The 57,573-nt window shown below is 42.6% G+C and overlaps 1 protein-coding gene and 1 long non-coding RNA gene across 4 annotated transcripts; one reads left to right on the top strand and one right to left on the bottom strand.

Moving 5' to 3' along the window:
* The first annotated feature begins 4,156 nt into the window (after positions 1-4,156).
* Il33 (interleukin 33) lies at positions 4,157-43,753 on the top strand. Of its 3 annotated transcripts, XM_052761307.1 has the most exons (10): positions 4,157-4,306; positions 4,507-4,615; positions 5,450-5,715; positions 31,965-32,072; positions 34,734-34,859; positions 35,380-35,502; positions 37,547-37,657; positions 38,188-38,238; positions 39,747-39,844; positions 41,672-43,753. In XM_052761307.1, the coding sequence occupies exons 4-10, from the start codon at positions 31,976-31,978 to the stop codon at positions 41,861-41,863; spliced, it is 798 nt and encodes a 265-aa protein (XP_052617267.1). In that variant the 5' UTR covers positions 4,157-4,306; positions 4,507-4,615; positions 5,450-5,715; positions 31,965-31,975; the 3' UTR covers positions 41,864-43,753. The 3 variants fall into 3 exon arrangements, with proteins under 3 accessions (XP_052617267.1, XP_052617268.1, XP_052617269.1); XM_052761308.1 differs by lacking the exon at positions 5,450-5,715; XM_052761309.1 differs by lacking the exons at positions 4,157-4,306; positions 4,507-4,615; positions 5,450-5,715 and adding an exon at positions 27,627-28,419.
* LOC128124716 (uncharacterized) lies at positions 15,447-31,956 on the bottom strand. Its single transcript, XR_008222943.1, has 4 exons — positions 30,975-31,956; positions 28,592-28,712; positions 18,935-22,912; positions 15,447-16,864 (listed from the first exon to the last, which is right to left on the bottom strand). It is a non-coding gene; the product is annotated as an uncharacterized LOC128124716 (long non-coding RNA).
* Positions 43,754-57,573: the final 13,820 nt, after the last annotated feature.

Raw genomic sequence — 57,573 nt, 5'->3', positions numbered from 1 at the left:
TGATTCTTGAGAGGAACGAAACCATAGCAAAACCTCGAACTTAGTCTAATGAGCCTGGTGGGGGACTTGTAACCTTTAGACATGTAAGATAATAAACATGTTCTTTTCAGTCATTGGGTTTGCGGTAAATCCCTATGACACCAATAAGAAAGTGATTCCTTTCCAGTTTTAGGTGGAGGAAATTGTAAGCCTTGGCAGACATACCCTTGAGGTTACTACATCAAAGAGAAAACAACTACAACTCCCTCAAGTAATTTAACACCTACTTAAAACCAGCACAGCACTATGATAACACTATTTACTGCGTTCTTGAAAATGAGTGAATTGGGGCTGGAGAGATGGCTCAGCAGTTAAGAATAATGCATTTAAATGCAGCTCTTGTAGAGGAGTCAGGTTCAGTTCCCAGCACCCACGTGGTGGCTCCCAGTCATCTGTAACTCCAGTTCCAGAGAATCTGATGCCTCTTGTGACCTCCACAGGCTCTTGCACACTGGTGCACATACATGCACTCACATGCACACATGTACATCAAATATTTTTAATAAATAAGAACATAATGAAATTTTGCACAGTCTATAAAACAGTGAGACTGGCTGATAATCAATCAATAGAGCCTGTACGGGAAATAAGTGAATGTGATTATGAATTAGGAAAGTTAGAAATGCCTCTGCATAAGTAGGCTGTTGTGGAATATTAGTTTAAGATATGTTACATTCATTTAGGTTGTGGAATAGTTGTTTAATGATGCAAAGATGTGTTGCATTCTTTTATGTTGCATTTGTTTAACTCTGTGAAGCTGTGTTACTTGGCAAATTAAAACACCTAATTTGTCTAATAAAGAGCTGAACAGCCAATAGCTAGGCAGGAGAGAGGGACAGGCAGGGCTGGCAGATAGAGAAAATAAATAGGAGGAGAAATCTAGGATAGAGAGAAGAGAGGGGAGTGATAAAAGAGGAAAGGAGGATGCCAGGGGCCAGCCACCCAACCACACAGCCAGCCATGGAGTAAGAAGGAAAGAGATATAGATATAGATATAGATAGAGATAGAGATAGAGATAGAGATAGAGATAGATAGAGATAGGTAGGTAGATAGATAGATATATGGAGAGAGAGAGAGAGAGAGAGAGAGACAGAGAGAGAGAGAGAGAGAGAGAGAGAGAGAGAGAGAGAGAGATAAAATGCCCAGAGGCAAAATGTATTTAGAGAGAAACAGAATAATTTAAGTTAGAAAAACTGACTAGAAACAAGCCAAGTTAAGGCTGGGCATTCATACATAAGAATAAGTCTCTATGTATTTATTTGCGAAGTGGGTGGCTGGCCCCCAAAGAGTTAAAAAAAAAAAAAACAACCAACTACAGTGGGTGGCATGGGTAAGCAATCAAATCAGACAAGAGAGTCAGGGTCCTGTAGTGAGGATGAACTTGCCCCAAACAGCTTTACGCTAACAAGAGACCAGGAGGGAAGGTCAGACTGGCTGGCTTAGAAGCTGTGCCTATAGCCAGAGCACAGATCCTTACTCGTCAACACACTCAGTCCAGCAACCCACCAAGAAGTCAGGCTTCGGGTGTCAATTCACTTCTACCTTCTCTTGGCCTGTAATGGGCCACAGCATTATGGGATCAAATCCTGAAAAGGCTGCCTCTCTCAGAACTTCCCTTAGTTGTGGGACACAGTAGGGCATCCTGATGGACTTCCTCTCTCAGAACTTCCCTTAGTTGTGGGACACAGTAGGGCATCCTGATGGACTTCCTCTCTCAGAACTTCCCTTAGTTGTAGGACACAGTAGGGCATCCTGATGGACTTCCTCTCTCAGAACTTCCCTTAGTTGTGGGACACAGTAGGGCATCCTGATGGACTTCCTCTCTCAGAACTTCCCTTAGTTGTAGGACACAGTAGGGCATCCTGATGGACTTCCTCTCTCAGAACTTCCCTTAGTTGTAGAACACAGTAGGGCATCCTGATGGACTTCCTCTCCTAGAACTTCCCTTAGTTGTAGGATGCAGTAGGGCATCCTGATGGACTTCCTTTCTCAGAACTTCCCTTAGTTGTGGGACACAGTAGGGCATCCTGATAGATGGGCAGGTTTTCCATTTCTTCTGCAGAACTCTAGGGTCTTGAAGCCTCCCCAGACTAGAGGACTTGAAGCAACAGTGATCGTCCCTTCAGCTATAGGGACTCTACACCCACAGGTCAGCATACTGGCAGGTTTTGGTTAAGATTGTATCTTAGGGCCTGGGGTGGTGGCACACATCTTTATTCCCCAGCAGGGAGGCAGAACTCTGTGAGTTCAGACCAGACTCCATCTAAAAAAAAAGAAAAAAGAAAAAAAAAAGAAAACCTTAGAGAATGTTTCTGGCTCTTAGAAAGTCTGAGAACTAAGGTTGGCTAAAGTTGTCAGATGCACAGACAGACTCTTCCCTGGGGCAGTGCTGTCTGAGGTCTAACTAAAAAGAGACGAGGAATTTGACATCAAGTGTCTCCCGAGGCAAGACAGAAAGTCGGGAAAAGTTAAATGAATGTATGTGGTGCGGGGAGAAGCCCTTTGTTTCATTTGGATCTGGTTTGTGATTCTGATTGGTGAAAATAAAGTATTCAAACACAACTAAAAACCATGTTATGAAGATTGCCTACAGGGAAATGCTCACTTTTCTAAGAAACTCCCCTTAGAAAAGAGTGCCAAATAGCAAACCATGTTCACTCAGAGCCTAAATGCAATGTGACCTTTGAGTTGACTCTAACAGGCACCCATAGACCTGAATGGTATAACTCATAAACCACCACATAATTTCATTTACTAAAGGAAATTTCTTCTGCAAAGAGCAATTAGCCAACTGGCCTATGTTTTAAACTTAACTTCACAACGTTAAATTTTTACTGAAGTTTTAAACTTTGCTTCATCTTTGACCCTGATTGGAAATTGGACTAGAAGCAATTTGATTTTAAAAGCTATAAAAATCATACACAGCTATTTTCAAGTCACATCTGCCTCTCCAAATGCCTGTGTTTATATCTAAAATGCATGCTATCTCTCTCTCTCTCTTTTCCTTCCTAATAAATCCAACTTTGCTTTGTGATGGCTCAGCCTGAACTTCTTTTCTACAGCATAAACCAGGATCCCAACCACAGGTAGGTTGGGTCCCTAAGTGCCCCCACGAAGTTCTTAAATCTCTTCAGACTAGTCTCCTGCTACCACTAATAGGCCCTATTTCTGAGAGATTGTGGTTTGTGGGTCATCTTTTCAGGCCCTAATGTGGAGAACAAAGAGAGGGACCTTGAGGCATGTCCGTGACTTCCACAAAGCAAACACTGGGCTGATGTGGAGAACAAAGAGAGGGACCTTGAGGCATGTCCGTGACTTCCACAAAGCAAACACTGGGCTGATGTGGAGAACAAAGAGAGGGACCTTGAGGCATGTCCGTGACTTCCACAAAGCAAACACTGGGCTAATGTGGAGAACAAAGAGAGGGACCTTGAGGCATGTCCGTGACTTCCACAAAGCAAACACTGGGCTGATCAGTGAACTTGGCACCATTCATTTTGGTAGGCAACACTTTCTTTTCTAGCCACATTTCTCGTCACGGCCAAAAGGGAGCTAGCAAGGATGTTGGGAATGATGTCAAGCATTAGCTTGACATCTTCCCAAGGTGGGTGGCTGTCTGATGGTCACTAACCTATGATTCAGTAGGTTGAAGCCTGCCTGGTGAATTAGGGTTACCAAGAGCTCTTCTACTGGAAGCCATCTCCATTCTCTTTATGGACTTTTCATTGTTCATTAGGGAGCGGACCTGAAAAGATTTCACTGTTTCCTTAAGGAGTATAGAAAGTGCACTAAAAATGTATTTTTACAATTAAGTTGTAGGACATGTAATTTCCTCTTCCTCCTAAGTGGGGAGGGTAGACATTCTGAGAATGTCCTCCATCTTTCCTTCAGCTTCTCTCTCCCCTATCCTTCCATCCAGTCACATCTTTTCACAGAACTGAAGGTATCGTGACCTGGCGTTCTGGTTCCTTTCTTAAAACATGCCAGCCCGCACTCTTCACCACACAGCACATGTTTCACCACTTGCCACCAGACGGTGCACATTCCTCCGAGCTCATCCAGCCTGGCATGCTGACATCTGAGGCTCTGACTGGCTGTCACTAGGGATCTGTTCCTGGTGCTGCTTAGTGGCTGAGGAAAAGGTCCCTTTGAAGGGGCAAGGTAGTTGGCTGTGGAGACCCACAAAGGTTTCCTAGTGAGATCTGAGCTTGCTTTACTCAGCAGGGCTGCATTAGAGGATTGCTTGACCACGTGCATGGTTACAAGGTGATTGGAAAGATCTGCACTTAGCTGTGCTAGGGGGAGGTCTTTTGCTCCACCCCTTGGCATTTCTATAAATAACCCTTTAGAAGAGACAGAAGGGACTGACCAGTGGATAAGGATCCAGGCCCTCCCGAGGCTATCGGGTGTTTCTATCTGTTTCTCTCCCCTCTATCATTCTAATATCTCTTATCCCTCTCTTCCAGGAGTACCCTGTCGTGAAATGTGAGAGCCAGTCTCCCAGCTGGGCTCCCACACTTGGCTCTTCTTCAACTCCAGATCAGCCTCTTTGCAATGACATTTCTGTGCAAGAAGGTAAACCCTGCTCATCCCTAGAAATGTGCCTTTATTATTTTTTGTCTTCAAGCTAGCTTGTTTGGTCTGTGTGGGAAGCCTAGATTTGTACTGTCTCCATGGTAACTTTACACCCATGGGGCAATCAGTCTAGTTGGCCTGAAGGATCTTTTTCTTCTTTCCTGGTGTGGATTCTTCAAACCACTGGTGTTTGCTTTCTTTTCTATTATCATTATCATTATTATTGCTAGCTTAATTGCTCTGTGGCCGGGGTATGGAGGCAGATCAGCTATGAGGAGATACATGGAGCTCTGAGAGCTCTTATTTGTAGATAAGCTGCATATTTCTGATATGCAACAGGGAAGGACTTTATTATATAAGAATCTGAAAGAAAAATGTGGTATCTTAATGAAGATTTCAAAATAAGCCAGTGGCAAAAGTGAAATATAAAAACCAAAAGCTTGCCAATAAAAAGAGTGCTGGAGGTAACACTTGGGGGTTTAACCTAGAAGTTAGGAATTCATGAGCCCAATCGTGAAGGGTTGGGGAGAGGCAGAGGAAGAACTGGGGCCTGAAGATGGGAGGAGGGCTACACGTGAGAGAATTCTGGCACGAGTCTGGAAGAAGGGGTGAGGGGTGGGGGGGACACGTAAAACCCATCACTGGTAATTAAAATATACAGTCAAGACAGAGAAGAGCTGGTGTGGTGACCTTGTAGTTCCAGCCCTGGAGGCTAACGTGGGATGATCCTGAATTAAGGGCCTAGGTCAGACAGCAAGACCTTGTCCCTCACCTCCTTCCCCACTCTCCCCACCCCCCCATCCCCCACCCCACCCCACCCCGCCACATACACAGATCAACACATAAAGAAAAGGCAGGAGGGGAGGCAGCGATCGGTGACTCTTAGAGAATACCAGCAGCAATGTTGACAAGAACAATGCCATTAGCTTTTCCAAAAGAAGCGAGAAAAATTGGCCCAAATCCTGCCTCCCACATCTCCCTTCTAAGACTGTCTGGTTCTCCGCCAAATCCTGGGCAATAAAAAAAAAAGAGGCCCAGGCGCTCTGCACAGAGGAGAAGCTGCAGCTGCTGAAGAGAGAAATCCGGACAAGATCACTGAGGTAAGAGTGAGACCAAATCGTGCGAAATTTTCAGTCAGGTTTTGCAAAGAAAAATCTTAGAACTGCAGAGCCCGCCCCCCTCCCTATTTGTTTCTGAGAAGGAAATCATGAAAATCAGCTGCTACTAACTCATAATGCCATTTGCTTTCCTTTCAGTCAGTTTAAAATTATTAATAAATTGCCTGATTAGACAATGTTAGCATTTAAATCCCTTCCCACCTGAAACTTTACCAAGCAAGATGATAACTTGACTTTCTACTTTTATGCTTAGTGATTGCATGCAAGTGACTCTCAGTAAAAGGAAGATCACAGATAAACAGAATAGAGCATTTGTGGGGGAAAATAAAATAAGGTGCTGATTACCTACATGGACACATTCTAAAAATGTTCTATATTTTGATACTATTCACCTGAGAGACTCTCTTCTGAAGGCTGCTTGTCCTTCATGACACTCCTTCCTCCTTATACTTTTCTCTACTTTACCTCTCTGTAAATCAGTGGTCCTCAACCTTCCTAATAATGTTGCCACCCTTTAAGACAGTCGGGATGACCCCCAACCATAAAATTATTTCGTTGCTACTTCATAAATACAATTTTGCTACTGCTATGAAATCTGATATGCAGTATGTCTGATATACCTCTGTGAAAGGGTCAGTTGACCCCCCCAAAGGGGTTGTGACCCACAGGTTGAGAAACCGCTCTAGATGCATGTATGCCCTTCAGATTGTTTTAGTAAAGAATATAGCATGAAGTGCCCATGCTGGAGTCACACAGGAGCCAGAGACTACACGTGCCTGCCTGCCTCTCATCATCCTTGACTGATACTTTGGTCCAGCGCTGGGACCAACACCCTGGACAACTGCTTTTCATGTTTGTCTTTCAAATACCTGAGGCTCCCCTTCTGGTTCCCTCCCAGATGATGCACAGTGCTATGTCCCAAACATCTCAGAATCCTCTGATTTTTCAGACTCCGGGGGGACCCCCGAACCTTGACACACAGTGAGAGAGTTCCCTTAAACAGTTAAGCATACCGTACAGATTGCTCTATGGTTCTCTAGCTTGAGTTTCACATTTTCCCTATTCTTCCCTGAGAGGTTCTGTGATCTCTCATGCAAAGGTGAGTAGTAACTTCTGACTTCCTCAGCCACCTAAATGCTATTTCTATGGATCCCTGTTAACTTGCAGTATATACTTCACATTTACAGAGAAAATGATTCCATGACAAACTTTAACTTTCATGTACAGGTTGAGACAGGGTTGAAAATGAATTTTTTTTTTAAAGTAAGAAGTGAGGACTTTTCTTTGGGTCTGCCAAGGGTTACAGGAAAAGAGCTTTGTCAAAAGTTACATTCCATCCACAAATCAAGTCATCAAAAGAAAATGCTATAAAGGGGGCAGTGCTTTGAGGAGATAAACATGTGACTGGGAATATTACTGCTGAGGAAGTCTAATAATATGGCATTTGTTTGGTTTTTAACAGCCTGAGTGTGACTTTGCCAAAAATCAATGCATCTTTTATGCAACAGTTGACTTTTTTTGCAATCACTGTGAGTCTAAGCATAGGGGGGCAGAATTTCCCCTTTGTGCATCAGTTTGCAGAAGAGACAGACACTACAGGATCAAATGTGACCTCCTTCAGCAGTAGGAAGGAATTACAGTTCCATGGAACAATGCAAAAAGATGGTTGGTTCAGACCAGGAAATTGTGGTAGAGCCTCTTGTCTCATCCATTCCTTACCACTTCTCTGGTGTGGGTGTGCAAAGGGAACTTCTTTTTTGTTCGTTTTGTAGTGCTGTGACTCAAACCCAAGGCTTTGGACATACTGGGTAAACACCCTGCCACTGAACTCTCTCTCCAGCCTACTTCAGGCACTTGTTGTTTTTCTGTTGGCCCAGAGCCTGCGTTGTGACCCGCTGCTGTTTGAGCCAGCAAATGTGGCTCCACAGTTACTGGCTTGCTTCTCTGGCAGCAGCTGGGCCACTCAGGCCTGGTGGAAGTTCTGTTCCCACAGGCACTGGCTATGTCACTGCTGCCAAATGCAGCTTTTAATTAAATCCCTATCATTCTATTTATTAATAAGACTCGGGAGTCAGAGGCTGGGGTGAAAACCTGCTAGCTCTGTGAGGTTGAGTAGCAACTAGCTGACCTTCCCTCTTTGCCGGTGTCTCTGAAAGAGAGGATTCTTCTGCTCGACCAAAAAAGAACCCATGCTAACCTAAGTCCCTCTCTACTACTTCCTGTGCATCTCTTTATCATCTTATAGACACCCTATGACTCTCTATGATTACTTTCTGTCAACTAGTCGCTAACTTGGCCTGCAGACCTGAGGTTGATTTTATTTAATTAACACAAACACAAACTCGAGGTTCACAGTGTGATTGAATATCCCACAAAAGGCACGTCTAAGGTAGCAACTCTTACAGGGCAGGCAGATCTCAAGATGAGAGGAGACCAAAGGGTGTGGGAAGCTTGGGGCACTTTCTCCTTGCTGCAGACTCCTGGAACATACTGCTTTTGCCATTGGTAGGTTATAACCCTGAGGGTGTTTTTCTTTTTGTTTAGGGGAAGCATGATGTAGGGTAATGAAAAAAGCCACAGTTTCCAGTGGCAGCTTCAAGTCCATCATCTAGCTATCGTTTATTAGCTATGTGAATTTGTATCTTACTCAACATCCCTGAACCTGATTTTGGCCCCTCTGGTGTGAAATGTGAAACAAAACCATCAAATAAACATCACTAAAAACCTACTCAAGAGAAGTTCTGTGACTGGCTCCACAAGTTGGAAGTGATCATCAAAGATTATATTCCCTCTCTGAGCATCTACTGAATGTGAGATTACCTTGAGTTACCCTGTCTTTGCGGTACCTCTGTGGCATAAGTGTTACCATAGTGATTTGTGAAACCAAGAAAGTGAATTGGAAAGACTGTACCTACCCTAAACAGCAAAGTTGGTAAATTTTAGATTGGGGATTAAAATCCAAGGCTAAGTTTCATTAAGAAAAAAAAAGTAAGCATGGTTCTAAACCAACTTCATTGATGTCTCTAAGCCTCTCTGGGGAGTAACACCTTTGATTCAAAATTCCCATAATTTTCAAATATAAAATATTAGTGAAAAAACATTAGAGTCTTCCGCCTATTTGGGCAAAGTTGCACCCACTGTTACCTGAGGGAAAGGTTTCCATCACCTCTTCTCTATTTCTTATGCTATTCCTGTTGCTATGGATAAGATGGATCCACCCACAAATTTGGCTGGGTGTTTTACTGTTTACCTCTAATTCCTCTACACTTTCAACACCTCATAAATCAAATGATTAAAAAAAAAAATTCCTTAGCAGTTTGAGTTCATCTGAGAATGCACTAAAAAAAATATAGTCAGAAGACTGTTTTGCTCATTAATTCCCATGGAATCCTAATAGGGACCGGATATTTTTGTGTCCGGAACTTGGTAGTTGTGTATGGTTACACTGCTCAATCTCAACCAGTTTTAGCTTGTTGACTTGTTAATGACAGATATTTAAGAAATGATATTTAAGCAAGTTATATTTTCTTTTGTTCATATACGTGTGTGTGTGTGTGTGTGTGTGTGTGTGTGTGTGTGTGTGTGTGTGTGTGTGTAGGTCAGAAGACAACTCTGTAGGGTCTTTTCTTTCCTTCCACCTTTATGTGGGTTCTGGGGATTGAACTCAGGTCCTTGGACTTGCATAGTAAATGCTTTAACCAGCTGAGCTCTCTTAACAGCCCCACCCCACCCTTTTACCTTTTTAAAGAAAGTTTTGTTTTTTTTGGAGACACAGTCTCATACTGTACCCCATGCTAGCTTGGAACCCCCCAGACTAGCCTTGAACTCATGGCAATCCTCCAGCCTCAGCTTCTCAAGTGCTAGTATTACAAGTATAAGCCACCATGCATGTTTTGTTTCGTTTCGTTTTTCATAAAGGATGATATGCTTTTCATCTCTTGTTCTCACAACCAAACAGAACTTCTTCAAATCTGAATTTATTAGTTCTAGATTTTTTCCTCCCTGGGGTTGTATTTTCTGTTATCTTTTATGCATATATTGTATATGACCTGTCCGTGTTCACACCAATCATATTCAAAAATACTCCGTAGCCTGGTGTGGTGGAGCATGGGTGTAATCAAAGCACTGGAAAGGCAGAGGCAGGCAGATCTCTATAAGTTCTTCCCAGGTCTACATAGCAAATTCCAGGCCAGCCAGGCATCCATAATGACAGCCTGTCTCAAAACAAAAGCAAAACCACACTTCATCAGATCTCTATATAACATCTTCATATTGGCAAATTATTACTAGTGGTGCTAAGCTTTCATGAACACTAATTCTTTCAAATATTGTTTGAAAGTTTCAGCCAGAGAAACTGGTACCAATATTCTGACTTAGTGACAGTCTTTAGCTTCCTGCTTTGACTTCTATAACAAAACGTCCCTATTACTGGAATGGATCTATAGATTCTTTTTTATTAAAAAAAGGCACAATTTTTTCTCCACTAATCTAAGAGTATGTATTGTGAAAACATCCTAATTTTCACTATGTAGTAGACATTTAATATAATAAACCGGGCGCTCTTAACTCAATGAATACAAACAGCTTAACTGTTTGGAGAGTGCCATGCCTAGGATGTGACAATCAGGCTAAGCATCTGACTGTTATCCTCTTCATTACGTCAAGTGGAAGACTTTCTCCTCAGTGTCAGACCCATGAGAGCAGACTCGGATACAGATGCATTAAGGCCATTAGTATTCTGATACAACAGGGGAACATCTTCTCTGTTAGCTTTGAGAAGAGATGTACTTAAAAGTCTTTTCCCCTAGTAGTTTTCACAGCAAACCCAGTAACTAGGTCAGGAAGACCAAGCCTGCTCAGGGTCCCATTTAGAGCCACGGAGGCAGGGATCCACAGAGAGCTGCTGCAGCCTGTGAAGTCTGTCACACCATGCTGGTGCACCTTCAGACCTCTAAGTGGTATTTCTGTTAACGTGTAATGCATCATCACTAGACTGTGGGATGAAGTAGCTAAGGTGTGGATGGATGCTTCGTTCACTGGCTCCCTCATTATCTATGCGTGGAAAGCCCCTAGACTCTCAGCTTTCACGTGTCTGATCATTAGCTAATATTCAGTGCACGATGCTGTTCAATAGTCTCACCTCTGAGAAGACCAATGTTCAACAGTCTTTTTCGCTTAACGTTTTCACTTCAGCCCAAATTCTAGTAACCAAGACAGAGCCCACTGGAAATCCTGTGTAAAAACAATGAAAACAGACGGCTAGGAGGCAGCTGGAGATGCCCAAGAAGGGGGACAAGCAGAAGTGAGAGCCAGTCTTACACAATTAAGTCTATGAAGCCTGGCAGCTGAACGCCAGTGCTGGGAGGGACTCTTGTTTTGGCTTTTGACTGTGCCAGCTGGCGTGGGAAGGTGTGGCGGTGAATGCATTGTGAAACACGGGGCTGTGCAGAGCCTCTAACGGCCTCCTCTACAACGTGAGTGTTTCTGTTGCCCTCCAATGAGGACATCACAAACACAAGAGAAAACCCATAAAAGCTACACTAGAAGTGATGATAGCCTTTGTACACGGGAGACCTTTCCTGTATCTATTGATACATTTAAATTAACTTTAGAATAAAGGCGTTATGAAATCATATTTTAATCAGAAAACATCTTGTACTTTTGTCTTTTGAATGCCACTGTGAACTTGAAGTTTCATGATTGTTTTGGCTAGGTCATTTTAGTTAGCTATTCTTTTGAGTCAAATTGCTGTAATTGACAAGTTCTGCTTAATTTTTAAAGTGCTGATGTTGGGCTTTATTTATTTATAATTTTTATTTTATTTTATTCTTGGTTTTTCTTTTTTTATTTTATAATTAATTTAATTTTACATGTCAGCCACGGATTCCCCTGTCTTCCCTCCTCCCCCCCCACCCTCCCCCCAGTCTTCCCCCCATTTCCACCTCCTCCAAGGCAAGGACTCCCCTGGGGATTCAGCTCAGCCTGGTAGATTCAGTTGAGGCAGGTTCAGTCCCCTCCTCCCTCCACCTAGGCTAAGCAAAGTGTCCCAGCATAGGCTCTAGGTTCCAAAAAGCCAGCCCATTCACTAAGGACAGGTCCCACATTCTTGGTTTTTCAAGACAGGGTTTCCTTGGGCAGCCTTGACTGTCCTGGAACTAGCTCTGTAGACCAGATTGCCTCACACTCACAGAGATCCACCAGCCTCTGCCTCCCAAGTGCTGGGATTAAAGGTGTGCACCACTATCACCCAGCTATTGGGCTTTTTTTTTTTTTCCTAAGATGCATTTCGTTTTATTTTATGGTCTGAGTGGTTGTCTGCCTGTGTGTATGTGTACTGCGTGTATGACTTGTACTGGTGGAGGCCTGAAGAGGGACATTGTATCCCTTGGAACTGGAGTCAAAGATAGTTGTGACATGCCATGCAACTACTGGGAATCAAACCTAGGTCCTCTTCGAGAGCAACCAGTGCGCTTAGTCACATCTCCTGCCCTTAATGTTGGTTGTATTTACAATTTTTCTTTTAACTTGGGAGTTATATTAGCTCCTGAGGGAAATGGATGTCTGTTCAACAGCTCAGTGTATGAAGCAAATGTTTAACTGAAGCTTTTATATTAGGAAACATTTCATACATTAAAAACCAATACACGCCTTTAATCCCAGCACTCGGGAGGCAGAGGCCGGCGGATCTCTGTGAGTTCGAGGCCAGCCTGGGCTACAGAGTGAGTTCCAGGAAAGGCGCAAAGCTACACAGAGAAACCCTGTCTCGAAAAACCAAAAAAAAAAAAAAAAAAAACCAATACATATGTAAATGTAAATTCTGAAGAAAAACTCCAGTACAATGTATTTGCTGCTCAGCATAGAAGCGAATGCTGCTGGGGCCAGTCAGATGACTCAGTGGGTGAAGGTCCCTGCCACACACGCCTGACAACCCAGTCCAACCCCTGGAAATCACGTAGAAAGTTGGATGTGGTGGTTCCAGTCTGTAATCCTAGCAGTTCCAGGGAGAGATGGGAAGTGGATCAAGGAGAGTGTTTGCTTCTGCGACACGGAGGTAGACACAGGAAGACCCTGCCTCAGAAACAAGGTGGGAAGAGAGAACCGGCTCCCACAAGTTGTCCTCTGACCTTTACAAGCACACTGTGGCACACACACACACACACACACACACACACACACACACACACACACACACAATTTAAAAATAGTAGCACAACATTTTTTAACAACAACAAAAAAAATGTTTCCAATACTTTAAAAAGTCCTCCCATTCGATGATCTGAAAAGATCCTCTTTTTTTTTTTTTAATTTATTTTGCAATACAATTCAGTTCTACATATCAGCCACGGATTCCCTTGTTCTCCCCCCTCCCGTCCCCCTCACCTTCCCCCCAACCCCCCCCCCCCCATTCCCATCTCCTCCAGGGCAAAGCCTTCCCCACAGACTGAGGTCAACCTGGTAGACTCAGTCCAGGTAGGTCTAGTCCCCTCCTCCCAGGCCGAGCCAAACAATCCTGCATAGGCCCCAGGTTTCAAACAGCCAACTCATGCAATGAGCACAAGATCTGGTCCCACTGCCTGGATGCCTCCCAAACAGATCAAGCCAATCAACTGTCTCACCCATTCGGAGGGCCTGATCCAGTGGGGACCCCTCATCCATTGGTTCATAGTTCATGTGTTTCCATTCATTTGGCTATTTGTCCCTGTGCTTTATCCAACCTTGGTCTCAACAATTCTCGCTCATATAAACCCTCCTCATTCTCGCTAAATGGACTCCCAGAGATCCACCTGGGGCCTAGTCATGGATCTCTGCATCCAGATCCCTCAGTAGTTGGATGAGGATTCTAGCACAACGATTAGGGTGTTTGGCCATCCCATCACCAGAGTAGGTCAGTTCGGGCTGTCTCTCGACCATTGCCTCTTTCTCCCCTGAGGAAGTGAGTTTCATGTTCATCACTCCCTGTTTACCCTCCTGGCTGTGTGAAATTTGATTTTCAAAGTCTATTTTAGGGCGAGGGCAGGTTGTTGCTATGAAGGCTAGACTGGTCCTTGGATTCATGATTCTCCTGTTTGAGCCCCCTCAAGTGCTGGGACTCCAGGGACCATTATCTCCAGTTCAAAGTCTTGAGAAGTCATTCTGTCATTATCTGTTCATCTGTAACTACAACATGCTTGATTTATACACATATGATACCTATAATCATTTTTATATAAACACACACACACACATATATATATATACATATATATGTGTATGTATATATACACATATATATACACACTTTTTTGGTGAATATGCTGACATGGTATTTTACTTTCCCATAAGAACAAAGGGATACTACCCACCACACAGGAGTATAACTTCTGCAGACGTTCCAGGTGAAGTTCCTTTCCCATTCCGTTGGTCAGATCTGGGTCACATGTCTATGCCTATGTGGACACTGGGATCTTATGTCGGTGTGGTGGTGGCAGTGGTGGCATTCTTTGTTCCTGTTTGTTGTTGTTTCTTTTGAGATAGGGTCTTGCTTTGTAGCCCAGGATGGCCTGGAGCTCACTATGAAGCCCATGCTCACGTCAAACCCATGATACTCTTCTTGCCTTAGACTCTCAAGAGCAGGGTTTACAGGAATGATCCATCATATCTGGCTGAGACCCACTGTTGACTGATTAAAAAATGAGATTGCCATGAATGATGTATATTTGAAAAGAGTTTTTTTTCTCAAAAACAAAATTTATCTCTGTAACTCTCAAAATCAACTAATTTATCTGAGAAATTCTAATGATTGCACGCACACATGTATGTATATGTGTATGCACACACGTGTGTGTGTGTGTGTGTGTGTGTGTGTGTGTGTGCACATACATACGGAGGCCAGGGGTATCCAGCGCTATCACTTTCTCTGCCTGATGCCCTGACATGAGGTCTCTCACTGAACCTAGAGTGATGCTGGAGCCACAAGTCCTAGGGATCCTCCTGCCTCTGTCCCCCAAGGTGCTGGAGTTACAGGCACACACGTGGCCTCACCTGGCCTTTTACGTGGCTGCTGGGGATTCAAACTCAGGTCCTCACGTGTTTGCACAACAGGAGTTCTCACCCACTGAGCCATCTCTAGCCTTTTGGTTTTTTTTTGTTTTGTTTTCTTTCTGTTTTTTTTTTTTTTTTTTTTTTTTGAGACAGGGTTTCTCTGTGTAGCTTTGGAGCCTTTATCTGGAACTTACTCTGTAGCCCAGGCTGGCCTCAAACTCACAGAGATCCACCTGCCTCTGCCTTCCGAGTGCTGGGATTAAAGGCATGTGCCACCACCACCCAGTGCTTTTTGTTTTTTAAAGACTTCATGTCTACACCTAAGAAGGGCAGCTGAAGCCTTTGAAAGCTGCTCCAAGGACTCTGCCATGGCCTCGTAGACACCTCAGCTATCCCCTTTAATATGATCACCTTTCAGTTCTCTAAGGACAGAAAACTTAGTGTTTAATCAAGCGTATCAGAAGCTCATCTTCGGTCAAACAGAAGAGAGGATTTTGTCTTTCCCGTCAACTATTTCCTAACATTGGTTCAGATAGTTTATTTAAATTTAAAATTTATTTTTAAGTTACTTAATCCTTGTTAACTAAATAACAATTCTTAAGAATTACTTTAATTTTTCTTATCAATTCTGACCAAGAAAACTGTGAGTGTAGAATCCATGTATTTTAGAATCCACCGATGATCTCACTCCCTTAACACCAAAGAAGCTGGCATTTTATTGATTTTTAACAAATATACAGAATATGGCACAAAATTAAACAAATTGTATGTTTCATGAACTGTCATGAACTACACAAACCTCTGTAATTATGTAAACAATCAGAAGACTACTGGACCCCAGAAGTCTCCTCATTCACCCCTCTAATATTCCATCTCAAAGGCAACCATTATCATGTTTCCCAATGCCATACATGGTCCTCTGTGCGTGATCATGCTTCCGTCAATGACAGACCACAACAGTGGTCCCATAAGATTATAGTGCTGATATGGCTCATGAGACATCCTAGGTTGTGTAACTACACCGTGTAATCGTCACACAACGATGTATTTCTCAGAATGTGTCCCCATCATTAAGCAATGCGTAACTGTAATTCATGTGCAGTTTTGAACAATATGTCCTGCTTTTCCCTCAACATCTGCCTTTCTAAGACACAGTTTTGTTGTTTGTTCAGGTTTTAACTTCACATAACTGATTAGAATTCCCCAAAATAAATGCAGCATAGCACATCTGTTACAAGGCAGATGGACGTGTGTGCTATTCCCTACTTAGAGATGGATGGCCAGGACCGCTCAGAGCATTCCCTGTGCACCTTCTGGTGAACACTTTTGTGTCTCAGTATTGAGTGCATACTTTCCAGTGGAACTTCTGGACCAAAGATGTGCATTTGTTGAGGCTTAGAGGGAAATGCCACGTTGTTTTCCATAGTGGCAGTAGCAAATTAACACTTCTACTAATTATACATAAAAATTCCAGATCTACCCCAAACTTGTCTATGCTTGTGGGGTTTTTTTTTTTCCTTTCTCATTTTAATTATTCTGATACCTCACGGGGAAACATGCTCTGCCAGTCTGAAGAAATATTGTTTGTTTGGTTTTTTCCCCACCCCAGACTTGCATTAAAAACACTTTAGGGGAAAAAAATGCAAGTCTCCCCTATCATTGGAGTCTGGGGACAGAGCAATCTTCTGCCACTACCTAGTTGCGAAGCAATGTTAATAAGTGAAGAAAACATTAGTAAAAGAAGCAAGCTCTCACACTGTACTTGTGTTTCGGAGGAAAAAACAGTTGATCAAGAGCACTTTTAAAAATGTTCTCCTGCTGGGTGTGCCTGTCTAGGGTCTTAACCCCAGCACTTGGGAGGTGGAAACTGGAGGGCTGAAAGTCACCCTGGGCCACACAGTGAGAGCCTGTCATAACCCTTGCTCCAATGTTCTGCTGTAGTAGAATTTTTTTATTTTTTAAGAAGAGGGTCACAGGGCTGCAGGAGTTCCATGACAGGGGGCAGCAACAGGATGTCCAGGAAGAGTCAGTCCCAGTGACAGCCCAGAATCGATGGTGTGACAGAGACCAGGGTCCTGGAACCAGACCAACCATTCTTTGCGATGAATGCCTGCATGTAAAAATGTACAGATAAAGGGGTTTACTGCGTGACTCACTGGGTCACACTGCAGCTTCCATAACGAGATTTTCCCTTTCTCTCTGCCCCCTTTTTTCCTGTTTTTTTTTTCTCTTAAATTTCATTTTGTTTTATTCTGGGTGGGGAGGGAGACAGGTGGGATCGGGAGGCATGATGTGAAAGACACAAAGAATAAATAAAAAGAAAGCTTAAAAAAAGGAGGTTATCTAATCCCACAGCTTAAAAAACAAGAACAATGATTTTTTTTGTTTTGTTTTGTTTTCTTTGAGACAGGGTTTTTCTGTGTAGCTTTGTGCCTTTCCTGGAACTCACTCTGTAGCCCAGGCTGGCCTCAAACTCACAGAGATCTGCCTGGCTCTGCCTCCCGAGTGCTGGGATTAAAGGCATGTGCCACCACTGCCTGGCAAGAACAATGAATTTTTAGACTTTTGAAGGTATTATACATTAGGAAAAATTAGTTAGGATATTGTCGAGTCATTACAAATCAATCATAATCTGTCCCACTAATTTTCTTAGTTAACAACACTGTTGAAGTGGTGTACAATTTAGTTAATAAATGATTTGCCTTGTTCACTTTATCACATGCGACACTGAAGCACCTCAAGCTATGGATTGGCTATGGAGGGAGTCTATCCAGGTAGCTAGCTTTCTCCCTCACATCCCACTGAGGACAATTAATTAGCAAGCACTTTACTAAACAGCAATTGACTTCCCTTCTTGAAAATATACACACTTATATCCGAATATACATACATATTTGTTTTATTGTAAAACAGTGTCTCTCTGTGTGACCCAGACTGGCCTAGAACTCCCAATGTAGCTCATGCTAGCCTTGAATTTGTGGTAATCCTCTTGCCTAAACCTCCTGAGTGCTGGGGTCACAGATGTGAACTAACCTGCCTGGCTTGAAAACACAGACATGCATTTGATATATATGAAAACTCTTTAAATGGAGTTGGTACATTTCCACCAGGGCAATTTTGCTATTGTATCTACTGCTTTGAGCATCCCTCTTTGGGTCTTAACCATTAAAGTCTAGAATCTTCTTTCCTCATTTCTGTAAACACATGCCTCACCCTTTCCCAAACTCCTCTTGTTGGTTCTTTTCGTTTTCTAAGGTTTTATATGCCTTTCAATGACATCTACGGGTGCATAGGGTCTGTTCTAGAAGCGTCTTGGAGTATCCTGAGCACCAAATGGAGCTAGGGATACTTTTACTGTCTCTAAACATAATCCTGTAGCGCCTGGAGAAAAACGAACTTCTTTTTAGTGTTTTGTGTAACTGAGAAATGCCGCCCACTCAAACAAGCCTGCTCCTTTACGGGAGAATCAATTTAAAGAGACAGTGAACTTTACTTGAGGCTGAGCTCCCAAATCCAACGTGTTACAGTCTGGAAAATCTCATGCTTCCCTTAAAAAATAAACAGCAAACAAGCTGACGGAAGTCAGGGCCCTGCCATAAAAGTTATTCTAGCTTGGATCTGGAATCATGCATGCTGCAGAACCCATCTAAGACTTTGGAATTTCGGTACTGTTTCCAGGCTTACATTAGTGAGCAACTTTTCATCCTCAGTTAAGAAATCTCTTTGGACTGTATTGCTGCCAACTGCAAATGTTTTCAAACCTGGTGGGATATCTCTGTGGTAAATTAGTTGAGAACTAGAAATAAATTGTCATGAGTGCGTATGATACTTTCTCTTTGTGAATAAGCAGTGTGATACATTTTGAAGTCACTGTTCCTTATTCTTGTAAACTGTCTTTTTTTTGTGGGCCTATGGTATAAACATTTTAGACAGCAAGCCACATCAGTTCTAAAGTGAGCTGCAGTGAAACAAATTGGATTTCCCCTACCTCAGAGAGTTGATTGATTTGAAAGCCATGCCCTTGCCCTGTCTATTAATTTCTCAGCAAAGCCTTCTATACACTGAGATTTCTGTCTGTCCTCCTGTCTGTCCTCGGCTGCCTTCCCCCCAACGTTGTGCCAAACTTTCTGTGCCTGAGCTCTAAACACGTGTCTACGATCTTCCTCTTCCATCTACATACCTTCTTGCACACAAGGAGGAAGCAAGTCAGGGCCACATTCCCGTCCACCACGAACAGGGTGAACAGCAGAGCAGTCTTCCTGGAGACTGGCAATGCGGTCAGTGATTAAATCCCATACACGAAACAGGAATAGCACTAAAAACAAAACAAAAACCCTCCCTGATAGATTGAACTGTAATTTCCCTCACATTTTGTTTTTTCTTTGCTGTTGTTTAATATGATAAAGCAATACCAGGAGGATGGGAGCAAAATATTCACAACAATTGCCCTTTGAGTTGAGTTGAACGACCCGAGTTCTGGTCCTGGGTCCAGCAGACTCCAGCTCACTGTAACATGCCTCACCAGTAAAACAAGGTGTTTGAGGCCATCCCTGTAGTCTCAGTAGTGTTTAATAGATGGCAGAGCACTTCTGCAAATATCTGGTGTCAACCTTAAGGTTTGGGGGCTAATGTAAGACATAAATCATCCACCCAGAAGCCTATGGTAAACTCTGCTTTTGTTCATACGAATATTTTGTCTTCCAGAACTAACATTATAATCTCCTTTTTAAATGTTCATCAGTTTCACAAATAATAAATCAAGATATGAGCCAGGCAGCGGTGGCACACACCTTTAATCCCAGCACTCGGGAGGCAGAGGCAGGTGGATCTCTGTGAGTTCGAGGCCAGCCTGGTCTACAGAGCCAGTTCCAGGACAGCCAGGGCTATGCAGAGAAACTCTGTCTTGAAAAAAGACAAAACAACAGCAGCAACAACAACAAATCAAGATATGGAGTCCTTCCTCCCCCTCCTCTCCTGCTCAAGATCCTTTGGAATCTTTGGATCTGTGAATTGTTATCTTTAAAAAGCTCTGAAAAGTTCTCATCTATTCTATCTTCAATATTGCTCCTTTGGACACACAGCCAACTGTCTCATCTACCTTCCAAATTTCCTACCCTCTTTTTCACATTTCCCATCTGTTTGTATCTCTGGACATATCTGAACCAATACTTTTACACCTTTCCTGGGTAATGGACTTGCTTCACCTGTGTCTAATCTGCTGCTTAGCTGACACGGTGTTAGTTTTAGTGCTATGTTTTTATTTCAAGGTTCCAAATTCCTATTTTCTATTTCTTTGAGAATAGTTGATAAACAGATTAAAAGCAGTTGTTTCACATGACTTTCCAGATTGTTCCAACGAATGAAGTCTTTGCTTTCAGCTCCTTTTCTCCATGAGTTCTCACCCTCATAAGAACTCTTACTTACTTTGTGGATTTGGACTGTAAACTATTCATTTGTTCTGAAACTCCTATGGAATAGCTGGTGGTTTTTAGTCTGGCTAATGTCTTTAAACTCTATGTTTGCTGTTCCCATTTGTTTTAGGATACTGTTTTACTAAAACTGTTTACATTTAATTCTCTAGTTCAGTAGTTAGAAAGTGCAGGGTCAGTATGATGACCCAATATACACAGACCTGACTTGTTAGGAGACAAATTCTCAAAGGGATGTGGCTGAGACAGGCTTCCTAGCTGTTCTCTTACTGTTCTGCCTTTATCTGTTTCGGTCCTTCCTCTGCTCCGAGGGCAGCCCCTTGAGAGCGCTTGTTCTAGGCACCAACTTCCTGTGAGAAGCGCCAGCTTAGGCATGTCCTGGGCCTTTTCCCCCAACCTTGGCCCTTCATGTAACTTTCTAGCTTTTCTCTGGGACATGAAGGACAGTTTTAGAAAAGAACTGAGCTTGCCTGCTTGCCATTGATCTGGACACTAGAGCCCAGACCGGCCTCAAATTCAAGGTCCTCTGGCTCTGTCTCCTAGAGTTCTGGGATTACTGTTGTGCACCACCACATGCAAACTTTGATTTTCTTTCTTTTTTATGTTTTTTGTTTGTTTGTTTGTTTTCGAGACAGGGTTTCTCTGTGTAGCTTTGAGCCTTTCCTGGAACTCGCTTTGTAGACCAGGCTGGCCTCGGAACTCAAAGAGATCCACCTGCCTCTGCCTCCTGAGTGCTGGGATTAAAGGTGTGCGCTACCACTACCTGGCTTGATTTTCTTTCTTTAAAAGACTTGTTTGTTTTTATGTGTATGAATGTTTTGTTTGCATGTATGTATATGTACTACATACATGCCTGGTGCCCCTGGAGACCAGAGGAGTGTTGGGTCCCCAGGAACTGGAGTTACTGACAGTTGTGTGCCAATGTGTGGGAACTGGGAACTGACCCAGATCCTCTCCAAAGGCAGTATGTGCTCTTAACCACCGAGCCATCTCCCCAGGCCTATTCCTTTTAACCTTTTAGTTTCAGCATTCTTGTCAGGAAGGTTTCCATGGTAACTATTCACCATTGTGCTGGAAACAATTTTGTGCCTAATTGCTTTTATATTGACCAAACACAAATTTAAACTTAGAAACCATGCTTTTATTAATAAATCAATGATTTTGCTTCTTTGTTTATCTACTAGGGTTCTACGAAATGTTACTTTTTTCAGAAAAGGAGTCTTTGTCTTGAAATGTTTTGAGAGTTCCCTCTTCTAACTATAGCATATAGATTTCTCTTTACCATACAGTTAAATCTGCTCTCTATGGAGACCAGATCCCATGATCCTCTGAATCTTGAGTATGACCTTCACTCATGGGGTCAAATAATACAGATGACATTGATCTAATGTCACATCTCCAAACTTCTAGTTTTTGTTTTCTTAGGAGCAAAACCCTTTGCTACCTAGAAAAGCATAAGCTCAGAATGGAAGAGGAAGTTTGCTGGGATGTGAGGGTGGTGAGGGAGATCTGGAATGCAGCAAGACTGAGTCACTCCACCCATTTCCTTAAAGTGTTTGCTTGGGCTTTTAGCCTTTGTACCTTGGGTCAATTACTTACATATCTGTGCTTCGTTTTCTTCATCTGTATAAGACAGAGTATAGTACCACCCTGGTGAGACTGCTCTGATGACCAAGTTAACTATGTAAAGCACTTAGCAAAGTACTTGTCACACAATATTTATTCAAGTGTTAATTATATATATTATATATTTAACAACGTAAAACACACTTGTCACACGGTACTTATTCAAGTGTTAATTATATTTATATTGTGTAGATTCTAAAATGTGTTCCTGGTTGGGTATTGAAAAAGAGAAAATGAATGAAACAAACAAACAAAACTATATTCATTGGATATTTCATATTTATTTTGATATTTTTGTAAGTCATTTATGTATTTATTTGTTAAGTTTTATTTAAAACCTATTCTAAATGTAGAAGAAAAACTGGCTCTACCCCTGAGAGTTAAACTAAAGCCAAAGGTCTATTTGCCACACACACCCTTCGTGCCATTACACACAGCTTTCTTCTGGCACTGCCAGCTTTCTGAAGACATAAAAACAAAATGAAGCAAACACCACTTCAGACTTGCCTGCCTCATCCTGTGTGCAGGAGCTAATAGTGGATGGAAGAGGACCAGGACAGCATCCTTAGGGTGAGCAAGGGGCAGGTGCAGGTACGCAAGGGGATTCTGGGAGACAGGAATCAATGCACACATTGTGAAATGCACTCACCTCACTTTGAAGATGGGAAATCTAATAGAGACACTGAAAGACCCAAGAAGGGGAAGCAGCACATTGGGAGAGAGAGAGATTCAAAATCACTACAGAATTAACGCACCCACCACATAGGGAACATCCAAAATACATAAAGTATCAGGTGGGGTATTGGTGAAATTATTAAGGCCACTCTATGTAGTTAAAAGGGAGGTTTATTTAGTGGCGTAACTTACAAATGAAGGGATAATAGGTTGCAGGATCTGGGGAAGACGTAGCACAGTCTGGCCGTGTTCTCTGGAGAACTCTGCTAGGTCTACCTCCAGCGTCCAGGGTCCAGGAACCAAGCGAGGTGGCGCATCTGGATCTCGGGTCTTCAGGGTCTTCTCTTGGCCCCGCCTTGTAGGCGTGACAGTTACTGAAGCCTCAATGGGGGTTAGAACTTCCAGATCAAAGCTGGAATGGCTACCCACTACAGTGGGGTTCGAGAGGAAGAAGAGAAATAAAGGGACATTCTGAACTGAATACTTTGAATGGTCTATCTAAGATCGCAGAGCATGGGCCAGCCAGCCAGCAGGTCAGCTACTTTAAATACTTTAGGAAGAATTGTTACCCAAAAACAGTCTGAGTTCCATTAGGCTAAGCTATGTAAATCATTACTCCATAGGTCAAAAATAGCAGAAATGCCAGTTTGTACATCTCTACCCAGAGTTCCATCTGCCCTGCTCTGTAGACCTTTGGAGTTTGAGTGGTGTCCTATATATCTTCAGCAGGTTGATACCTGCCTTAAGTGGTTCATGGAGATTTTGCAAGCACTGATCCAAACTACAGAATATGTACTAAGTACCTGCGATGGATAGTTCCCTGGAAAATGATGATGACGCCAGCACAGCCCTGGCTCCCAATGAGTTAGCAGTCTAAGGAAAGGGGCAGAGAAACAGATCTGGAAGTGATAAGCAAGTAAGAGATAAAGCAATGAAGTCGCCTTAGTTGTGGGCTGTTCGGGAGATAAACACTTGAATTACGTCCCAAGGGTCAAATTGAAATATCGTCAGGTGTCACTGGCAAGAACAGGTGGGCAAAGGTGTGCAGGTGTGAGAGCAGGTAGGCACCAAAGAAGACAATTCTGTCTCCTCTGAGAGGTAGAGGGTGTGGAAGAAAGTGATACAGACTGATGGAGCACATCCTGGCAGGTATGAAAATGAGTGGAGAACACTATATCCAGAGAAGGAACACAAAAGCACAGCAGAGGGATGGGGCTGGAGAGACGGCTTTGTGGTTACAAGCACTTGTTGCTCTTCCAGAAGACCCAAGTTCAGTTCCCAGGATCTATGTAAGGCTTCTCACAACTGCCTGCAACTCCAGCTCTAGGGGAACTGATGCCCTCTTCTGGCTTCCTTGGGTACAGGCACACAGATGGTCTGCGTGCATGTGTGTGTGTGTGTGTGTGTGTGTGTGTGTGTGTGTGTGTGTGTGTGTATACACAAATAAAGATAATTTAAAAAATACTGAGTGCCTCTCACTTTAAAGGCTTTAAAGAAACCTTCCCAGTAGTAACACCATCCTGGTCTTCTCTGAGTGACCTGTCTTGACTCACTGATTTGTCAGGTTTCTCCACGGAACATTTCCTTTCCTTTGGATAGGGAAATTTCAGAGCAGTGGGAGGAAGGAAGGAGAAAGCAATCCAGCTCAATGAGGAGGCTGCTTTCACTTCAGCCTCCCCTTCCTATACATCCTATATTCCGACTTGCACTAGAAAGAAGTGAAACCACTATACCCAAGAGAGCAGAGGGTTCGTGTGAGAGACCACTCTGAATCATTACTGTCCTGAGATGATGTCATACTGGGTTAGGAAACAGCCGTGATCCCAGTTTCTTTTCCTTTCTAACAGCTAGGACCATGTGATGGTTTCAATTTGACACCGTCTAGAACCATTCTAGAAAAGAGCCTAAATAAGAGATTGTGTGCAGTGGACCAGACTGGATGGATGTCTGTGGGGGACTGTCATAGTTGGGTTAATGGATTTGAAAGGATCTAGTCCACTGTGGGTGAGACAATTCCCTAGCAGGGGATCCTGAACAGTACAGGAATGGAGAAATTGAGCTGAGTACAAGCAAGCAAACATGTAAGCATTCATTTTTCTTCTCTTGGCTGTGGATGTGATATGAATAGCTGTTTGAAGTTCTTGCCTTGACTTCGCCACAATGATGGATTATATAACCTGGAATTGTGAGCTGAAGTAAAAACCATAATTTCCCCAAGTTGCTTTTTGTGGGAGTATTTTATCACAGCAACACAGACAAGACTAGGGCAGCCGTTTGGGGGACACTGTCTTTTCCCATGGAGTAGCAACGGGTCCTTGAGATCCCACCACAGACTCGTGCATGGTCTTCCCATGACAGAGCACAAAGCGTGGCAAAGCCGTAAACTGGAACGTGAGGCCCTGGACTTCAGCCTCACCCCATTTCTGTCAATGTTCCCCATATCCTCCAGAAAAGACCTTGATATCCTATCTGGTTTCTAATCTACATTCCTATTATCAATGTAGCCTTTGCCAGACTCCTCACCTATAAAAGGGAGATAATCATATCTAAATAACTAGTGAAAAAGCCTCCAGCTCACATACGCTGGTCAAAGCACTGGCTGCATTCACCATCACTCTCCTCACTGGAGAACCTGACCTAAGGGCTAGAGATGGCTCAGCAGTTAGGAGTGCATACTGTTCTCGAGGAGCGCCTGGGCTTGGCTCCCAGCACCCGTATCTGGCAGCAGCTCACAACCACTTGCAAATCTGGTTCCAGGGGATCTGACACCCTCTTCTAGCTTCTGTGGACACAGACACAGGTACACACACAAACACACACACACACACACACACACACACACACACACACACACACACACACACACAGAGAGAGAGAGAGAGAGAGAGAGAGAGAGAGAGAGAGAGAGAGAGAGAATAAATTCACACAGGCACATACACATTAATTAAAAAAAACTAAGTAATTTTTAACTCTTACCCTTCAGATATTTCTAGTGTGGCAGCCATACTTTTTTTTTTTTTTTTGAAAAAAGGAAAGGCCAGGACGCAAAGCTCAGTTGGTAGAGTGCTTGCTTAGCATGCACAGAGTCCTGGGTTTAAACCCCAGCATCCCGTAACTGGGCATGGTGGCAGACTGCACTTCTGGCACCTGTGAGATAGAGTCAGGAGGATTGGAAGTCCAAGGCTGGGTCGCTAAGATGGTACAATGGGGAAGGATGCTTGCTGCTAAGCCTGGCCACCTGAGTTCGATGCTTGGGGTCCACATAGTGAAGGGAGAACAGTGGCTCCCGCGAGTCGTCCTCTGACTATGCCACGGCATATGAATAAATTAATAAATGTAATTTTATAAAGTCCCCTACACAGTGACTTTGATACCAGTCTTGGATACATGAATCTTTGTCTAGAAGAAGAGGAAGGGAGAAAGGAAGGAAGGGAGAAAGGAAGGAAGGAAGGAAGGAAGGAAGGAAGGAAGGAAGGAAGGAAGGAAGGAAGGAAGGAAGAGGGAGGGAGGGAGGAAGAAAGGAAAGAAAGAAGGGAGGGAGGGAGCGAGGGAAGGAAGGAAGCAAGGAAGGAAGGAAGGAAAAGAAATGAAAAGAAAAAGAAAATGACATCCATATTACTTAAAATTTTTCTTTGGCTCCTTCTATATTTTAAATTGAGGCCAAGCTACTTCCTTTGGTGCCTTGAGCTCAACCAAACCTGCCTCCTGCCCTCTCCCATCTCTAAGTCCATCATACTACGTTCATGGTAGCCACTGTGTTTCGGCCAGGCTCTCCCTGTCCTTCAAGCAGATGGTGCCTGTCTTGAATTGAGTGCCTTGGCCTGGAGTGCTCTTGGCCTGGAGTGCTCTTTGCCTGGAGTGCTCTTGGCCTGGAAGGCACTTCTGCCCCTCCCTTCCATACGCTCCTTGCACCTTTTGGATGGACCTTAGACATTGTGTTGTGACCAAACTTCCTCTGCTTTTGCTTCCTGATGTCAGTGTTCTGGAATGTATTTGTGTGAATGTTACTCAGTAGCTACCTCCCCAATGGGGACTAAACTTCAGAGGGCAAAACTCTGATTTGGTTCACTACTGAAGCCCTGGCAACTACCCTTGCAACAAAGTACTTGATTTATTATAGTTACTGTCATGAGGCAGCCCTCTGTAATCAGACCCAAGCCTATCACTGCTATGACCTCAGGACCCCGGGGAAGTTAGGCTTTCCTTGCAATGATTTCCAAAGCATTTAATTACTTTCTTGAGTGTCAAAGTTGAATTTCAACTTTTCAGTGTTATTTGCCAAGTTAAGTATGCACGTTTAATACAAATTTTCTTAAAAACCTTGCATTTTAACAATATTGGTTACAGGAAATCTATCCAAGTCAACACATTTTCAAAGTAAGATTCTCACTAAGAAAAGAAAGGTCAGCACTCAGATTAACATTCTGACAATACGTCAACGTCTTTGGTCAGTAAAGGGGGTCACCAGACACCTAAGAGAACATAGGTGTTTCAGGAAAGGATTTGCTGGTTGACCAGATGTAGATAATACAACAAAGGGAAAAGAAAATTTCACATTGTGTCCCATGGGCTCATGCTGACAGTCCTTAGCCTAAAATGTGAGAATGCAATATTTGTTAAATGTAACTTTCTAAAAGCCAAGGAGGCCACACTACACATTTGCACTTTAGAATGGATTACAGTTTGCCCTTCTTCGGTTTGTTTTAAGACTCGGAGCTATGGAGTCCCTCATACTGACCCCCAAGGACTCTACGAAGTGTGTGGATAGCCTGTATTCAGCTTCATGCATTTTGTATTGTCCTACTACATGACCCTGGCTTTTTTTTTTCACTACTTTTGGTCCCGAGCATTTTTATTGGCCATTAAACTGGTCTTTCCTCTCTTTTCCTTTGGGATTTTACATATTAAGAAAACCGCCGCGCGGTGGTGGCGCACGCCTTTAATCCCAGCACTCGGGAGGCAGAGGCAGGCGGATCTCTGTGAGTTCGAGGCCAGCCTGGGCTACCAAGTGAGTTGCAGGAAAGGCGCAAAGCTACACAGAGAAACCCTGTCTTGAAAAACCAAAAAAAAAAAAAAAAGAAAGAAAACCATGCTCACAAAACACACTGAATGTTTTGCAATGGGAATAACTGCAAATAAATACGTAAGTAAACAAATGCCGCACCTCTTGAGCCGGCAAATTCAACTTTTATGAAGCGTATGTTACCAATGAACCTCAAAGTTTTCTAAGAATTATGCACTGTCCCTACCCCCCCTTCAGCTGGAACACTAATGGTAGGCAGACAGAAAAGCCTGAAAGCAGCCAGTGTGCTGTGAATCAAGAAGGGATGGGTGAGAGATCGATGTATGTGATTGAAAGCAGGAAACACCCAGGGTACAGTGTTAATCTCAGAGAGCAAAAAGGTGGTTCACAAAATATTTGCAGTATGATTCTATTTTCTAATTGAAAGTCGATGCATGTGTAACATTTCCACATTGAGGAAAAAAATTGATAGCACTGATACTTTTTTTAAAAATTTTTTCCTAAGAACACACACATTATTTTTACAGTCAGAAAAAAAAAATTACCTAGAAAAAGAAAACCCAACTTTCTACAGAAGAGACAACCTGTTCCCTTGTATATATTCCAGAAAAGGCACCACTGGGCATCTGTTTTAAAGATTATGTTTTTAAAAAAAAATTAGTACTTAAGTATAACTCTGAACGTGCTGCTCTGTTGGGATTTGTCTGTAGGAAAAAGCTACACGCCCACACATTCTAATCCATTCAGATTAGCTCTATTTGCATAGCTTCATTCCTCAGTTACTGTCACCTACGTTGCTTAATCTGAGCAACCATATAAATAGAACTGGAGTGTGACTGTACTGCCTATCAGCAAGTGCTGACTGCAGGAACGCACGTTATCCAAGAGCAGCTATTCCCTGCCACGACTGAGGTGAGTGCCGCATCAACCTACAAGAATATCTGCTCTCTGCTATGGAGGGGAGAAAACAGTACTGTTTATAGGCTCTCAAATAGTTCTGATATATAAAGGATAAAAGGCTTGTTATTAAATAGAGTGGTTTGTTTTTCACAATGGGATTTGAGAATAGTTCTGGATTACAAACCTTGGATTTTGTAATTCTAATAATGACGCTGACTTTCCAGTTTGATGACTTCTTATCTTGTTCAACTCCGCAAGCGGGTGGTCCTTCAGAGCAGAGTGCTTCCAACATGCGTTTGCTCAAGCTAGTCCACGGGAGTGATGAAGGAAAGAGAGGGTTATGATAATCACTGAAAGTAGAGAAAAGCAAAGCCAGGCACGACGCTTCAGGAAGGGGCTATGTCGTCTTTACTGTGCTAACATGAATTCGAACTCTCCAAGAAAATAGGCTACAGACCGCAACAAACAAATGTATTTAAAAGGCAGTTTTTATGACTAGAAAAACGTTGTTTCTAGGACACACGTACTCTTGGGTGAAAGAGCAAACAAAAGCCATCACTGGTTTTGAAGCAGCTCAGAAGGGCAACATGCATTCTGCTCACACCGACTCAATTCCTGCTGGTACAGGCTGCTATTTAAACTATGTTCCGTCCAACTGAAAAGCTAACCTTATGTTTACCTAGCCTTTTATCCCATGCATAAGGGTTAAAAATTAACTATTCTGTAAAAGTTACAGCTCTGCTTTAAAGGAAATCGTTTATTCTAAGCTAGCAATGGTGACTGATTATAGCTCAGTAGCATGGATTCAGGTTACCCTAAATGATGCATTCCTAAGCAAAAGCAGTTACATGAAGGTTTGCAGGCAAGGGACCAAGAAAGTCATAAACCAATATATGCAACAACTGCATTAGTCATAAGCAGAGAGTCAGACACAGAAAAACGAGGAAATCTTTCTTTGTAGGTTTTGTATGTTATCTTACCGCTCCTTAGCTTTTCGAAAACACAAACAACACAGTCTGAGGGCATCAACTCAGATTCCATTATTAAAAGTAAGTGGAGCCCAAGACGGTCCGAGAAAATCCTGGCTCTTGATCTTACATCCCTCCATAATCACAATATTTGGCTCACCCAAGGAGAAGAGTCTGGGATACTTCACACAGATACAGCTTCTTCAGAGAACTCTGCCTTATGCTGACATCTTCAGAAATTTATTATTACTATTTCAAAGAAGCTGGGCATTGGCTTTGAGTATAAAAAGAGCAGAACGTTTAAAACAAAATTCCAAGTTCTGACTCACATGGACCCTTCCCCACGGTTATTACCTAATGCAGGTAAATGGCTTTACATTTACTTCAGGGCGGTAACTTTTATAGAGTAGCTAATTTTTAACCCGTCTGAACAGAGAAAGGAGATAGGATGGTAATGGAGAAAGAGAATAGATAACATTTTGAGTTTCATTTTGTGTGTGTGTGTGTGTGTGTGTGTGTGTGTGTGTGTGTGTGTGTGTGTGTGTGTAAGACAAGATATAGATTTCTGCTTTTCTTCTACATGTGGATATCCAGTTTTCCCAGTAAAAATGTTTAAGGCTACATTTTTTCCAATACATGTTTTTGATACCTCTGTCCAGAATCAGATGGTTCTATTTGCCTGAATAATAATGTAATCATATTTTTAATTTTTAAAAATTTTAAAAAGAGAGAAAAGACGTGTTAAGATTGAAACAATGTGAGAAAGATAACAAGAGATTTAAAACTCAGATACAAAAGAAGTAGATAAAATTAGAAGAGGAATAAAAATTAGAATTCAAAATAATAAATAATAGTTTTAAATGAAAGGACAATAAAACGGGAGACAGCGCTTTTCCAGGGCTGTGTGGGGAGGGGAGTGGGTTTGAATTTGCTCCCGCTAAGCAGGCTGGCGTGAGTCCAGTGGAGGGCATCTCATCTGCATCCAGGCTGTGTTTGCTCTAGACTCTAATAAAAGTCTAGAGGCTTTCTTCCTTTGCGTTTATGGGACCTTTGCACCCCACGCTGATCTCTACATCCTATAGGCTGGGCAGGTTCCCATTCATTCCGGAGAGCCTCATTCTGAAATCCACAAGTTGGAAAAGTTCACCCAGTTTACTTGAGCGTGAAGAGCAAACGGAGCACGGACTGCTGTCTGAACGGGAGGGCAATCAGCCTGCCTTGGTTTATCAGAAACCTGCCGCTGCAGGATTGGAGGCCTCAGTCTCCGGGGACAACCTCAAGCCACAGGTCATAGTCCTCGCCACAAGGGGGCAGGACTTCTGATCGCCGTGCCTTCCACAGCCCAGGCTCCGGGTTACCGAAAGTTCTCAGTGGATCTGTCGTCCCCTCTCCTTACAGGGTTTTCTCCTGGACAGTCACTATGGCAGAGTGTTCCCAGGCACCCTGACTGGTCACCTGCCTGTATTTTCTGATCGCCAGAGTTGCTCAGTCTCAAACAATAGACCCCCTTTGAAGGTAGCTCCTGATCACAACGCTCTAGGATACGGGGAGTGAGGAGATGGCTCCTTAGGGCTAAGGCAGCAGTGAGAGGGGACTCACCTCAGACCAAATTCCTGCCCTGGAGTTAACGCTTGTGAGAACTGGGCTGTCAATCATGGGTTTCTCCCGTGACCACCGCCGCTCCTTTCCTCTCATGATGGCCACCCAAATCCGGACTGGCCACGTGATTGCTGCTGCCCTTCCTCCTGACCCCTCCCAGCCAGCCCCTCTCCCCCTCCTCCATCCATGCAGGGAGCCAGGGCTGGAGTTTTGGACGGCTTCCTACTTCTCGGCATTATTTTATTCTTTGGCCATGCATATTAGCTAAACCCCCCACCACTTGAGTCCCAGTGATTTTCCACTCTGTCTCCTTGGAATATAGTTTCTCCTTTGTTACCCTGATCTTCCAACTTGTGAGTGAGCAGAGAAAATCAGCAATCTTACTCTTTCTTTATTCTTGAGAAACTATGCTTATTCGGATCACCATCATTACTCTTTCAAATATTCAGCTGGTGCCAAATCTGACAGGCAGAAACTCCAAGGTGGCTCCCATAGGGTTTGAGACAACCTGGCCCCATATCTGGAGTCATGGTTCCTTTAAGTGGAGAAAATGTTTAGAAAATAAGATGCATGCACATGCTGCTGGGCATTCATTTAATACTGACTCAAACTTAACATTGCACGGGTTTTGTCTTGGCTTCTGAGTTACATATTTCTATCTCTTTCCCCCTACAGTGAAAACCATGCAACATCTGTGTGGCTACTTATTTTTTTATAACTATGTACTACAACAAAACTGTCCTAAGGTTTCAATACAAACATTGCCACTAACAATAAGTCTACTCAGCTTGAGATTTTTCTGTGCTTTTTTTGTTTTCTTATTCTATGGCTAGATTCTAGCCCATAGTGCACAGTCAGAATACTATGCTCAAATTCAGTTATTTACTTTTTCTGTGTGGCTATCAATTTCATGTTGAGTTAGCTGAGGAGGTTGTTTCCGGTGATTTCAGGTACATATAGCTGGACTAATATTATATTTTAATCCCACAGAAACCTGAAAAATGGGACCTACAATGAGATACTCAACCTCCAAAATGTCCCCGGCAAAGCTGAGCAGCGCAGCTGGAAAAGCCTTGGTAAAACCTTGCAAGCCAAGAAGTAAGAGCGCCGGCATTCCTGTTTTACACACTGTTGGAAATCTATTATCAAATACTTATTATTTCAATGTTCAGACACGCTGCCTTACCAAAAGTGCCTAAGAATATAAGAACTGAAAGGAAACAGAGGTGGCTCCGAGGACACAGAAGCCTTGTTTTGGAAGAGTTTATATTGTCACTCTTGTCACTGGGTACAGCACGGGATAGGCTGGCTTAGAGAATCTAGACCTTTGATGAGTGTAACTTAGTAAAATATGGTCTTTTACATCAATCCCTTCACATTTCTCACAGCTCCTGCCATCAAATCCCCAAAACCTTTCCCCTAATTAACTGACAAATCTCTAAACTGACCCACTTTCAGTCCACATATTTGTCAAGACCTTTGGTGTATTGATTTACTGATTATTGATAAAAGATAGACTCAAAAATGAAGATGCCCAGGCCCCCAAATAAAGAAGAATGGACCAACTATAATTATCTAATTACAAACTCAAATGTTTGGAACACGATGAAAGAGAAATGAAGTTACAGGACAGGTACACCTGTGAGGAGAAGGGGCTGTAAGGATCTTGAATATGTGCGGCATACTTTTTACACTGGAATAGTGACCACCAAGGAGAGTTAACAGAGCTCTGGTGGACTGGAAGGAAGCTAGAACGTGATGAATGACCTAAAGAAAAAGCAATGTCCCCTCTGTCCTCCCTGAGGCTCTGAACCACCCACGCACCCACTTCTTGGTAGGATTTAAAAAACCAACTTGACAATGGTTTCTGAATGTCCAGGAAATCACAGTTTAATTGATCCTTTCGTTCGTAGCTATGTCAAAATGCTCTGTGCAGAAACAATGATTCAGTGGAAGTGACTTGGTATGCCCAAATTTCCCCATATTAAAGAATGCACTGTCTTAGTACCCAGAAAATGGGGCCCTTTATAGATACTGCATTATGGAGTAGATATGCCAGAATTTCTGACATTGGTGCCAGAGCTCACTTTGAATACTGAGATCTTAGAAGTCACATGTTACGTGACCCTGGAAGGCTATTTATGATGTCCAAGACACAAATGAAATGTTCTACATGAGACTTAAATTTCTCTTTGGCTAAGTAAAATCAGGATTACTGAATAACTGGTTGATTTTTTTTAGTTTGGTTGATTGAATTTGCATTTGGCTAGTCTCTTAGGTTGCGAGGCAGATTTCACCCCCACCTCCCACCCTGGCCAAATAAGAGTCTATGTAGCTCAGACTTATCTGGGAATTCATGACCCTCCTCCTCCTTTAACCTCTTGAGTGCTGGGACTAGAGGCATGACCACATCTGGCCTGTGGTCATTTTCGTCAGTGGAGGTAGAGCCTAATGAACAGCTTTGATATCAAACATGCTATAGTAATTACTTTTGCATCTCTATGGCCGAAACCTTACAAAAGTGACTTAAAGGTAGACAATTCCGTTTGCTTCATGGCTTAGAATGTACAGCCCATCATGACATGGATGGAGGCTGGATCAGTTTGATCTACAGCAGCCACAGCTTACAGCAGCTTCTCCTATGGCACCAAGCAGGAAGAGGGAACTGGAGGACCAGGCTATAGTCTAGAGAGGCTGGCCCCTGTGGTCTATGTAGATCAGCAAGGCCCTATACCCCAAGGGTTCCACAACCTCCCAAAGGGTGTCACCAGGTTAGGACCAAGTGTTCAAGCACAAGAGTTTGTGGGGACATTTAACACACCCCTTAGCACAACTCACGGGCCATGTAACCCTGGGCAGTGTTGTGATTCCTAACATCCTCATATTATCATTGCAAAACTAAGATGATAATACTTTGCAAGATTGGTATGAGTGGTTAAGTTAAAAGGCATATACAATTAGTTAGCAGAGTGTTTGGCCTAGGGCTGATACTTGGTTAACGGCCGTTATTTTAGTATCAATACCCTTTATAGTTTTCAGACACCCTCCAAAAATTATTAAAAGTTTATTCTAGGCAAGCAGAAAAACAGCTCAAATCTCCTATGGATGTTCACATTCCCGTCAGTTAGCCAACAACTGATGCATACTGAATGCAGAGCCATGATCCCTCAAATGGCATTCTGAAAACAGCAATAAAAATATTTCTAAAGACCCAAGTGTTTTTACAACTTATTTGGCAACAAAATACAACCCAGCCTATTGTCTGTTAAATCCCAAGGTCTGTGATGGTTAATTTCAAATGACAACTTGATTGAAATTACTGAGGCATATCTTTGGGTATGCCTATGACAGCATTTTCCAGAAAGGATTAATTTCGACACACCCTGAAAATGGGCAGCTGCAATATCCCATGGCCTGGATCCAGAACCAATTAAAAAGGATACAGATAAAGACAGCTAAACACCACCATTCACAGTCTGCTGAGATGTGAGCAGGCAGCCTCCCACTGCCATGCCTTTCCCTCCAAAAAGGACCAGAAACATGAGCAAAACTAATACTTTCCCCCTTTAAGTTGCTTCTTGCCAAAAGTTTGGTCACAATAATGAGAAAAGTAACTAATACAAGATTTCATTTCCTTTTGTATAACATATCCTATGCCTTACTATACGCAAATAGTAGTGATACTCCAGGCTCTGTTGGAGATGCTGTATATATTTATAGGATATGACCTACGTAAATCTACACTTTTTCTATTGTTAGGATCCCAACAGAAGACCAAAGAAATTTGCCATGTCTACTACATGAGGCTTCGTTCTGGCCTCACCATAAAAAAGGAGGCCTGTTACTTTGAGAAAGAACCCATCCAAAGTTATTCACTAAAATCAGGTATGTTTATTCCTAGACAGACTGATGAGCATCCAGTAGCTTTTACTTTCCATATCTATGGATACAATTGTTTTCCTCATCCAAGTTCTCCTTGAGGAAAAGAATACAGATGATGCTGTGTTGGCCATTTTGGAGAGGGTTTTTAGTTACGTGGGAGAAATGGATACAATGGTGTGTGAAAACAGATGATACAAGATTTTAAATAAGTACATAATCATTTGGGGTGATATTTTTTACTATGAAAGAGGTGAACTGAATGGTTCACAGTGGCTGCTCTTGAGTGCTGCAAGTGTGATGAGTAGTTTTCTTCCTCTTTGTGTGCTCTGCTGGAGTGTGAATGAAAAAAATGGTTTTTAAAATGAAGACTTCCCCATTAAAGAGGTACCGATCCCATTAGACCATTGGGTGACTACAGCCCTGGCATCACTTACCATTGTGGCCATGTTGCCCATCAAAAAGATGGCATCTTTGCAGAATAAAGATAGATGCTTCACCCCTGACTCCTACTGCTGTCTTGCAGGTAGAAAGCGTGAAGGGAACTTCCCTGCTTACCCAAGGGATGCCATGAAGCGCTCCATGTTGGATACACCCAATTTCCAAGAATGTGCCGCTGCCGATTTACCTGTCAGAGAGAGTATCCGAGGTGTGACTGCTCACAGGGGTCTTGCTGGGGGCTGGGGGGCCAGTGGTGAGGTGTAAAATAAGACACGGGGCCTTGGCAAGTGCTGCTCTACAGAGCAGACTCAAGATCTTCTTGGGTGGTGATAGATCTTCGCTGGTGGTGGTGGCCCATGCCTTTGATCCCAGCACTCGGAAGGCAGGGGCAGGCGGATCTCTGCAAGTTACAGAGTGAGTTCCAAGGCAGGCTCCAAAGATACACAGAGAAACCCTGTCTCGAAAAAAAAAAAAATGTATCAGAAACTTGTTTCCTGTCTGTGTGCTGGCTCAGTGGCATCCAAACTGGGCGTGGTGTATCTGTCCCTGTGCACTCTCTGGCTAGCATTCCATTGATATTTTGGAATACTTGCTGTAGGTTGGAATCATGTCTATATTAGTCCTGATAAATAAATTATCCTTTGAGAAAAAAACTGCATTAATCCCCAAATTTCAAATTGTTCACCATGAAAGAGAATAAAAAAACTATTATCTTTTAAAATACAAGTTTAAGATGGTACGGCTTGAAGAGTAGTTTAAAGTTTTTATCATTTGTGCAAAGTTCCACATAAAACTGTGATCATCGAGAACTGAAGAGCGTCCAGGGGATGTAGCTCAGGTAGGATACTGCCTCATGTGCAAGGCTCTGCATTTCATCTCCATCAATGTGGGGAAAAAATAAAAGTGAGTCCTGGGCAGAGTGGCATGTGCCTTTAATCCCAGCATTTGGGAAGCAGGTGAATTTCTGTGGGTTCAGGTCTGTCTGGGCTACACAGTGAGTCTCAGGACAGCCAGAACCTGTAGAGTGAGACAGTGTCTCAAAAACAAATAAACAAACAAACAAACAAATCCCCAAATTAATAATTAACAAGTGACAACCCCACCACTAAGGAAACTCGATTAAGAATCACATGTTGTTATTTTAATATATATTACTTTTTATAGGATATATATAATATAGGATATTATATAAAACAATTTAGTATATATCATATATAGTATGTATTTAGTATATATTTAATACAAATAATGTTAATCTCCTAATCAACATTCATTTCTCATAAACTGCTTTTAAATTACTTTGCTTTAGATGTTCACATACAAATTCTTATTTTGTATATTATTTTTATTTGCAAAATTCAGTAACCTGTAGCAGATACAGTAAATTTTTTTTTTTTTTTTTTTTTTTTGGTTTTTCGAGACAGGGTTTCTCTGTGTAGCTTTGCGCCTCTCCTGGAACTCACTTGGTAGCCCAGGCTGGCCTCGAACTCACAGAGATCCGCCTGGCTCTGCCTCCCGAGTGCTGGGATTAAAGGCGTGCGCCACCACCGCCCGGCAGATTTTAATGTAGGATCCTCAAATGGATTCAGGTCTGCTTCAGTTTACCCATATATGCTTTAAAAATGTTATCATGTGCTCTGTATGCATCTCAGGCAAAGGCACAAATTAGCTTACATCTGCATCCCCCTAGGGCAATGGTTCTTAACCTTCCTAGTGCTGAGACCCTTTAATACAGTTTCTCATGTTGTGGTGACCCCCAACCATAAAATTACTTTTGTTGCTACTTCACAACTGTAATTTTGCCTCTGTTATGAATTGTAATGTAAATATCTGATACTCAGGGTATCTGATATTCGATCCCTGAGAAAGAACTGCTCAATCCCAAAAGGGTTGAGAACCACTGCCCTAGAGTGTTGAAAAATCCCTAAGTAATCATGCTTTATAAAAGGGCATACGTTCGCCTATGCCTTCCTAAACATGACCATTCTTTCCCACAGTTCCCTAGACTGTAGGAAGGCAGAAATGGAGCTGTCTGTCCTCTTCTTCACCCCCAACCCCACCAGGCAGGAAGCTACCACCTTTAACCCCGCCCTGGTGCCAACTATGGCTTTTGCCTATGTTACAATGACCAAGTATAGCTCACGTTAAAAAACAAAATTCTTGAGAGAAATTACTTCAAAAAATAGCCAAGAAAATTGTTCATAGGATTGTTTGGTTTTTAGTCTTACTGACAGGAATTCCACTTTTTACAGAATCTTGTGCTTCCCTGAGCACATACGATGACCAATCTGTTTGTTTCAAAGTATTGGAGAATGGACGATATGTGATCAATGTTGAAGATTCTGGAAAAGACCAAGAAAAAGGTAGACAATTTTAGACTATTTCCTCATGTCTATACTTAGTAATGATGACTGGCAAGGTTAAAAAAATCTACCAAATTATCCACAAGGGATTAACTGAGATAGTCAACAGCAATGGGTTTCATCCTCTATGCTAATTCCAGTCTTCCTGTGTTAAGAAGGATTCAGTGTCGTCAGGTTCTTCAGGGAAGAATACAGATATTGAGAAATAACTATGAGAAGTACAGAAGGAGAGAACACATGTATTTATTAATGCTGAATACTCATTAGATCTTTCCAACCTTTTCAGTGTCGCCTTAGTGTAAATGACTATTTGGGAAAGACTATTTCTCTGCCATCAACAGTGTAACACCCATGTTGGAGAATTCATCACAACATAATATATTTTGAGATTTTTGTGAGAACTACTAAAGTTTTGCTTTAATTGGTATATGACAAGGTTAAGGGCAAGGTTTTCTGGCCCTGTGTATGATGGAACTGAAACCTTCAGATACAAATTATCTCTCACCAAGTGATACCGTGTTGTCTTTCAGACAAGATGCTGCTACGTTACTATGAGTCTCCTCATCCCTCAAATGAGTCAGGTAATGTGGAGGCAGGGTCAGGGTGGGAGGTTGCTTGCATTCTCATTCAGAACGAAGATGAGTCTAAAATAGTCCACAATAAAGAAAGAGCGGTTCAAAAGATTATCTTCAACCCCACACTCGTTGTAAGATCTTAGCTTCTTAGAGCATTTATTCCACCTCATCTATTTCTGGATTAATAAGATAAAGGATTAGCTGCATACAGTACTTACAATAATAAGCTACTTATAATAATGTAGACCGTCTTCAGCCACAGCTAAAAAGACCCTGCCCAAAGGTTGTCCAGAGGCAGTTCCTTCTATACCGTCCTTCTGTCCGTGTCTCACACCTCATCACTATGCCCAATTAGCAAGAGAGAGGAAGGTGGGTGAAGAAATTCCATTTCCCTTTCAGGACACAAATAGAAGTTATACATCACATGACTGCTCATCTTCAGTTGGCCAGAACTTAGCCCGAAAGCAACATTGAGTCATGAGAACACAGGCAGGGAAATGTTCTATTATCATCTATTAAAATACAACTCAGTGACTTCACATGCACACAGGGAAGCTGATGCCCAAAGTAGTGTGTATTGGAATCAATTAAATTAGAAAAGATCAGAACAACAACAGAAATTAAAAACCTAACCTCCTTCTCTGAAGAACTTAGAAAGACTCTTGGGCCAGACTTGGTGACACGCACCTTTAATCCCAGCACTCAGGAGGCAGAGGCAGACCAATCTCTAAATTCAAGGCCAGCCTAATCTGCAGAGCAAGTTCCAGGACAGCCAGGGCTGTTAAACAGAGAAACCCTGTCTCAAAAAAAGAAGGAACAAAAGAAAGGAAGGAAGGGAGGGAGGGAGGGAAGGAAGGAAGAAAGGAAAGAAGGAAGGAAGGAAGGAAGGAAGGAAGGAAGGAAGGAAGGAAGGAATAAGGAAGGAAGGAGGGAAGGAAGGAAGGAAAATATAGGAAGAAAGACCCACTACTTACTTGATAATGACTCCTCAGTTTTATTTGGGTACAAATACTTCTAAATGAATTAATGATCTATTTTCCTTCACATCTTGGATTCTTTGGGTTAAGTTAAATTAAGATGAGTTACAAGGCTTAGTTTTTTTTACTTATAATTTCTTCTGTTGTTTTTATTTTTAATTGACAGGTAAAATTGTATTAATCATGTATAATAGGGGACTTTTTAAAAAGATTTTATTTTTATTGTGTGTGTGTGAATGTTTTGCCTGCATGTATGTAAATGTACCATATGTGTGCAGTGCTTGAGGAAGTCAGAAGAGAGCAATGAATCCCCTGTAAGTGAGTTACTCTATGGGTTCTGGGAACTGAATCCAGTTCCTCTGCAAGTGCATCAGGTGCTCTTAACCACAGAAGCATCTCTCTGGCCCCACAACAGCACAGGATGGATACCTCAAAAGCTTCTGGTGTGGTGGTGTCTGTTGTCCATCTATTGCATAATGGTAGAATGCAGCCAAGTGGCAAATGCATTACCTCACATGCTATCCTTTTCATTGTTAGGTGATGGTGTGGATGGTAAGTTGCTGATGGTGAACATGAGTCCTATCAAAGACACGGACATCAGGCTGAAGGCCAATGACGAGGACCACTCTGTGGAGGTAACAGAAATGTGACTATGCAACAGTCACAAATTGATTCTACTTGTTGATGTGTATTTAGATGTTAGGGAAATTCTGGAGACAGAGTTGGGCGCATACTATTGTAAATAACACAGTCAGTTGCTTCGAATGACTTGCTCGGGAGGAGGAGAAGAAGGGCAGTGGGATGTGTGGTCTTGTTACCACAAGTCTGGTCTCCACAACAGCACAGAATCCCCAGGGAGCTTGCTAGAAAGCAGGATTCCAGGCTCCCCCACAACTGAATCAGAACTAACATCTGAACAGTCCCCCGGGAGCGTCATCCCTTCACTACAGTTTGAGAGGCACTTCCACACAGAATGAGCTCACATCCTTCCATTTGGCTGTGTTCTTCCAGAAAAAATTCTTCTCTAAATAATTTCTGGCTCCAAGCCTGTCAAGGGGAGGTCGGCAAGCATGTCCATACATCACCAGTTATTAGCAGCATAAAATTCTACATCTGATCCATTCTTACTTAATAAATGGCAGGTATACCCTGGTCATGACACAAAAGGATGAACATGTCAAAGAGCAAACAAGTCAGAGCAAGAAGTTAGGAGAAAAACAGGACAGCATTATAAAGAAGACAATTTCTATAAATATACAAAATTTAAAGTGATCCAGTCATGTAGGACATCAACAGAAACAGTGGTCAGCATTCTGCTCAAGACAATATTCTTAAGTGTGTATAATGCACTATCTAGCATGTACATAATAAAAAAATAAAAGCAGAGTGCCGTGGCATATCAAGTGATCCAGTCATGTAGGACATCAACAGAAACAGTGGACAGTGGTCAGCATTCTGCTCAAGACAATATTCTTAAGTGTGTATAATGCACTATCTAGCATGTACATAATAAAAAAATAAAAGCAGAGTGCCGTGGCATATCAAGTGATCCAGTCATGTAGGACATCAACAGAAACAGTGGACAGTGGTCAGCATTCTGCTCAAGACAATATTCTCAAGTGTATATAATGCACTATCTAGCATGTATATAATAAAAATTAAAAGCAGAGTGCCGTGGCATATCCAGTCCTTGCTTAATGCTCCAGCAGTCCTGTCTCTTTTAATCCTCAGAGGAAGCCAACTGTTGTTGTGCAACAAACTATCTCAAAACCGACGGATTAAAATAATAATCACTTTTAAGTCCTTAGTGATTGAGAGCTTATACTGAAGACCTGAGTTGGGTCCCCAGGGTTTATTGCCAGGCGACTCACAACCACCTGTAACTCCAGCTCCAAGATGGTCAGATGCCTCTGGTCTCCATGGACATCTACATTCATGTGCACATACCCACACAGAGACATATTTAAAATAAAATAAATCCTTAAAGATAATGTAAATAATTGGTCTGTATTTAATAATTTAATTACAGATTGAATCTAACAATTAATCTAATTAAAAGAATATAAAACTACATCTGCATTTAAATTGGAAATGAACCAATCTGTAGGGAACGCTGGCTAGACTGAAAGTTTGCTAGACAGAGCACCATGTTCTTTGTATTAGAGACAATAAATAGCAAAAGAGGGCCCAAATCCAGAAGGGCCACATACAGATCTGCTCAGTCTCTACCAAGCAGCTTATCTCAATGTGGCAACTCCCTGTGAATCACTTCCACTCCTACCCACACCCTGTGCCCTCTGCCGTTCCCTCCACCCATTACTCCTCCCTCCTCAACTCTGTCAACAGACTTGCTAGAGAGACCAAGTTATAAACGCTGATTCTCCTAGGAGTTCTAACCCAGGAAGGCGATGTCAGCCCTGGACTTCCCGTTCACATATTGCCTTTTTCTCTTCTTTCCTCAGCTCCAAAAGTGTCAAGTCCCACTGCCAGACCAGGTCTATTTCGTCCTTCACAAAAAGTCCTCCGACTATGTTTTATTTGAATGTAAGAAAAAGCCTGGGACATACATAGGAGTAAAGGATAACCAGCTTGCTCTAATAGAAGAAGAGGACGAGGATAATAAAAATATCATGTTTAAGCTTTCTAAAGTTTAATGGAATACCGAGCTTGTGGGCTCTGGGTTGAATGAGTTAAAGGTTACCACTAAAGAAAGGGGGAAGAGAAGGGAAGAGACATCTAAGGGAATGGCGTAAGATGCTGCGGAATGTTATCTTAGTATATATAAAAAGTCTTTTCTTTTCCTCTGTCACCACACATTCAATAAAAACATGACTATATGGCATAGGGCATCTGTAAAGAGACTGAGAGAGATTCCACCTTGGCTTTTACTTTCATCTGCTTTGAGTATTGAACGAATTCACACTTGCAGATCTCTTCAGAGGAGCAAGCACCCTAGCTCATGCTATGCTTTAGACAAGAGTCCAATTTAAAAGCCTTAAAAAAAAAATACACGATTTTCCCTGGTCCTAAACAAAAGGTTGACATACTAGAGCAGCTTGTGCAGGACCAGCTGCTGCATGACTGACAGTTTCTCAATCAGAATAAAGCAGATGTATTGGCAGATGTCCCAGGCAACCCTCAGACAAGCTCTTTCTGTTAAGAAACTAGTGCTCCAAATGCCCACGTACCCAGACAGGTAGGATAAATGTATGAAAAGGCAGGATAACTGAAAAAAAAATTAAAGAAAAAGAAAGCCAGTATTTGTGAAGTGGAATAATGTTACCAATACTTATATCCTTTGGGGGAGGGGTTGGAGGGGGCTAGAGACAGGGTTTCTCTGTGTAGCCCTAGCTGTCCTGGAACTTGCTTTGTAGACCAGGCTAGCCTCCAACTCATAGAGATCCATCTGCCTCTGCCTCCCAAATGCTGAGATTAAAGGCATGTGCCACCATGCCCAGCTACTTGTTTCCTTTTTTAAATTCTGATTTTTTTTTTAAGATATCAGTTTAAATTTAAGCAAGCCAAGCTTACATTAGGAAACAGAACACATTTTAGTTCACGACTGTGATTGAAATCATCGGTTATATTTAACAAACTTAAACTCCTCTGTAAGTACTGACCAGAACGTCTATTAGGGTATCCAAGTAGAATGGGATCTCACAGTGCATTCAGAAGTCCTCTTACTAGAAAGACACTGAATTGACTTCAGATTTTCAAGAGCTGGCTATGGCCTATGTTTATGACACACCGTGTCCTCCTCGCCAATTTCCAAAGAGCTATCACTTTCATCTCTGGCTTGTTTCCTTACACACAAATCCTTTTGTTCTTTGGGTTCACAGTGGCGCTGCTCACGGTGGAATATATTAGTTTAACTTCCGCCCCTTCTTTGGTTCTTTTGACCAACATATCCTTAACAGATCTCCGACTCCCTAAACTTCATTTTTATTTTCTCTGCCATCTATATGCCAACACTTTTATTCTGCTTTGTTTATTTTACATTGCAGAATTTTATATATACCTACTGGTTACAAGGTTGTTCACTAAACTTTTTTGGTGTGTTTTACTGTTACTGAAGTAGTGAAATTTATATTCAACCATATAGTAATATTTTAAGCTGCTAAAGGAATAGCTTTACTTATTTAGACAACAGCAATTTCTACTACATTTTTATTGGCTTAAAATTTACAGTAAATGCAAAAGATAATGACAGAAAACTGATGGAATACAATATGACCATTTCTAAAAGTGTAAGCATTTAATTTTCAGTTGATGAAAGCTACTGTATATAATAGCTGGTATGATGTATGATAAAAGAGGCTAGGAATTGCTGTATAAGATCATATAATTATAGCATGATATAACCATTTCATTAATTTTTCACTGTTTTACTATAGAGACAAAAGTAAAAACAGAATCTATGCCATCCCCTGGAAACCACGATGTTGACTATGTGAATTTGTACAATATACTTAAAGCAATAATTAAGTAGCCAATTATGTCGATGACATTGTTTATAACCTTGAATAAACTATTTGTCAAAATCACGTGTGACCATGTCTTTATCACAGAATGCTCCAATGTTCTGAGTCTTGAATGAAAATGAACATACTCCAGTCCATTGCTATTGACAAGGGAACTGAGAAGGCTATTTCACAACTCAGGGTATTTAAAACTAAAACTTCCCACAGAAGGGAGTCCACAAGTGACTCAGTTTCCCAGTTTGAATCTTGAGTCTATTCTGAGTCAATAGAGTTCAGGCTTGCTTGCTCCAGGGCTGTGAGAAAGTCCTGATTAGCCCATAGAGTCCCCTTAAAGGGCTGTGAGAAAGTCCTGATTTCCCATGGGAAAGAACATACTATCTAGCTAAACACAGGCTGTTGACTCTAGCTGAAGGTACATTGTGATAGAAAATGAAACTGCCTGCTCCTTGACCCAAGGACAGGAGAGATACTGGCTGAATGCCAGTGTTGTGCATTGTTCTACTTCTGCCCTTCAAGTTTGTATATAAGCTGGCTGTGAAATAAACCCTGACACTGTCTGGAACTGACTGGCAGTCTACAATTCACACACCGCCACCCAGCTACCTGGTCCACTCGTCGGCTAGCTCCGACAAGGGATTGCGGCTACTTTGCCTTCATCCCCCTAGTGCTCACTCTGGTAGACCTCCTCCCCTCCCCTAAATGACTTTTGACTTTTGCTCCAACCCAAACACACACACACACACACACACACACACACACACACACACACACACACGTTCCTGCATTAAAAATTAATCGATCTCTGCATCCAGATCCCTCAGTAGTTGGATGAGGTTTCTAGCACAACAATTAGGGTGTTTGGCCATCCCATCACCAGAGTAGGTCAGTTCGGGCTGTCTCTCGACCATTGCCGGCAGTCTGTTGTGTGGGTATCTTTGTGGATTTCTGTGGGCCTCTCTAGCACTTTGCTTCTTCCTGTTCTCATGTGGTCTTCATTTACCATGGTCTCCTATTCCTTGTTCTCCCTCTCTGTTGTTGATCCAGCTGGGATCTCCCGCTCCCCCAAGCTCTCTTTCCCTCGACCCTCGCCTTTCATTACCCCCACTCATGTCCAGGCTGTTCATGTAGATCTCATTCCATTTCTCTGTCATTGGGCGATCCCTGTGTCTTTCTTGGGGTCCTGTTTTCCGGGTAGCCTCCCTGGTGATGTGAGTAGCAGACAATTCATCCTTGTTTCATGTCTAGTATCCTGCTATGAGTGAGTACATACCATGTTTGTCTTTCTGAGTCTGGGTTACCTCACTCAGGATGATTTTTTCTAGATCCATCCATTTGTCTGCAAACCTCATGATGCCATTGTTTTTTTCTGCTGAGTAGTATTCCATTGTGTATATGTACCACATTTTGTTTATCCATTCTTCAGTTGAAGGGCATCTGGGTTGTTTCCATGTTCTGGCTATTACAAACAATGCTGATATGAACATAGCTGAACAAGTGCTCTTATGGTGTGGTTGAGCATTTCTTGGGTATATGCCCAAGAGTGGTATAGCTGGATCTTGGGGGAGATTGATTCCCAATTTTCTAAGAAAGCGCCATATTGATTTCCAAAGTGGTTGTACAAGCATGACTAGGCCCTGGGTGGATCTCTGGGAGTCCAATTAGCGAGAAAGAGGAGGGTTTATATGAGCGAGAATTGTTGAGACCAAGGTTGGATAAAGCACAGGGACAAATAGCCAAATGAATGGAAACACATGAACTATGAACCAATGGCTGAGGGGTCCACACTGGATCAGGCCCTCCGAATGGGTGAGACAGTTGATTGGCTTGATCTGTTTGGGAGGCATCCAGGCAGTGGGACCAGATCTTGTGCTCATTGCATGAGTTGGCTGTTTGAAACCTGGGGCCTATGCAGGATTGTTTGGCTTGGCCTGGGAGGAGGGGACTAGACCTACCTGGACTGAGTCTACCAGGTTGACCTCAGTCTGTGGGGAAGGCTTTGCCCTGGAGGAGATGGGAATGGGGGGGGGCGTTGGGGGGAAGGTGAGGGGGACGGGAGGGGGGGAGAACAAGGGAATCCGTGACCGATATGTAGAACTGAATTGTATTGCAAAATAAATTAAAATAAATTTAAAAAAAAAAAATTAATCGAAAATTTCCGACTCTTTACTTAGGTGACTTTCACTCAGTTTTGTTTTCTTTTAAAAGATATTTTCAGAGCTGAGGAGACTTTTAAGCAACCATGAGAAACAGAGTCCAGATCTCAAGTACCCACATAAAAACCAAGAGTGATTGTAAACCCCAGTGCCAGGAGAGGGGTAGAGACAGGCTCACTCTGGAGTGCTGCTGGCCAGCCCGCCTAGCCAAACGGATAGGCTTCAGTTTTGAGACTGTCTCACAATACAGAGGAGCAACAGAGGAAGAAGTCTGATGTTGACCTCTGGCCTTTGCACATGTGTACAAGCACATATCTCACACACACACACATATTTTCCACATTCTTACAATCAGTGCTATTTGATTAAAATATTCAAACGTGTACTGACATTTTGTCTCACTTGTATTGCTTTGATCCAAGTTACTGGAAGTAATCTGTCCCCTCAATTATATCAGAAATGATAATTCTCTCTGATAGCTATCTCAAAATTTACAGTTATATAACTTTATTTACAGTCTTTAAATTTCTGTTGTGTTGGGGAGGTTGCTTTTTAATTTTAATTTTTTTCTTTCCCCTCCCCCAACTCCTCTCAGATTCTCCCCCACTACCCTCCATCCAACTTCCTGTTTTTCTTGCTCTCTTTCTCTAAAGAAGAACAAAATGGAATAAAAAAAACAACAAACAATGAAAATCAAAACAGACAAACTGAAAAATGAAGATAGGACAAAACACACCAAAATGAAACCAAAAGCACACACAAAAGCATGGCGTCTATTTTATGTTGTCCCACTACTCCTGGGCATGAGGCCTGCCCTGGAGAGCGACTGATACATCCAGTGACACTCCACCCAGGAAAAAAAACTGATTTTCCCTTTCCCAGCAGGTATCAATTACAAATAGCTTCTTGGTTAGAGGTGGGACGTTATGTCCACTTCCTCTCTCAGGGCTGGGATTTTCATCTGGGTTGAACCTGTGCGGTTCTTGTGCATGCTGTCACAGTCTCCGTGGGTTCATATGGCTATCGGCACTGCTGTGTCTGGCTGTCACAGTCTGTGGGCTCATGTGTCTATCGGCACTGCTGTGTCTGGAAGACAGTTTCCTTGGAGTCAGCCACCACCTCTGGCATTTATAATCTTTCTGTCTCCTCTTCTGCATAGATCCCTGGCCCTTGAAGGGAAGAGTTTGATAAAGACATCCCGTTTAGGGCTGAGTGCTCCAAAGTCTCCCACTTTCTGCATGTTGTCTAATTGTGGATCTCTTTGTTAACTTCCACCTATTGCAAGAAGAAACTTCTCTGATGAGGGTTAAGTGACACTCTGCTCTATGGATATAGCAATATGTCATTAAGATTCATTTTATACTATGTTCCTTTAGCAGAAAAATAGTAGTAGCCTGGGCCTATGACCTCTCTAGTCCTAGGTTCTTGACCACATTCAAAGTGTCAGATATGGGTTCAATCTCATGGAATGTGCCTTAGATCAAATGTTAAAAAGTGGTTGGTTACTCCATACCATCTGTACCACTATTGTACCAGTATATCTTGCAGGCAGGTAGATCACTGGATGAAACTTGATAATTACATTTTGTCCTCCAGTCTGCAAAGTATCTTTCAGAACCATGAGTACTTGTCAGTAGGGGTGAAACTTTCAGTTGGGCACCAGCTCAATTTCTCCACATTTGACGACATGAAGAATTTGTGTCTTCAGTAGTAGGATCAGGTTATAGAGAGTAACCAGGGGCCTTAGCAATAGCTTGTGGACTCAGGGAGTGGCTTATGGGACCCCTTTATGAGCCAATAGCTCAGCAAGATTTAACCCATTCTTGGCAGTGGAAGTGTTATTTGGTGGCGTAAGGTATCTTCTTGGGACACTGTCTCCCTCACTATATTGTGACTCCATTTAAATTTCTTTCATGTATGTCTATATTTTAGGAAGCTTCTATGACAGTATATTTCCATATGGCTTTTCAAAGGGTCTTTATTGTTAGTTGTTCACCTTCATCTTCTATCCTTTTTTTTAAATTTTATTTTATAATTTAATTTAATTTTACATATCAGCCATGGATTCCCTTGTTCTCCCCCCCTCCCCCCCCTTCCCCCCAGCCCCCCCATTCCCATCTCCTCCATGGCAAAGACTCCCCTGAGGATTGAGTACAACTTGGTAGATTCAGTCCAGGCAGGTCCAGTCCCCTCCTCCCAGGCTGAGCCAAGTGTCCCTGTATAAGCCCCAGGTTCCAAACAGCCAGCACATGCACTGAGGACAGGTCCCGGTCCCACTGCCTGGATGCCTCCCAAACAGATCAAGCCAATCAACTGTCTCACTTATCCAGAGGGCCTGATCCAGTTGGGGGCTCCTCAGCCATTGGTTCATAGTTCATGTGTTTCCATGGTTTCCATAGTTCGTTTGGCTACTTGTCCCTGTGCTTTTTCCAACCTTGGTCTCAACAATTCTCGCTCATATAAACCCTCCTCTTTCTCGCCAACTGGACTCCTGGAGCTCCACCTGGGGCCTGGCCGTGGATCTCTGCATCCGGTTCCCTCAGTCATTGGATGAGGTTTCTAGCACGACAATTAGGGTGTTTGGCCATCCTATCACCAGAGTAGGTCATTTCAGGCTGTCTCTCGACCATTGCCAGTAGTCTATTATGGAGGTATCCTTGTGGATTTCTGTGGACCTCTCTAGCACCCTGCTTCTTCCTATTCTCATGTGGTCTCCATTTACCATGGTCTCTTATTCTTTTTTCTCTCCCTCTGTTCTTGATCCAGCTGGGATCTCCCGCTCCCCCAAACTCTCTTTCCCTCGACCCTTGCCCTTCATTACCCCCACTCACGTCCAGGTTGTCCATGTAGATCTCATCCATTTCTCTGTCATTGGGTGATCCTTGTGTCTTTCCCGGGGTCCTGCTCTCTAGGTAGACTCCCCTGAGTTATGAGTAGCAGTCCAGTCATCCCTGCTTTACATCTAGTATCCTCCTATGAGTGAGTACATACCATGTTTGTTTTTCTGAGTCTGAGTTACCTCACTCAGGATGATTTTTTCTAGGTCCATCCATTTGCCTCCAAACCTCATGATATCATTGTTTTTTTCTGCTGAGTAGTATTCCATTGTGTATATGTACCACATTTTATTTATCCATTCTTCAGTTGAAGGGCATCTAGGTTGTTTCCAGGTTTTGGCTATTACAAACAATGCTGATATGAACATAGCTGAGCAAGTGCCCTTGTGGTATGATTGAACATTCCTTAGGTATATGCCCAAGAGTGGTATAGCTGGATCTTGGGGCGATTGATTCCCAATTTTCTAAGAAAGCGCTATATTGATTTCCAAAGTGGTTGCACAAGCTTGCATTCCCACCAGCAGTGGAGGAGAGTTCCCCTAGCTCCACATCCTCTCCAGCATAAGGTGTCTTCAGTGTTTGATCTTAGCCATTCTGACAAGTGTAAGGTGGTATCTCAGAGTCATTTTGACTTGCATTTCCCTGATGATTAGGGATGTTGAGCAATTCCTTAAATGTCTTTCAGCCATTTGAGTTTCCTCTGTTGAGAATTCTCTGTTTAGTTCTATAGCCCATTTCTTAATTGGACTGTTGGGCATTTTTATGTCTAATTTCTTGAGTTCTTTATATATTCTGGATATCAGACCTCTGTCAGATGTGGGGTTGGTGAAGACCTTTTCCCATTCTGTAGGCTGTCGCTTTGCCTTGTTGACTGTATCCTTTGCTCTACAAAAGCTTCTCAGTTTCAAGAGGTCCCATTGATTGATTGTTTCTCTCAGTGTCTGTGCTACTGTTGTTATATTTAGGAAGTGACCTCCTATGCCAATGCGTTCAAGACTACTTCCTACTTTCTCTTCTATCAGGTTCAGAGTAGCTGGATTTATGTTGAGGTCTTTGATCCACTTGGACTTAAGTTTTGTGCACGGTGACAGATATGGATCTATTTGCAGCCTTCTACACATTGATATCCAGTTATGCCAGCACCATTTGTTGAAGATGCTTTCTTTTTTCCATTGTACAGTTTTGGCTTCTTTGTCAAAAATTATATGTTCATAGGTGTGCGGATTAATGTCAGGTTCTTCAATTCGATTCCATTGGTCCACATGTCAGTTTTTATGCCAGTACCAAGCTGTTTTTATTACTGTAGCTCTATAGTAGAGCTTGAGGTCAGGGATCGTGATGCCTCCAGAGGTTGTACCTGCCTTTAACTTGCCCCATCCATAAGACTATCTAGTAGGCCCCTCCTTTTCCTATGTGTTGATAATTGGAAGGATCAAATTTGGCAAGCTTTGAATATTTGTCAAGGTACACTGGGCCCAGCCCTTAACACAAAGTTAAATACTTAGCTTGCCTGTGACTCTGCAGAATCTATAATTTGTCACTTCCTTTACTTCTGGAGAAATGAGGCAAGAAATTCTGACCAAGCCACAACTAGCAAAGGTCAACTTTGAGAATCATATTTGTCACTGACCTTTTTTTTTTAAAGGTATCGTGTCCTTAAGGAAAATTACCAGAAAGGGCCAAGAGTCCTGATCACCCTCACCTCCTCTCTAACCTTGCTTGGGTACCTCCCCCTCTGTCACCAGGACATATGCTCTCTCTTCCTAACTAGAGGGCATTTCTCTCTGGCCCTGAGGCATTCACATTTACCCTTTTATTCTTAGTACTCAGCAGAATGTAAGACTGCAGTAGACAGTCCAAATGTATCTGTTTCATAAATATAGTAATATATAAACAAAATAAATCTATTGTTGGTGTATGGAGCAGCAATTCCTGGAACCAGTGTTTTCCATACATAAGAATCTAATTTAAGTATCTATTGCAAAAGTATAACCAAGGTGCAATTTAAAATGTTTTCCTGAAGGTCAGCTATTCTGAGGATACACAGCCAATTATCAAATGCCCTGAGGTATGAACTGTACTCTCATACTATTATTATTTATTATTATTATTATCTTTTCCAAGAACACAAAGAAAGCATTAACAGTTTGGTTAAGTTCATGGGTAAAAATGGTCTAGCTCTGGAATAAAGAGTCTCAGAGCCTTGATTCGTATTTGAGTCACTATTGATCTCCTCCTCCTCCTCCTCCTCCTCCTCCTCCTCCTCCTCCTCCTTTATGTGTATGTTCTTTGTTCATTCATGTGTGTGCATGTGTGCAATACATGTGGAGGTCAAAGGTCATAAGGTGTCCTTCTCATCTACTCTCCTCATTTTGTAGGACAGAGTCTCTTCCTGAACCTAGAGCTCACTGACTGGGTAGGCTGACTGGCCAATGATGGCCAGGGGTCCACTTGTCATTAATTTAAACCGTCATGCCTAACTTTTTAAGTTGGTGCTGGGGATCCAAACTCAGGTCCTCATGCTTGTGTGACAGGCACTTCAGCTCCTGTTTTCTTTCTTTATCTTTAAGGAGCCTCTAAACCCACCTGACCAGGCTCCACTGCATGGCATGTAGAGCTGTAATGTTCCTTTGAGTCTTTTAGCAAGCACCTCTCTTGAAGAATTCATTTGAGACAACTTCTAAGACACCTCCCACTCAGTCAAACAACAGAAACATCCACATGTATCCAGCAAGGGGAGTGAAAGGGATGACCCCTAACCTCCAGCCCATCTTACCTTCATAAGAGAATCTGTGGATTTTCATTTCCTTTTTTTTTTTAAAGATTTACTTATTTTTATTTTATGTGTATGGGTGTTCTGCCAGTATGCATGTATGTACACCATGTGCATGCCTAATGCCCGTGAAGACCAGAAAAGAGTGTCAGATTTCCTGGAATTGGAGTTGCAGATGGTTGTGAGTCATCATGTGGGTGCTGGAAACAAAACCCAGGTCCTCTGCAAGAGCAGCTAATGCTCTTAACTGCTGGGCCATCTCTCCAGCCTGTCTATGCATTTTCTTAATAATTGTCCTGATCATTCCACGAGGCATCAAAGACCCCACGGGTCACATATTATTAGCACAGGAGGCTACAAATATAGTGCTTGAATATAAGTATTTGTCATTGTTTTCCTTAGAGGAGAGAAAATGCTCTATAACAAATTCAAGTGAAGCCGGGCGGTGGAGGTACATGCCTTTAATCCCAGCACTTGGGAGGCAGACGCAGGTGGATCTCTGTAAGTTGGAGGCCAGCCTGGTCTACAGAGTGAGTTCCAGTACAGGCTCCAAAGCTACAGAGAAACCCTGGTGAGTGGAGTGAGGGAGCAGGAAGGTGGGACAAATCCAAGTGAAGTAACATAGATGCTTACTTAATTCATCTTTTGGCTCCCAGTTTTCAACATATAACACTTTAATATCCAAATTTACTTTCTTCATGATTTCCTGTTATTGTTGAGGGTCTTCTTTTTTTATGAGTCACTGAGGCTTTTATTTTGCCGCAGAACTGCTGGGGCAGAGGTCTTGCCTGCGGCCACCCTAGAGATGACACTGGGCTCCAATACTAGCTTGTAAGTGAGGTGACAGAAATGACAACTCAGACCAGTCACGTAATTACAAAGCTGGGGTGTCCAGCAGGGCTCCGAGTGGCCAGATGTGGCTGCCTCTGAGTTCTTCACATCTGGCAAGTATGACCTGGACTTCAAGTCTCCTGATGATGCCAACAGGTACATCACGTCCGACCAGCTGGCTGACCTGTGTAAGTCCTACATCTGGGAGTATCCAGTGGTGGCCATCGAGGACCCCTTCAATCAGGATGACTGGGAAGCCTGGCAGAAGTTCACAGTTAGTGCAGGCATCCAGGTGGTTGAGGGTCTTATTCTTACAGGAAGACTGTGTGATAGCTCCAGCAAAGGAGGTCTAAATGAGACCAAGGTTCCAGGTCCCATGCACACCACTGAATTTCTCTCTGTCCCACAAGCACAAACAGCATCTCAAGTGGTTTCTACCCACAGCGCTTGCTGTGGCTGCTGATACTGCCTTCTCTTACCAGCTACTTCTCCAGCTCATCAGATACTGTGTGTGCATTCTACAGTTTCATTCTGACACAGAAGCTCAACTTCACAAAACCACCCCTACCTCATGTGGTCTACAGACAAGTCCCCAGTTGGCACTGGCACTCTGCCTCTCTCCATCCCTCCCAAGTCCTCGAGATGGAACCCAGGGTCTTGTGTATACCAAGCAAGCGCTTTGCCAACTGAGCTGGATCCTAAGCCCCATCCTTGGTCCTACTACCTGATTAATTCCAGGGGTTCCTGGGACACCCTTGGTAATTTGCTATTGTGATCCACAGAACTTGAAAACCATTCTGCCTGCCATTGTCATTTTATTATAAAGGATACAGCTCGGGAACAGTAAGAAGGAAGAGGTATGGGCAGAGGTATTGAGGTTTCTGTCTCTCTGGAAATGCCACTGCTCATGTGTTCACCCAACAGGAAGCTCTTTGAAGTCCCTCTTTCAGAGTTTTTCAGGCTGATGTCATTACAAAGATAGTGAATAATCATTTCCCACTGGTGACTGACCTCACTTCAGCCAGCCCTTTACCACTTCCTGCGGATAAGGCACGGGAGTGTGAGACTGCCAATAGTCCGCTTATGACCTGGCCTTTTTGGCTAATCTGAAGTTCTCTGTGAGCCCTTTGAGGCACCAACTATTTTGTTAGCATACAAAAGACACTCTTATCAAATGTTTAAGGAGTTATGCACAATAACTATGGTAGGAACCCAGATATTTATTTTTGATTACGTTACAGCATCTTAACTCCTGTTTCATAGTAACTCTTGGTCTCAGGGTATAGATAAATTTCAGGCATTCATCGTTAATATTTATAAACACACATTAAGGCATAATATCACTAGGTGGGCGTCATCCTTACTTGCACAGAGTACTGAAGGAGGTTAAAAAACAGTCAGTACAAGGGGAACAGCAGTTTGTCAAGTGGGTCCCACCCAGTAGCATATCATTAGTTACTCCCAACCCTGCTCACCTTACCTGGTTTGTCAAATGAGAGACAGCTCATTTTCACCTACATACATCTTTTGTAAATCCCAGATAAGATCATGTATCTAAAGGTGCTTGGCTAACTGGGTTAAGCACTTTATAAAAAATATTACGCAAGCTGGGTATGGTGGTGCACACACTAAATCTCAGCACCCAAGAGACAGAGACAGGCCAATCTCTGTAAGTTTGAGGCCAGCCTAGTCTAGATAGCAAGTCTGGCTAGCCAGGGCCATACAGTGAGACTAATTGTGTGTGTGTTCGGAGTGTGTGTGTGTGTGTGTGTGTGTGTGTGTGTTTATTTACATATATACATAATACACAAAGGACAGAAGTTCATCTTGGTGTGCAGCAATCTGTGAAATTTTCATCACGATTACATTAGGAATAATTCTTTCATTGTGCTTCTGCTGCTGACAGCCCTCCCAGTTCACCTTTGTCCCGTTTGCCTCATGTCAGTTTTTAAAATAAGATTTGCTGATGGATTTAAAGTTCCCCCAGCTGTAAACACCCTTCTGAAAACCAGTGTGCTTTGGAATGCTGAGATGTGGATTTTTATTTTATTAAAATATTTAACAGCATGATTTCATTTCAGAATACATGAATAGAGATGGGAGATTTGTTTGGCCTTTATCCACAGTTCTGGGGAAGCATGTTCCAAATTCTTGGAAATTTCCAAGTACCACACCAGGTTAAGAAGCGACGGACAGGAAGTTCTGATGGGCAGCACGATTTGTTCATGTTGCTCACAGACCTAGTCACTGCCCTCCCCACCTCAGACCCCAGGATGGGAAACCCCAGCATCAGTCTCATGTACAAAAAGGACTTTTATCTTACCTGAAAAATCAGAGTTAGAAAGGTGTAGATGGCAAAACAGAAAATACTGTATGATGAAAAACAATAAAAAGAAGTGATACAACTGTAGTTTAATGAATAAGAATCATCTGATAATTATCATGTTTCTGGGAGATGAATGAGTAGAGAATGGCCTAAATTTCCTATATGAAGCCCTTTTGGGAACTAAAACATTAAACAAAGAGAAAGAAATCCTAAGAAAACAAACTAGAATGGCAGAAAGGAGCTTCCCCCCAAAATATGCCAAAGGTGACATGGACACCCGAGATTGGCACTTAATTAAATGCTCAGGTTCGAAATGTGCAGCACATTTCTGTCCCAGATGTAGTCATGTCAACACAGATCTTGTGGGGGAGCTGAGTAACAGTGGGTTTGTCCTGAACTAAGGGGTACTAGAGAGAAATGACCACAAAAGGCTCATTACAGGAGAACATCGCAACTCAGGGTGAAGGGGACCCACCCAGCTGAATTCTTAATGTTCCCAACAACCAGACAAAAGCAAAACTTCTCATGAAATTGGATAGACTTGGAAAGAAAAGAGGAGAGGGGAGGGCAGGGGAGAAGAGAGGAGGGGAGGGGAGGAGAGGGGAGGGGAGGGGAGGGCAGCAGAGGAGAGGGGAGGGGAGGGGAGGGGAGGGGAGAAGAGAGGAGGGCAGCAGAGGAGAGGGGAGGGGAGGGGAGGGGAGGTATATTAAAAAGAAAAGTTTGCAGAAATGCAGAATTAAACACATGCAAAGCTCATAAAAAATTCTTCTCTTCATCCCTTCCTCTGTTTCTCTTTGGAGACCAGGACAGCCAGTAAGAGTAAAATCAAAGAAAAAATAAAACTGCAGAAAGGAAAGAAAGACAACTATTCAGGAAATAACAGTGACTCTGAAAGGGACAAGTCTGAAAGAAAGAAATCTTTATGAAGAACTTTCTAGAAGTAAAGAATAAAGTCAATGAAAATCCCCCCCCCCCATTTCACCCCCTGTCTTATTAGTACCGAGGGCTCAATGCAAGGCCTTGAACATGCTAGGGAAGCGTCTACCACTAAACTATATCTCCATTTCCCCAAGTCTAGGTTTCTAAAACTGAGAGAGTTCTGGGGCGAATAACAAATGGAGCCATTCTTACTATGAAAGCTGTCAACTATTGGAAGCCATCAACATGGTCCAGAGAAGAGAGAGCCCGAATGGAGAGAGGAGGCAGAAGCTTTGTCAGGATGTAGAGAAGTCAGAGCAGAGGTCCTGGGAGTGCAAAGCAAAGGGAGAGGCGCCGAGCCCCAGCAAAGAGTGGAATAGAAGAAATGACCCTGGAAGCCTTGGCATAGACATACACAGGGGACGAAGGGCTTACAGAGAACTTTCTGGAGAGCAGACTCATTAAGTGACTCACAGAACAAATCAAGAGAAAGCAAAGACCAGGTGAGAAATCCACCTGGAAATAAAGTTATCTTCATGATTGACTATCTTTAGCAAGGACTGGTTTATGTGCTATTTACTGACTTTCTAATATGAAAAAAATTTTCTTTTAGAAAGGGATGAAGTTAGGGAAGTTTCTGCTTGTAGTAAATGGCAATTACCATGAGACTGGGACCCTTAACTGGTCATCATGCAGATAATGAGAACCCCTGGAGTGTTCAACCCTAAATGGGATTTACATATCACACTCCTCCACTCAAGCTCAAGGATCTTCAAATAAAGGGGGATGGAAAGATTGCAATAGCCAGAGGTGATAGATCACCTCAAGGAAACCATTTTCTAGACACAACAGGGCAGTTGTGCATATAAAGTCACATCGATTGTGGCAGCATACACAAGACCTACTTTAGATCAAGCCACACAAAATATCATCATGGGAGGGGTTGGGATAACCACGAAACCCCACCACTAACTTAGGAATTATTGGCATTTGATAGTTGCTAGGATAAGGAGAGTCAGTTTTCTTAATGGTGTGATCCATGGTTGGATGATCACATTCTAAGGCAGGTCCCACTCCCAGGAGTAGTTGGGTAATACAAACTGGACTCAGGAGTTAAAAAAAAAAAAAAGAAGAAAACTAGAAATTGGGTGGATGGGGTAAGGATGGGTCTAGGAGGAGTTGGGGAAGGAATATATATGATCAAAATACATTGTTAGAAATTCTCAAAGATTTAAAAAATATTATTTTTAAAAAGGGATGATATGACTTGGCGATGATTCTAAGATTTCTGGCTTGAGCATCTGGATGTACAAACACATAGTTTACTGAGATGGAGAAAGAGCCAACTCATTGATGGAAGAGCTCCAGTTTGGATGAGCCAAGTTAGAAAGGCCTGACATATCCACGTGCAGATGTCAAACAAGTTCTTCTGTGTAGGATTCTGGAGCTCGGAAGTGTCACTCACAGAGATAAAATCTGCACCGTTGTTGTTTAGCTGCTACCTAACCCACGTTTCATGGCAGATTTACACTGTCATTGTGCCTTCTGGATAGTCATCATGAGCTGGTGGCTTAAATAGAGAACATGAACTTGGCAGTATAAAGACCCTTTAAGAGACTTCTAAAGCAACCTTTGGTAAATAAAACAAGCCACTCAACTCAGAACCCAGAACCCCTCTTAAGGTCATTGTGGCCCTGCTGTGGAGTAGGCTAAGAATGAAATGGACATTATTATATTCTCATACCTCTGCAAGGTGGCTCTTCTATTTTGTTCATCCCTCAAATAAAAGAGCTGAGATGTAACATTCTAATCAGCTTTCTCAGAACTATGGGGTATCAGAGTTTGACTAGTTGGCAATAACCAGCACTAGGAGCCAAATGTGGCTGACCCTCTAATCTCCTCACTCTTTGCTTGGATCTTATTCTTTTACATTTTCTTCCTCTAGCATATTAACTGAGTCTCCTGTTTCCCAAGAGGGCTTTTTTTTTTCTTCCCCCTTGCCTTCTTTCTGTTCCTGCGAGATGGAATTCAACCCTTAACACTAA

Source organism: Peromyscus californicus, unplaced genomic scaffold (genome assembly GCF_007827085.1).
Source record: "Peromyscus californicus insignis strain IS unplaced genomic scaffold, ASM782708v3 Scaffold_4__1_contigs__length_199733344, whole genome shotgun sequence".
In the NCBI taxonomy this organism is placed as follows: domain Eukaryota; kingdom Metazoa; phylum Chordata; class Mammalia; order Rodentia; family Cricetidae; genus Peromyscus; species Peromyscus californicus.
The sequence above is the reverse complement of the archived record's forward strand: the minus strand, read 5'-3'. Positions and strand labels throughout refer to the sequence as shown.

Coding starts and splice junctions, on each gene's coding strand:
- Il33 (XM_052761308.1), top strand. CDS start 31,976: ATGGGACCTACAATGAGATACTCAACCTCCAAAATGTCCCCGGCAAAG. Junction 32,073..34,733: donor AAAACCTTGCAAGCCAAGAA/GTAAGAGCGCCG, acceptor TTCTATTGTTAG/GATCCCAACAGAAGACCAAA. Junction 35,503..37,546: donor TGTCAGAGAGAGTATCCGAG/GTGTGACTGCTC, acceptor CACTTTTTACAG/AATCTTGTGCTTCCCTGAGC.